The following is a 72,089-nucleotide window of genomic DNA, read 5'->3' as shown; positions in this document are numbered from 1 at the left end:
GTAGTTCTGCGTACTGTGTGTAGTTCTGCGTACTGTGTATAGTTCTGCGTACTGTGTGTAGTTCTGCGTACCGTGTGTAGTTCCGTGTACCATGTGTAGTTGTGCGTACTGTGTGTAGTTGTGCGTACTGTGTGTAGTTGTGCATACTGTGTGTAGTTCTGCGTACTGTGTGTAGTTCTGCGTACTGTGTGTAGTTCTGCGTACTGTGTGTAGTTCTGCGTACTGTGTGTAGTTGTGCATACTATGTGTAGTTGTGCATACTGTGTGTAGTTCTGTGTACTGTGCGTAGTTCTGCGTACTGTGCGTAGTTCTGCGTACTGTGCGTAGTTCTGCGTACTGTGCGTAGTTCTGCGTACTGTGCGTAGCTCTGCGTACTGTGCGTAGTTCTGCGTACTGTGCGTAGCTCTGCGTACTGTGCGTAGTTCTGCGTACTGTGCGTAGTTCTGCGTACTGTGCGTAGTTCTGCGTACTGTGCGTAGTTCTGCGTACCGTGTGTAGTTCTGCGTACTGTGCGTAGCTCTGCGTACTGTGCGTAGTTCTGCGTACTGTGCGTAGTTCTGCGTACTGTGCGTAGTTCTGTGTACTGTGCGTAGTTCTGCGTACTGTGTGTAGTTCTGCGTACTGTGCGTAGTTCTGCGTACTGTGCGTAGTTCTGCGTACTGTGTGTAGTTCTGCGTACTGTGCGTAGTTCTGCGTACTGTGTGTAGTTCTGCGTACTGTGCGTAGTTCTGCGTACTGTGCGTAGTTCTGCGTACTGTGCGTAGTTCTGCGTACTGTGTGTAGTTCTGCGTGACAAAAACGATGGAGGCATTGGAGAAGGTGCAGAAAGATGCACAAGGATGATATCAGAACTGAGAGGATAAAACTATCAGGGAAAACTAAGAGAAAAAGCAGGCAGAGGAGTAACCTGGTTGAGGTCTTCAAGAAAGAATTTAATCAGGTAGAAGAAGAGATTTTTCCTGTTATGGAGGAGAGAATCGCAGAGAATCATTATAAACTAAATGATGAATACAGGAAGTAACTTCACTGTGAGAATAATGGGTGGGCACAGTAAGTAGTCTCACAACACCAGGTTAAAGTCCAACAGGTTTATTTGGTAGCACGAGCTTTCGGAGCACTGCCCCTTCATCAGGTGAGTGAGGAAGGAGCAGCGCTCCGAAAGCTTGTGCTACCAAATAAACCTGTTGGACTTTAACCTTGTGTTGTGAAACTTCTTACTGTCCCCACCCCAGTCCAATGCCGGCAACTCCACATCAGAGTAGTAAGTGGGGGGAGGAGTAGTTGAGGTGAAAAGTATAGATTTTTTTAGCGAAAGTGCGATAACTCATGAAGGAGAAAGGAATAGAGGATATGCTAATCGGGTGAACTATAGATGGGTGAGTGGGGTGGGGGGGTACCTCTTGTAATACGTGAACTCCAGTATAAAGCAGCTTGGCTGAATGACCTGTGACCTCAAGGTGAAACCCAGTTTGTGCTGTTTTCCTTGGAGTATGTGAGGGTTAAATCTAATTACATTTCCTCTTTCTGTCTAATCACCACAGCACCAAAAACTAGCACTGGTATTGGAATAGATACAAGTTAGGAGGAACCAGCACTGCACTGTGAACCGACCTCAGTTGGAGGAAGCATGGTGGTACAATTGGTCTCAGTTCCTCAGGTTGGCGAGACAGGGGAAAAAAATAAATAAGCCTGGGTTCCTGCTCCCGATTGCTATTCAGTGCCTCTGCTGAAAGCACCAGTGTGCTGGGAGAGAGAGAACTGGATCACACTCAGCCTCTAGAATAGCCAACCAGGCACACAGATAAAGAGCAGCCTCTTTGGCAGAGTACCAAATGTGTACATTGTACCCATGGAACCGTATCCCAGTTACAACCAACATCTCGAGGAGAGAGGGAAAACTCACAGGGGGGAAAATAACTGCATACAGCAATCCTTTCCTGGTACGTACTGTATAAAACGTGGCTTGACTCCAGATTTGAGAGAGTAGGAAAAATGTATTCCATCAGCTGTCAGAGAGAGTGCATCACACTGTTCTGGAATTTAGTTCAGTAACTAAAAGGCATTTTTATTTTTGGCAGCGATTCAAAAGAATAACATCAGCAGCAGAACATTTTTGTTTTATTTATGAGTGTGACCTTTTCCAGCATGCTTGCCCCATAAGGTAGTTTATTACATAAATATCCTGGCAAAGCACAGGGAAATACTGGAGGAAATTCAGGAATGGCGTATTCTCAACTCAAAGAGAGAGGACAGACTTACATTTAAACAGTATTTTCTTATCCAGAAGATGCCATCAAAGCCCAATAATTATTTCTAACGGGAGATCTCTGTCGCTACTTTAGGCAAAAATGTCAAAAAGTCCTGCAGACAAAAACAAAATGTGGTAAATTGATAGTTTTATTGGCTCTTGGTGTTTTGTGCATAGCTGAGTGTTCAAATCAAAGTTGCTCATCGAATAGTGTCATGGCATCTTTTACATCACTTCAGCAGATGTTCAGCGGGGAGGCGGTGGTGTAGTGGTATTATCACTCAACTAGCAATTCAGAGAGCCAGGGTAATGCTCTGGGGACCCGGGTTCGAATCCTACCACAGCAGACGATGGAATTTGAATTCAATAAAAATATCTGGAATTAAGAATCGACTGGTGACCATGAAACCATTGTCGGAAAAACTCATCTGGTTCATTAATGCCCTTTTGGGAAGGAAATCTGCCGTTCTTACCTGGTCTGGTCTACATGTAGATCCAGACCCACAGCAATGTGGTTGACTCTCAACTGCCCTCTGAAGTGGAGAGCTGTCAGGGATGGGCAATAAATGCTGGCCCAGCCAGCGACACACACATCCCGTAAAAACAAATCAATCTTTAAAAAAAAATCACTAATCTCTTCTACCAGGCATCTCCCAGGTGTGTGGGGTGAGATGCTTTGAAATGGGGGGCGGGGGAGGAGGGCGTAACCTTTTATATTAAAGGCATCATATAAATTCCAGTTTGTATTGTCACGGCAGGAAGACAACAAAATTCCAAAATGCCCATCTTGCCGTGTCATATTCTGTCACCCACCTGCTTCCTGGGTAACCCCACATCGGAGATGTAGGAATGACTAATGCAGAACACACTCACTGTACAAATCATAGAACAGGACATTTTTATTTGGGGCATTTCTTTAAAAGTTCTTTTAGCCGTCGAGACTGTAATTGCAAAAGGAAAAGAGATTGTCGAATGGGGCAACTCCACTTGCATTCCTTTGTGTCGGAGGACACTGAACTACGAGCAGCCTGGCGAGGGTCTGAAGTGTTGGCGGGTTTGCCACATCTCCACCGGGCATCTAAACTTTCACCGGGCTCTGTTGAAGCTGCAACTTTGTTTTCGGAAATAACACAGCGAGGGAGGGAGGAAGGTCGGAAGACGAGGTCAAATTGCAGTTGCAGAATGCCCTTGAAAGCCACGATTCCAAAAACCCCAGCCCCAGAGAAGGAATTCGTTGGGCAAAATACCAACCGAGGTTAAAGTGCAGTTATGCATTTTATTAATAATTGATGGCTTTAATTGACACCTGAGCTAATGTATTCAGTGGTTACTGCAATGCTGACACTGGTTAGCTTTCAGTATAACCATAATGAATTAACAATGATTTAATTGTTACTGTACATTTTAAACACTAACTTATTGAAGGTATTTTGGAATGTCAACAGGCGATGTTTAATTCAAAATCATTAACCACTTCCCCTGCCATTTTGTTATGACGAGGAATGGTTTTGTTTAATTTTTTTCCAAAATACACGCAGAGTATCTGAACCTCAATTACATTTCAAAGACTGGGTGGAACATTGAAGAATGTCAGCCTGCCCGGATCTATTGAATCAATCAGATTCTTCAGGATTGCAGTTTCTTTCTGTCTGAATTGCGTGTTTCTGTGAAGCAGGAAAGAGGTGGGGATTTGAGGATTATTTCTATTCAGGATTTAACTCTATTCCTTCAAGGAAGGTGGGTGTCACTGGCGGAGACTGCATTTGTTGCCCATCCACGGTGGCAGAGTGGTTAGCACTGCTGCCTCACAGCGCCAGGGACCCGGGTTCGATTCCGGCTTGGGTCACTGTCTGTGTGGAGTCTGCACGTTCTCCCCGTGTCTGTGTGGGTTTCTCCCACACTCCGAAAGATGTGCTGGTTAGGGTGCATTGGCTGTGCTAAATTCTCCCTCAGTGTACCCAAACAGGTGCTGGAGTGTCGTGACTAGGGGATTTTCACAGTAACTTCATTGCAGCGTTAATGTAAGTCTACTTGTGATATTAATAAATAAACTTTAAAAAAATTGCCCTTGAAACTGAGTGTCTCGTTCGGCCATTTCAGAGGGCAGTTAAGAATCAACCACATTGCTGTGGCTCTGGAGTCACATGTAGGCCAGGCCAGGTAAGGATGGCAGATTTCCTTCCCTAAAGGATATTAGGGAACCAGATATGACCATCTAGGATAGCTTCACACTAACTATTTCCAGATTTATATTCCCGATTTTTGTTTTTATTAATTGAAAATGTGCACCAATAGCCAATGTGGGATGAGAACTCCTGCTGTATGAGCCTGGGCCTCCCGGGTGCAGTGATAGTGCCACTATCCCGCCCTCTCCCCATTCTGAATGGAATGAGATAGGATTCATTCCGTGCATTGAATTTGTGCTGCTGTTCATGTTAAAATGCTTGGCAGCAAATAGCATGAATATAATCCACTCTGTTACTTCTAATCTTCCTCTTCAATTGCAAATTAACTAACTGATCTTGCTTCTGTTATTAAAAACTCATCAGCACCTAAATAGAAATGGTGCAGAGTTTTTTCCCCCCCGAGCATGAAGCAAGCTGCACTCTGATTCGGAAGAATTGAAAAACTACAGATGTCATCTAACAGCGGGTGATGAATTCTCCTGGACTGCCTGAGGCTTGTACCCAGCGGCAGTGTTGGACTTTCTCCAACATGTTAAACGTTCATGATCACAGCAAGAAAGGGTTGTAATGTACTTACTGGCACGGTGGCACAGTGGTTAGCACTGCTGCCTCACAGCGCCAGAGACCCGGGTTTAATTCTCGGCTTGGGTCACTGTGTGTGTGGAATCTGCACGTTCTCCCTGTGTCTGCGTGGGTTTCCTCTGGGTGCTCCGGTTTCCTCCCACAATCCAAAGATGTGTGGGTTAAGTGGATTGGCCATGCCAAACTCTCCCTCAGTGTACCAAGATGTGTAGGTTAGATGGATTGGCCATGGTAAATGCGTGGAGTTATGGGGATAGGGTGGAGGGGAGGGCCTGGTCTGGATGGGGTGCCCTTTCAGAGAGTCAGTGCAGACGTGATGGGCTGAATGGCCTCTTTCTGTACTGTAGAGATTCTCTGGTTCTTCAATGGGATAGCAACCTACAGTAATCATAAATGACCCAAAATGTATTGCTGAAAATTCCTAATGTTGGGAATATACTTTTCATGACATTCCTTTTACTGGATAGTATCCACAGAAGCTGCACCATTATAGGCCCAAATCTCAGCCATTGCAGCATTAAGTATCACTGAGGTGAAAGGTCATCTAGATAATGCCAGTACAGTTTGATATGCCTCGACAGCGAGTCATGTCCCACTGCATCATGGTCTTTTATCTTGGCTTCCCAATTTAGGACCATGATAAATTATAGTAAACATCTCAACTCCAATTCCAACACGCACAGCAGTGGATTATCATGTTAGCAAACGTGTAATGAATGAGGACTGGTGTGTCTAAAGAATGCAATGGCTCTACTGTACCAAGTGGAAAGGAGGTAGAAACTACTTTAATCCTGTGGATACTATCCAGTAGAAGGAATGTCATGAAAAGTATATTCCCAACGTTAGAAATTGTCAGCAATTCCCTTGGGAATTCTCCCAAATGGAAGCCATAACTTTAGCAGAAATTGGGAAACATGGATTTCCCTGCGGTGCCATTTTGATAAAAAAACAGTGAGGAAATTCTGTAATTTTGCCCTGGGTTACAATGTTAAGTAAGAAGTCTCACAACACCAGGTTAAAGTCCAACAGGTTTATTTGGTAGCAAATACCATAAGCTTTCGGAGCACAGCTCCTTCGTCAGATGGAGTGGTCTCTGAGAACAGAGACCACTCCATCTGACGAAGGAGCATTGCTCCGAAAGCTTATGGTATTTGCTACCAAATAAACCTGTTGGACTTTAACCTGGTATTGTGAGACTTCTTACTGTGTTCACCCCAGTCCAACGCCGGCATCTCCACATCATGAATACAATGTTAACACATAGCTACGATTGGAGTTTTACACAGCTGTCTTCTTAGGTGCTCAGACCTTACCGTGTTCCAGTCTTATTCAACTTCAGCCCAATTCCCCCATAAACAGAACGGTCTGAGAAGTAGACACTGGAATAGACCATTGGGCCTTTTGAGCCGGCTCCCTCATTCAATAAAATCAAGCTGATTTTCTACCTAAAGTAAAGTTTAAAGTTTATTTATTAGTCACAAGTAAGGCTTACATTAACACTGCAATGAAGTTACTGTGAAATTCGCTTTGCTTGCCTTGCTTCACCTTGCCTGCTCTCCATAATCCCTTCATTCCATTGACTCTGTCTGCACTTCCCACTGACTCGGAAAAGCAGCTAGCATAATTAAGGACCCCATGCACCCTCGACATTCTCTCTTCCACCTTCTTCTGTCGGGAAAAAGATACAAAAGTCTGAGGTCACGTACAAACCGACTCAAGAACAGCTTCTTCCCTGCTGCTGTCAGACTTTTGAATGGACCTACCTCGCACTAAGTTGATCTTTCTCGACACCCTAGCTATGACTGTAACACTACATTCTGCACTCTCTCCTTTCCTTCTCTCTGAAGGGTATGTTTTGTCTGTATAGCGCGCAAGAAACAATACTTTTCACTGAGTACGAATATATGTGACAATAATAAATCAAATCAAATCAAATCTCCCTATCTCTGTCTCGAATATGTCCAGGGTATATATGCCCTGTGTTTCTATTCCCCCAGACATGGGAAACATTTTCTCAGTATCTATCCTGTCAAACACCTTAAGAATGTTTTGAATCGGCCAATTTCTTCTAAATGCTGGGAATATAGGCCTTGTGTGAAAATAATACCAGTAGAGTCCACCATTAGATAGTTAGGTTAAGGCTACAACACAGAACGCAGGCCATTCAGCCCAAATGGCCTGTGGTGTATGAGCCTCCGCCTACCCCTGTTCATTGAACTCCATCAGCATTTCCTTCAGAAAACTAGCATGCAGGTACAGCAGATAATAAAGAAAGTGAATGGAATGTTAGCATTTATAGCTAAAGGAATAGAATATAAAGGTAAGGAAGTATTGCTGCAACTATACAAGGCATTGGTGAGGCCGCACCTGGAGTATTGCACACAGTTTTGGTCCTCTTATTTGAGGAAAGATGTAGTGACATTGGAGGCAGTTCAGAGGAGGTTCACTAGATTGATTCCAGAGATGAGGGGTTTGTTGTATGAAGAGAGATTGAACAGTTTAGGCCGATACTCGCTGGAATTTAGAAGAATGAGGGGAGATCAAATTGAGGTATACAAGATGAGAAAAGGTATGGATAAAGTAGACGTGGAGCGGATGCTTCCTCTTGTGGGGAATTCTGGGATGAGAGGTCATAGTCTTAGGATAAGGGGCAGCAAATTTAAAACAGAGTTGAGGAGAAACTACTTCTCCCAAAGGGTTGTGAATCTGTGGAATTTGCTACCCCAAAGTGCAGTGGATGCTGGGACAGTGAGTAAATTTAAGGAGGAGTTAGACAGATTTTTAATTGGTAATGGGTTGAAGGGTTATGGGGAGAAGGCAGGAAAATGGGGATGAGGAGCATATCAGCCATGATTGAATGGCGGAGCAGACTCGATGGGCCGAATGGCCTGATTCTGTTCTTACATCTTGTGAACTAATGAACATCAAACCCAAAAATGTGTGGGAAATTCCTGTCTGTGATTTGTGTTTCAGTCCATCAATTGGACGGGGCAAATTATTTGTTTCTTTGCATTGGGGTTGGATGTCGATATGTTTGAAGGTGGCAGGAAAAGTCACAAAGACAGTTTAACAAGAAGCGCACGGGGTTCTTGGTTTTAGCAAGAGAAACATAGAGTAGAATTTAAGGATGGCATGTGACTGCTGCTCGCCATCCCGAGAGTTGGCACCTTACGCAAACCCCCCGACTCTCGAACTCCCACTGCCATTTAACTCTGACTCCAGCATTGATTCACAGGGGGTGGGATTCCTCCATTGGAATGAGGTCCCACCCGTGAGAGCTGTCAGACAGTCAGATTGGCCAACAGCTGTTGAACCAGGCCAAGCATGGTGCTGCAGTGGCCAGAAGCGGTACTGCAGTGCTCTACCTGGGACTGAGACCCGGGACATTTGTAAAGATAGGTCCTGGGGGATCCCAGGGGCAGGTTGGTAGGGAACAGCAATGGGGAGGGGGGGAGGCTTTAAAGTTAATCTTGGATCTCTGAGGAGGAGACCTTGGAGAGTCTTCAGACCCTGCCCCCTCTCATTCATGGCCCAAATCACACCCCACCCCCTCCTCCCCACTCCGCACCCCCCCCCCCCCCCCGCCCCCCCCCACACCGACCAGCACCCCCCCTCCCCCTCTGGAAAAAACACTAAGTTGGAAAGGATTGCAGTCATGTTCACACTGGATGACCCCGGTGCGGATCACAGCACACTCCCCGCTGCAGACGACAGTTAGTTATCTCTTTGGAGAATAGCGGCCAATGAGGTTAAGCTGCCATAGCACAGGCCATCAGCTGTGATAGACAACCTGACTGTAACATCAGAAATGTCAAATATCAGAAGGAAAGGTTTCCATCCCTCAAGAAAACCAGGAGGGTGGCCCAGCAACAGCCACACCTCGATTTAGGGGAGGTGGTGATATAGTGGCAATCTAACTGGACTAGTAATCCAGAGGCTCTGGAATCATAGGTTCAGATCCCGCCATGGCAGCTGATGGAATTTGAATTCAATGAATAGACCTGGAATTGAAAGCAGTCTCAGTAATGATGACCATGAAACCATTGTCGATTGTCTTAAAAACCCATCTGGTTCACGAATGTCCTTTAGGGAAGGAAATCTGCCGTCCTTACCTGGTCTGGCCTACATGTGAATCCAGAGGCACAGCAATGTGGTTGACTTTTAATTCCCCTCTGAAGTGGTTGAGCGACACACTCAGTTCAAGGGCAACTAGAGATGGGCAACAAACGCTGGCCCAGCCAGCGACGCCCATGACTCTTGGAAGAAAGAAAATTCAATTTTCAGAAACTGATTTTGTAATGAACTTGTAGTTCCTTCATTTATGATTTTTTGAATCAGTCTCCTTGGACCTATATGTATTCCTTTCAAATTCTAAAATAATGACCTGTCACTGAGGCTGATAGTCACGCTGCTCAGGGAATCGATACTAAAAGCATTAGAAAATCACTTAACAGCCACCGGTAATGTGTGGGTCATTTAGAATCCTTTTAACAACATGCTTAAGAGACAACAATGGAGCAGGCACTTACAGATAAGTAGAAAAAGGCCCCCAGTGACACTAATCTCCATGGATTCTGTTATGTATGCGGAAGGCAATAGGATTCCCCATGACAGAACTGTCAGAATGCAGCCTGATCAGTGAGTTTGTCTCTTAACAGCCCTGGAATGGGCCATCAGTCTGGCTGGTAGCTTCCCCACGTGAGCCTCCCTTTCCCTCAATCCATCATAGAGACAGATTCAATCGCGGCTTCAGAGGGATAATTATCAGAAGAAGAAAGAGTTGAGGGGGATAGAAAAGCTGGATATATTTTGAAAGATCTGAAACTTGTAAATGCTGATTTTCAAAGAGATGTGGGTATGCCTGTACGAAGAACAAAGAAAGTACCTCTATAACCTCCTCCTGTAGCCCCTACCACCCTCCAAGATCTCTGCCACTTGTACATCCTTGAGTTGGTTCACTATACCACTGGCAGCAGTGTATTCAGCTGTCCAGACTCCACATTCTAGAATTGCCTTCGCAAACCATGATCTGATTGAATGGTGGAACAGGCTCAAAGGGCAGAATTTGCCTATTCCTGCTCCTTATTCCTATGCTGCTATGTCATCCCCTCCCCATGCACCATCACCATCCTTGCAGGCAGCCAGTTCCTGGTGATTACCACTCACTGTGTTAAAATATAACACTTTCCCCTTGGCATTTTTGCCCAAAAAATTTAAACCCAGGTCACGTAGCCCTTGAGCCCTTGGCTAATGGGAACCTCTTTTCTTTGCCCACCTTCTCTAAACCTGGCGTCACCTTGTATCAAATCTCCTGTCAGTCTCCTTTGCTCCAAGGGGAACAATCCCAACTTCTCCAACCCTAACCTGGCAACAAAAACCATCTCAGCCAGTCTGACAGCATCTGTGGAGAGAGAACAGGGCCCACGCAGGGTCATCCAGACTCGAAACGTTGGCTCTATTCTCTCTCCACAGACTCTGTCAGACCTGGGGAGATTTTCCAGCATTTCCTGTTTGTTTTTTAGATTCTAGCATCTGCAGTAATTTGCTTTAATTTTGTGGCTACAATCCTTTATTGCTGGGAATGTTCTGGCAATGCCCCTCCGCACCCTTTCAAGGACTATGTTGATGCTGTCGGCCGGAATTCTCCAGCCATTCCCGTCCCGCCGCTGCGAGAATGGAGAATTTGGCACTCAGTCAAAGATCCATTCACTGCAGCGGGAGCAGAGAATCCCACAGGCAAGGTCAGAGACTTCCAGCCCTTCATGTAGTTGCAAGCTGATGTAACCAAGTGCTGCCAAAACGCCGTACTGAACTGATGTGTGCAGAATGCACAGTTGCAATGTTAAAGGCCTGACAACATTGCAGTTTCCAACTGTAAAGAACACTGACCCAGCTGCTGAACAGGAATGTCTGAGGTGTAATCAGCCGGAGTCGTTGGTTCATGTGTCACATCAGACACCCACACGTTATCCTACATTCTCTGACATATTGAGGTCACTGGCTTGTGGGGGGGCGGAGTGGAGCCCTGGCAAAACCAGGCTACGTTTCCAGTTTGTGGTTAATTAACTTCATGCACAGGCCCGAAGCCAAGGGTTTAATGAGAGCACTCAAGAAGAAAAGGAAAAAAAATTAATTGCTAGTGAGTGAATATCTGAGGCACAGGGACCTTCAGCTCCAAAGATACCCGGGAGAAGCACTGTCGCTTCCTTCATCACTTCATTCACTGCGTCCATCCCAAACCTGGATGACTTCTCACCAGGCAAACCCCCACCCTCCCCCCTCCCCTGTCAGTGCTCTCCAACCTGCCATGGCGGGAGAGGAGAGATTGAGTGGGTTAGGATTGTATTAGCTGGAGTTCAGACGAATGAGGGGAGATCTCACAGAAAGCTAAAACATTTTAACAGGACTAGACAGGGTAGATGCAGGAAAGATGTTCCCGATGGTGGGGGAGTCCAGAACCAGGGATCACAGTCTGAGGATATAGGATAAACTATTTAGATGAGGAGAAATTTCTTCACCCAGAGAGTGGTGAGCCTGTGGAATTCTCTACCACAGAAAGTTGTCGAGGCCAAAACATTGGATGTTTTCAAGGAGCAGTTAAATATAGCACTTGAGGTGAAGGGATTCAAAGGTTATGGGGAGGAAGCAGGATCAGGCTTTGAGTTGGATGATCAGCCAGGATCATAATGAATGGTGGAGCAGGCTCGAAGGGCCGAATGGCCTCCTCCTGCTCTTATTTTCTTAAGGTTTAAAGTTTATTTAATTGTGTCACAAGTAGGCTTACACTAACACTGCAATGAACTGCAGTGAACCCAGCCTCCCATCCATTGACTCTGTCTACACTTCCCGCAGCCTCGGGGAAAAGCAGCCAGCATAATCAAGGACCCCACGCACCCCGGACATTCTCTCTTCCACCTTCTTACTTCGCAAAAAAGATACAAAAGTCTGAGGTCACGCACCAACCGACTCAAGAACAGCTTCTTCCCTGCTGCTGTCAGACTTTTGAATGGACTTACCTTGCACTAAGTTGACCTTTCTCTACACCCTAGCTATGACTGTAACACTACATTCTGCACTTTCTCCTTTCCTACTCTATGAATGGTATGTTTTGTCTGTATAGCGTGCAAGAAACAATACTTTTCACTGTATGTTAATACATGTGACAATAATAAATCAAATCAAATCAAATTAAAGTTACTGTGAAAATCCCCTAGTCGCCACACTCCGGCGCCTGTTTGAGTACACTGAGGGAGAATTTAGCATGGCCAATGCACCTAACAGATTGTGGGAGGAAATTATAACCTAACAGATTATGGGAAGAAACCGGAGCACCCGGAGAAAACCCACGCAGACTCGGGGGGAACTTGTAGACTCTGCACAGACAGTGACCCGAGCCAGGAATTGAACCGGGTTCCTGGCGCTGTGAGGCAGCAGTGCTAACCATCATGCCGCCCAGGTTATGTTTCTATGGCCAGAATGTTAAGGCCATTCACACCGGCGGGATTTTCCCATTCCGCCACAGTGAACGGAGATTTGGCTGGCTGCCAAATTCTCCAACCTCACTGCAGCTGGAGCGTGGCGTGAATGGCTAGTGAGATCGTGGTGTGAATGGCGAGTGAGATCGCGGTGTGAATGGCTAGTAAGATCGTGGTGTGAATGGCTAGTGAGATCGCGGTGTGAATGGCTAGTGAGATCGTGGTGTGAATGGCTAGTGAGATCGTGGTGTGAATGGCTAGTGAGATCATGGTGTGAATGGCTAGTGAGATCGCGGTGTGAATGGCTAGTGAGATCGTGGTGTGAATGGCTAGTGAGATCGCGGTGTGAATGGCTAGTGAGATCGTGGTGTGAATGGCTAGTGAGATCGTGGTGTGAATGGCTAGTGAGATCGCGGTGTGAATGGCTAGTGAGATCGTGGTGTGAATGGCTAGTGAGATCGCGGTGTGAATGGCTAGTGAGATCGTGGTGTGAATGGCTAGTAAGATCGTGGTGTGAATGGCTAGTGAGATCGTGGTGTGAATGGCTAGTGAGATCGTGGTGTGAATGGCTAGTGAGATCGCGGTGTGAATGGCTAGTGAGATCGCGGTGTGAATGGCTAGTGAGATCGTGGTGTGAATGGCTAGTGAGATCGTTGTGTGAATGGCTAGTGAGATCGTGGTGTGAATGGCTAGTGAGATCGTGGTGTGAATGGCTAGTGAGATCGTGGTGTGAATGGCTAGTGAGATCGTGGTGTGAATGGCTAGTGAGATCGCGGTGTGAATGGCTAGTGAGATCATGGTGTGAATGGCTAGTGAGATCGTGGTGTGAATGGCTAGTGAGATCGTTGTGTGAATGGCTAGTGAGATCGTTGTGTGAATGGCTAGTGAGATCGTGGTGTGAATGGCTAGTGAGATCGCGGTGTGAATGGCTAGTGAGATCGTGGTGTGAATGGCTAGTGAGATCGTGGTGTGAATGGCTAGTGAGATCGTTGTGTGAATGGCTAGTGAGATCGTTGTGTGAATGGCTAGTGAGATCGTGGTGTGAATGGCTAGTGAGATCGCGGTGTGAATGGCTAGTGAGATCGTGGTGTGAATGGCTAGTGAGATCGTGGTGTGAATGGCTAGTGAGATCGTTGTGTGAATGGCTAGTGAGATCGCGGTGTGAATGGCTAGTGAGATCGCGGTGTGAATGGCTAGTGAGATCGTTGTGTGAATGGCTAGTGAAATCGTGGTGTGAATGGCTAGTGAGATCGCGGTGTGAATGGCTAGTGAGATCGTTGTGTGAATGGCTAGTGAGATCGCGGTGTGAATGGCTAGTGAGATCGCGGTGTGAATGGCTAGTGAGATCGTTGTGTGAATGGCTAGTGAGATCGCGGTGTGAATGGCTAGTGAGATCGCGGTGTGAATGGCTAGTGAGATCGCGGTGTGAATGGCTAGTGAGATCGCGGAGTGAATGGCTAGTGAGATCGTTGTGTGAATGGCTAGTGAGATCGTGGTGTGAATGGCTAGTGAGATCGTTGTGTGAATGGCTAGTGAGATCGTGGTGTGAATGGCTAGTGAGATCGCGGTGTGAATGGCTAGTGAGATCGTTGTGTGAATGGCTAGTGAGATCGCGGTGTGAATGGCTAGTGAGATCGCGGTGTGAATGGCTAGTGAGATCGTTGTGTGAATGGCTAGTGAGATCGTTGTGTGAATGGCTAGTGAGATCGCGGTGTGAATGGCTAGTGAGATTGTTGTGTGAATGGCTAGTGAGATCGCGGTGTGAATGGCTAGTGAGATCGTGGTGTGAATGGCTAGTGAGATCGTGGTGTGAATGGCTAGTGAGATCGTGGTGTGAATGGCTAGTGAGATCGTGGTGTGAATGGCTAGTGAGATCGCGGTGTGAATGGCTAGTGAGATCGTTGTGTGAATGGCTAGTGAGATCATGGTGTGAATGGCTAGTGAGATCGCGGTGTGAATGGCTAGTGAGATCGTTGTGTGAATGGCTAGTGAGATCGCGGTGTGAATGGCTAGTGAGATCGCGGTGTGAATGGCTAGTGAGATCGCGGTGTGAATGGCTAGTGAGATCGTTGTGTGAATGGCTAGTGAGATCGCGGTGTGAATGGCTAGTGAGATCGTTGTGTGAATGGCTAGTGAGATCGTGGTGTGAATGGCTAGTGAGATCGTTGTGTGAATGGCTAGTGAGATCGCGGTGTGAATGGCTAGTGAGATCGCGGTGTGAATGGCTAGTGAGATCGTTGTGTGAATGGCTAGTGAGATCGCGGTGTGAATGGCTAGTGAGATCGTTGTGTGAATGGCTAGTGAGATCGTTGTGTGAATGGCTAGTGAGATCGCGGTGTGAATGGCTAGTGAGATTGTTGTGTGAATGGCTAGTGAGATCGCGGTGTGAATGGCTAGTGAGATCGTTGTGTGAATGGCTAGTGAGATCGTTGTGTGAATGGCTAGTGAGATCGTGGTGTGAATGGCTAGTGAGATCGTTGTGTGAATGGCTAGTGAGATCGTGGTGTGAATGGCTAGTGAGATCGTGGTGTGAATGGCTAGTGAGATCGTGGTGTGAATGGCCAGTGAGATCGTGGTGTGAATGGCTAGTGAGATCGTGGTGTGAATGGCTAGTGAGATCGTGGTGTGAATGGCTAGTGAGATCGTGGTGTGAATGGCCAGTGAGATCGTGGTGTGAATGGCTAGTGAGATCGTGGTGTGAATGGCTAGTGAGATCGTGGTGTGAATGGCTAGTGAGATCGTGGTGTGAATGGCTAGTGGGATCGTGGTGTGAATGGCTAGTGAGATCGTGGTGTGAATGGCTAGTGAGATCGTGGTGTGAATGGCTAGTGAGATCGTGGTGTGAATGGCTAGTGAGATCGTGGTGTGAATGGCTAGTGAGATCGTGGTGTGAATGGCTAGTGAGATCGTGGTGTGAATGGCTAGTGAGATCGCTGTGTGAATGGCTAGTGAGATCGTGGTGTGAATGGCTAGTGAGATCGTGGTGTGAATGGCTAGTGAGATCGTGGTGTGAATGGCTAGTGAGATCGTGGTGTGAATGGCTAGTGAGATCGTGGTGTGAATGGCTAGTGAGATCGTGGTGTGAATGGCTAGTGAGATCGTGGTGTGAATGGCTAGTGAGATCGCGGTGTGAATGGCTAGTGAGATCGTACCCAATGTTTCTATAACCTCAGCCCAGCAGCTCCCTCCCTGTTTCTGTGTAGCAAGTTATTCACTGTAATTTAACCACTCGCTGAGCTTGGGCATGCGAGGGATTTAACGTTCTTTAAATGAGATGGACAGTACAGGAATACTTCATGTCAGCAACATAGAAAATATTATAGCACGGAATGAAACCACTTAATCTATCATCTTTGTGCTGGGTGAAAATGAGTTCTCTGCCTTACCCCACATTCCAGCTCCTGCTCCATAATCCTATAGGTTTTAGAACTTCAATTGCTTATCCGAGGGCGATCTCAATCTGATCATTCTCTCTACCTACCGTTCAGTCAGAGTTCCAAATCCCTACAGTCTCTGAGTGAAAAACAAACTCCTCAACTCTAATTCTTCTACCAATGATTTTAGAGCAATTCCTCTGGTTATGTACCCCCTGTGAAGGGAAACTGGTCCTTCCAATCCACTCTTATATAGGCCCAGCCTAATCTTATGCACCTCAATTCTACACACTCACCATCCTGGCTTGGAAAAATATCGCTCGCCATTCCTTCACTGTCACTGGGTCAAAATCCTGGAAGTTCCTCCCTAGCAGCACAGTGGGTGTACCTGTGAGAGAAAAGAATTTCCTTCCATCTCCATCTCAAATGGGACATTCTTATTTCTGAACTGTGACCCCTCGTTCTAGTCTCTCCTCTTGTAAACTGTAACCTCCCTAATGTGATCAAATCTTCCTGTGATTTGGTGACCAGAACTGCGTACAGTTATAACCATTCTCCAAATATACATGTGGTAACAACATCGGGCTGGAATTTGTATGTCACAGCGTGCCCTGCTAGACTTTTTCCAACACCTTTCATGCCAAAAAATATTTGATGATGTGGAGATGCCGGCGTTGGACCGGGGTAAACACAGTAAGAAGTCTCACAACACCAGGTTAAAGTCCAACAGGTTTATTTGGCGGCACAAGCCACAAGCTTTTGGAGCGCTGCTCCTTCATCAGGTGGGTGAGGACTTGTGTTCACAAACAGGGCATATACAGACACAAACTCAATTTACAAGATAATGCTTGGAATGCGAGTCTTTACAGGTAATCAAGTCTTAAAGGTACAGACAATGTGAGTGGAGAGAGGGTTAAGCACAGGTTAAAGAGATGTGTATTGTCTCCAGCCAGGACAGTTAGTGAGATTTTGCAAGCCCAGGCACGTTGTGGGGGTTACAGATAGTGTGACATGAACCCAAGATCCTGGTTGAGACTGTCCTCTTGTGTGCGGAACTTGGCTATCAGTTTCTGCTCAGCGATTCTGCGATGTCGTGTGTCGTGAAGGCCGCCTTAGAGAACGCTTACCCAAAGATCAGAGGCTGAATGTCCGTGACTGCTGAAGTGTTCCCCGATTGGAAGGGAACACTCCTGCCTGGTGATTGTCGAGCAGTGTTCATTCATTCGTTGTCATAGCGTCTGCATGGTCTCCCCAATGTACCATGCCTCGGGACATCCTTTCCTGCAGCGTAACAGGTAGACAACGTTGGGCGAATTGCAAGTGTATGTACCGTGTACCTGGTGGATGGTGTTCTCACGTGAGATGATGGCATCCGTGTCGATGATCCGGCAGGTCTTGCAGAGGTTGCTGTGGCAGGGTTGTGTGGTGTCGTGGTCTCTGTTCTCCTGAAGGCTGGGTAGTTTGCTGCGGACAATGGTCTGTTTGAGGTTGCGTGGTTGTTTGAAGGCAAGAAGTCGGGGTGTGGGGATGGCCTTGGCGAGATGTTCGTCTTCATTGATGATATGTTGAAGGCTCCGGAGAAGATGTTGTAGCTTCTCCGCTCTGGGGAAATACTGGACAACGAAATATTTGGCCATGTGACTTCCTGCAAGTGAGAAACAATGGGGGCGTCATGGTGGCACAGTGGTTAGCACTGCTGCCTCACAGCTCCAGGGACCTGGGTTCGATTCCAGCCTTGGATGACTGTACAGAGTTCGTATGTTCACAAAAGTCCATAGTGATAATTGTTGCCTTTCTGGACCAGGTGTGTGATTGGCTATCAGAAATAAACATGAGAATCCTTCAACCGGTTTAACTTTCAATGGAGAGTTTATCAAATCATAGAATCCCTACAGTGCAGAAGGAGGCCATTCGGCCCATTGAGTCTGCACTGTCCACAATCCCACCCAGCCCCTATCCCCATAACCTCATGCATTTACCCCAGCTAGTTCCCCTGACACTAAGGGGCAATTTAGCATGGCTAATCCACCTAACCTGCACATCTTTGGATTGTGGGAGGAAACCAGAGCACCCGGAGGAAACCCATGCAGACATGGGGAGAATGTACAAACTCCACGCAGACAGTGACCCAAGGCCGGAATTGAACCAGGGTCCCTGGCGCTGTGAGGCAGCAGTGCTAACCACTGTGCCACCGTGCCGCCCTAATGGACAATTTAAATGAACAAACACAACAACTTTATAAAAATTACTGGGAGGTTAAGACTGCGATATTGGCTCAACTTATAGCAGACATACAAATACACGAAATAGGAGCTGGAACAGGCCATTTGGCCCTTCAAGCCTGCTCCCCCACTCAGTAAGATCATAGCTGATCTTCCACCTCAATGCCACAAATCGGATTATCCTCATTCCCTTTCATTCCCTTATTAATCTATCAATCCCAGACTTGAACATCCACAGCTCTCTCTGGAAAGAAATTTCTCCTCATTTTTAAAAATTCATTTTATGGTTCACAGTTAAATGCATCTCAAGTGCTTTCTAAACATTGTGGTTAAAAAGAGAAAGTGAAACTCTTGTCCAGTGGGTAATTCAACCTGCCAATCAAAAGCAGAATATTTATAAACATTGCGGTTAGGAACAAAGATGCATGAACAAAGAACTTGAGATGTATTCGACTATGAAGGGAAAGAGAAACAAACACAGCTCACGGCTTGTGGGTAGTTGATCCAACCTGTCAATCAAAGGCTAGTTAAAGGTAATGGAGTATGAAAGCTTTCCAAGGTTTTTGAGCTCTCCAGGAAGGCTCAGAGGCTGGAAAGAAATGCAATGTTAAAAGAATGGGGCTGAATGAGCCAGTCTGGAGGAATGGGGAACTGGATTGTGTCGACAATGAACTGTCTGATCTGCTGTGCAGCTGACAATCATAATGGTCAGGCTGCACTCACTGCTCAGTCAAGCTACAAAAAGGAACCTCTCCAGTGAAACTGACATCTGCTGTCAGTCCGAGAACTTCAAAGGGATCTACTCACGCCTGGAGATTCTGAGAGAGAGAAAGGGTAATCTCTATTGCAGAATGGATTGCTGCTGTGATTCTGAAGGTTTCCAGGTATCCATGAGACATGAATATTAAAGTGACCAGGACATTTCAAGGGTTTCACAGTAAACAGACAGGAATGAAGCTTTTGAACAGAAATCTGCCCAAACGTGGTAATGACAGTTAAACATGCCTTTATGAATATCAGTCAGGTTTGTGCCACCCTGGGCGATCGAGGCCGGTGGGGTGGACCAGGAGAGTTGCGATGGGTCTGATGTCAGGCGCGATTCCCATTTTAGCCCTGACACCCAATTCACTGATCCGTCGTCATTCCCGGCAGGGGCTATGGCCCCGGAGAGTCACGGCCACTGAATCTGTCTATTACACATGGGGGAAATTCAGCTGACAGGCGTGCTTTTGGTCAGTGAAGCTACTAAGGGTTCCCGGTGAGTGAGCTGAAAAAGGAGTGTGGTGACTTCATTGGAGTGTTAATGTAAGCCTACTTGTGACACTAATAAATAAACTTTAAACTGGGACCAGCTTAATGGTAAAAACTGGGCGGCATGGACAAGTTGGGCCGAAGGGCCTGTAAACCTCTAAGACTCTATAACTCCCTGAAATTTGCCAATGTTTTCCTTGACAGTTTTCACAAATCATTGCAGTTCCATTTTTTTTTTTGCTTCTGTTGTTTTTGTTATCAGAATTGATTGTAAAAGAATCTTTTATTTGCAACATTAAATTCGGCACAGGAGTATGTCTTCCATCTCCCCGAATCGATTCCACCATCACAGCTTTTCTGTAGCTCTATCCATCTACCTTAAATATCGGGTCATTACTGATAAATCCAACTGGGAATTTACCAGAACCTTTCTTACCCAAAGAGTGGTGAGAATGTGGAACTCACTGTCACAGGAAGTGGTTTGTCAATATGGTATCAATTTGCTTTAATTATATAGATATAGGAGGCATTAGTTAACACCATAAAGAGAAACTTACTGAAACTATGGCCGGAATTTTACCGGCACGCCCACCCCGATTCTGGGAGCGGGCGAGGCTCGGAGAACGGCATTCTCCGTTGGTCTCGGGCTGGATTGTACGAACCTCGGGCGGACGTACCGGTTAAATTCCGTCTTATGTTGTAGTTAAATTAGGAGATATATGCTGGTATTGCTTCACTCTGTAAATAAATGTTGCAGTGAACAATGATTGGTTTCAATACTATTCTTCACTGGCTTTCTGGATTAAAATACGGTTGAGGCAAATATTATAGATGCATTCACAGTGAAGCTGGATAAGTATTTGAGAGAGAAATTTTATGGTGATGGAGTTAAATGGGAGGAGGCTTGTGTGGAGCATAAGCATCAACCTGTTTCTGCGCTGAATCTTCAATGGGCGGTACGGTGGCACAGTGGTTAGCACTGCTGCCTCACAGCTCCAGGGACTCGGGTTCAAATCCTGGCTCGGGTCACTGTCTGTGTGGAGTTTGTACGTTCTCCCCATGTCTGCGTGGGTTTCTGCCGGGTGCTCTGGTTTCCTCCCACACTCCAAAGATGTGCGGGGGGTTAGGTTGATTGGCCATGATAAATTGCCCTTTAGTGTCCCGGGATGTTAAGGTTAGAGGGATTAGCGGGGTAAATATGTGGGGTGACGTGGATAGGGCCTGGGTAGGATTGTTGTCAGTTCAGACTCGATGGGCCAAATGGCCTCCTTCTGCACTGTAGGGATTTTATGATATCATTTGAGACCCAACATTTCCCTTTCTCAATAGGTGGAAGCTACAAAGAAAGTTCTGGAAGACCTTAATTTTAATGTTGTTGAAATGACAGATGAAGCAGCAACTCTTGATGGTGGCGATATCCTCTTTACAGGTACATGTCTTCTCAACTCTGATCATTGTCACGCAGTCAGCAATTGGAATGAACCTTCTCTCTGTGTCTGTTATTAAATGTCATGTCACTTGCCAGTAACATTATGTAAGAAGATAAGAGATAGGAACATGAGTAGACCGTACGGTTCCTTGACACTGCATTGCCATTCAATCAGATTATAGCGATCTTCTTTATCAACTACCGCAGGGTGGCACGGTGGCACAATGGTTAGCACTGCTGCCTCACAGCTCCAGGGACCCCGGTTCAATTCCGGCCTTGGGTCACTGTCTGTGTGGAGTTTGCACATTCTCCCCGTGTCTGCGTGGGTTTCCTCTGGTTTTCTCCCACAGTCCAAAGATGTGCGGGTTAGGTTGATTGGCCGTGTTAAATTGACTCTTGATGTCAGGGGAATTAACAGGGTAAATATGTGGGGTTACGGGGATAGGGCCTGGGTAGGATTGTTGTCGGTGCAGGCTCGTTGGGCCGAATGGCCTCCTTCTGCACTGTGGGGATTCTTGACTCCACTTTCCTAGCTGCCCCCCAGAACCCCTGACTCTAGCCATGGGAAGACTGGGCTTTGTAAAGACAGAGGAATCTGGTGACTAATGTTGGGAGCAGCTGTTTGCTTACAGGAGGTCACGTGACCAAACCTTCAGGAATGCATCCAACCAGAGTTGGTGACCCTTACCATCCAATATATGGGCGGGAATTCTCTAGCTATTCACTCCCCATCACTGCTACCAGTGAGTACGGAGAACTTGGCGCTCAGCCAAAACTCCATTCACTGCAGCGGGACCAAAGAATTCCAACTGTGGGCAAAGTCAGAGAATCTGGCCTCTGATTTTTGGAGGAGGGAAGGGGGAAGGGGAGACTGCCAAAGGGCAGCAGTTAGAGGCAGTGAGCAAAGATCAGCAATTTATTATTGGCCATAGAATCATAGAGCAATACAGCATGAAAACAGGCCCTTCGGCCCAACTAGTCTAGAGATCTAGGGGTACAGGTCCATAGATCCTTGAAAGTGGAGTTACAGGTGGACAGGATGGTGAAGAAGGCATTCGGCATGCTTAGTTTCATTGGTCAGAATATTAAATACAGGAGTTGGGACATCTTGTTGAAGTTGTACAAGACATTGGTAAGGCCACACTTGGAATACTGTGTACAGTTCTGATCGCCCTATTATAGAAAGGATATTATTGAACTAGAAAGAGTGCAGAAAAGATTTACTAGGATGCTACCGGGACTTGATGGTTTGAGTTATAAGGAGAGGCTGGATAAACTGGGACTTTTTTCCCTGGAATGTAGGAGGCTCAGGGGTGACCTTATAGAGGTCTATAAAATAATGAGGGGCACAGATCAGCGAGATAGTCAATATCTTTTCCCAAAGGCAGGGGTGTCTAAAACTAGAGGGCATAGGTTTAAGGTGAGAGGGGAGAGATACAAAAGGATCCAGAGGGGCAATTTTTTCACTTAGAGGGTGGTGAGTGTCTGGAACAAGCTGCCAGTGGTAGTAGTAGAGGCGGGTACAATTTTATTTTTTAAAAAGCATTTGGATAGTTACATGGGTATGATGGGTTTGAGGGATATGGGCCAAGCATGGGCAATTAGAACTGGCTTAGTGATTATAAAAAAGGGCGGCATGGACAAATTGGGCTGAAGGGCCTGTTTCCATGCTGTAAATCTCTATGACTCCATGACTCTATGGTCCATGTTGACCATGGTGCCCTCCCAGCTACGTGCTGGTTTGGTGTATTGGCCATGCTAAATTCTCCCTCAATGTACCCGAACAGGCGCCGGAATGTGGCAACTAGAGGATTTTCAGAGTAGCTTCATTGCAGTGTTAATGTAAGCCGACTTGTGACGCAAATAAATAAACTTAAACTTTAAAAACTATTCCCATTGCCTGCCTTTGGCCCATATCCCTCTAGTCCTTTTCCATCCATGTATTTATCCAAATGCTTTTTAAATATTGTTATTGGTTTTCCAGTCGGCAAAGCAAGTGTGTCTGAAAGGCAGGGAGAAATCGCAGGGACAGGAATTCCTCAGCCAATAACTCAGTCGTCCACAGTATCCTTTCTTGCGGGCACTGCTCAGCCTTAACTGCCCCCGACCCACCTTAGCTGTACCCTTCCAAACCCCCCAGGAGATGAACATAGTCATGTCTGTCTCAAAGGCTGAACAAGGTCTTCCAATAGGCAACAGTAATTAGAAATAAACAGGGAAGGGTTTGCTCAGAAGTTACACATCTTCACCCCAGAATCAGCATGAAAGCATCTCGCCATGAACAGAATTGTAACAACTGATTACCATAATGAGATTCATAATGATAGCTGGATAGAACAAGCTGTAAACCCTCACAGTCTAACAAGGTAAAATTGGCAGGTTATTTAAATATGTGTGATAGTGATGTTCCAGGCTATATCACAGTAATTATCAAACACTCCCCCCAAGATTATTCACACAATAACAACATTACAATTTTATACAGTTGTTAAACCTGGCTACACATGGCAATATTCGGCTAATGAGCTGCATTCACTTTTCACACACAGGTCGCCAACACCTGTGTTTCCACATCCCATCATCTGTAGCTCCTGGCGATTGTCCCCTCAGCCACTGGAAACAGTTTGAAATAATGACCTCTACTCTTAAATAACCTCACTACAATGATGATCATTTACAGAACTGCTCCATTCACAGAATCATAGAATCCCGACAGTACAGAAGGAGGCCATTCTGCCCATCGAGTCTGCACCGACCACAATCCCACCCAGGCCCTATTCCTGTAACCCCATGCATTTACCCCAGCTAGTCCCCCCGACACTAAGGGGCAATTTAGCATGGCCAATCCACCGAACCCGCACGTCTTTGGACTGTGGGAGGAAACCGGAGCACCCGGAGGAAACCCACGCAGACACGGGGAGAATGTGCAAACTGCACACGGACAGTGACCCAATCCGAGAATCGAACCCGGGTCCCAGGCGGTGTGAGGCAGCAGTGCCAGCCACTGTGCCACCGTGCCGTCCAATTGAGTCCTTGGGTGGAATTTTACCTGCTTGCTCTGCCCATCGATGGGCGAGCCATTAAAATCGCAGGAGAGGCGAGAAATCAGGATAACGCCTGATTTCTTGGCGCTTGCGATTTTATGAGAGCCGGACTTCCAGAGTCTCGCCCATTTCTGGTGAAGTTATTGAAACATATTCTAATCTTCATTTACATCTGGTTACTGAGCCTGGCGATGCATCGTTCGAGTTCGCTTGCCTTCATGGCCTCGCCGGGCACAGTAAGAAGTTTCACAACCCCAGGTTAAAGTCCAACAGGTTTATTTGGTAGCACGAGCTTTCGGAGCGCTGCTCCTTCATCTGGTGAGAGAAGGGAAAGATTCTCTCTGGCGAAGAAAACAACTGCTTTCCATGAACAGGGAACAGTCATTTTGGCCTCACTGGTTGAACCAGAGGCCAGTGTGGGCCCCTAGGGAGTCCGAGGGCAAGGGAGGTTTCCTTGGGCAGTGTCAACCTGGCAGTGCCACCCTGGCACCTTGGCACTGCTAGCCTGGCACCTGGGCAATGCCCAGCAGGCACCTTGACACTGCCAGCTGGCCAATGGAGGTGGGGCCTATGAGGCCATGAAAAGGTGGGGCCTATGGGGGCAGGGCATGAAGGGGCAGGGCCTATGGGGTGGGGCATGAAGGCGTCGGCCCAATTGGGGGTAGGGAGGGGGACCCACTGCCACTGTCTAGTTGCGATCAGCTCGTGGCGGGGTGGGGGGAGAGGGAGGGGGTGGGGCCCTGATCGGCCTGAGTGGCGGGTGGGGGGGGGCAGACGTCGGGGGCTCGATGTCCATGCGTTGTGGGGCTCACGATCGGTCGTGGGCCCTCACGATTGCGAGGGGGGGGGGGAACTGGTTGAGGCTGCTTGCAGTAGCAGGGGCCTGACACATCTCTCTGTCTGTCTGTCAGACACCTACAGTTGCTATTGAGCATGTGCAGATTTAGCAGTCTGCACTTGCACAATAGCTCCCACTACAGGCTGGCTGGCGAATCACGCCCAGCCCACTGCCTGCAGCAGCTAGAAACAGTTTAGCCCATATTTTCAAATATCTCATATATTTCATATATTGGTATGTGTTTGTCTCAGGAGACAGTAGACAGGACACAGTATGTATGCCCCATCTGGATTGAACATTGTCTGTTGTGGCTGTACAGGCTGATGTGTGAGTGGCATTCCTTCCATAGTTGGCACAGTTCAACATGTTGACCTGAGGTTGATTGCTTTTTGTTCCTTTCAGCAGACTCTCTTTCCCGCCACACGGTCATTCCTTTTGTTCTCTGCTTTTTCCACATCCTTCCTGAGTGCTTATCTCCAGACACTCTGCTCAGCAGAAAAGACTTGCATCGGCTGCAATCCCAGACAAGGGCTGCACGATGGCACAGTGGTTAGCACTGAGGCAAGGTGGATCCTGTCAGAAACCAACCTGCCAAACCCCTCAGAATCTGACACATTTCGATAACACCTCTGCTCATTCTTCCAAACTGCAGTGCACACAGGCGCAAACTGCTGCACCTTTCTAAGACAACCTCTTCATCCCAGGAATCAGCTGAATGAACTTCCTCTGAACTGAGAGAGGTATACCTCTCCTTAACTAAGGTGAACAAAAGCGTGCACAGTGCTCCATGTGTGGTCTTGTCCTGTACAGATGTTGCTCATCGAAACGTATAAAATTCTAACAGAGTTAGACAGGGTAGATTCAGAAAGAATGTTCCCAATGGTGGGGGAGCCCAGAACTAGGGGCCATAGTTTGAGGATAAGGGGTAAACCTTTTTGAACTGAGGTGAGGAGAAATTTCTTCACCCAGAGGGTGGTGCATGTATGGAATTCATTCCCACAAAAAGTAGCTGAGGCCAAAATGTTGTCTAATTTCAAGAAGAAATTAGATATCGCTCTTGGGGCTAAAGGGATCAAGGGAAATAGGAGGAAGGGGGGGATCAGGATATTGAATTTGATGATCTGCCATGATCAAAATGAATGGTGGAGCAGACTCGAAGGGCCGAATGGCCTCTTCCTGCTTCTAGTTTCTGTGTTTCCCTACTCTTATACAAAGAACAAAGAACAGTACAGCACAGGAAACAGGCCCTTCGGCCCTCCAAGCCTGTGCCGCTCCTTGGTCCAACTAGACCAATTGTTTGTATCCCTCCATTCCCAGGCTGCTCATGTGACTATCCAGGTAAGTCTTAAACGATGTCAGCGTGCCTGCCTCCACCACCCTACTTGGCAGCGCATTCCAGGCCCCCACCACCCTCTGTGTAAAAAACGTCCCTCTGATGTCTGAGTTATACTTCGCCCCTCTCAGCTTGAGCCCGTGACCCCTCGTGATCGTCACCTCCGACCTGGGAAAAAGCTTCCCACTGTTCACCCTATCTATACCCTTCATAATCTTGTATACCTCTATTAGATCTCCCCTCATTCTCCGTCTTTCCAAGGAGAACAACCCCAGTCTACCCAATCTCTCCTCATAGCTAAGACCCTCCATACCAGGCAACATCCTGGTAAACCTTCTCTGCACTCTCTCCAATGCCTCCACGTCCTTCTGGTAGTGCGGCGACCAGAACTGGACGCAATACTCCAAGCCTTTTGTAGGAAAGGCTATTTGGAGGGTTGGTAGAAGGTGACACAGTGTGGAGTTTGTTAGTTGACAGAAGGAACAGTATCACCCCTGCTGTAACAATGTCATTATTCAACTAGTGAATAGCCCCCGTGATCAGTACAAATCCAACACTGTTCTTTTTGGCCTTACTTGTATTCAGGGAAAGAATTTTTCGTGGGTCTTTCCAAGAGAACCAACCAGCGAGGTGCCGAAATTCTGGCTGATGTATTTAAGGTGAGTGTGAGCATTTTTCTAATGTAAATTTATGAGGTTTATCGGAAAGAGAAGGGTGAAGGTGACCTGATAGAGACCTTCAGCTGAGGAAGGGGTTTAGTCGGGGTAGATGTAACCAAGATTTTTCCATTTGTGGAAAGCCCAAAATCATAGCCGCCACCAGAATAAGGCAGTGATTAATAAACCAGATAGAGAATTCAGGAGAAGCTTGATAAGAATGTGGAACTCGCTATTACAGGGAGTGGATGTGGTGAACGCTATCGATAGGTTTATGGGGGCAAAGTACTGCAGATGCTGGAAATTTGAAATAAAATCAGAAAGTGCTGGGTCTGGCAGCATCAGTGGAGAGAGAAACAGAGTTAAGTTTTGAGTTCATGTGACTTCTTCAGAGCTGGAGAGAGGTAGAAATGTGATGGGTTTTATAAGGGGAGGGCAGGTGGAGAAAAGTAGAAGGCCAGGGGTAGGTTGGAGATCAGTAGCGATTAAATGACTAAGATGTCAGACACACAAGACAAAGGAACGGTAATGATAGTGTTCAAAGTAGTTATTAATAGTGACATAAAGGTCAGCGTTGTCTGAAAGCAAGAGCAGAATGTATCAATAACAGAACAAGGGTCAACGCTTTCTGAAAGCAAAACATGAGAACAAGATACAGGCTGGCACTTGGGAAAGTGAGAGAGAGTGAGGTTGGAAAAAAATCAAACTGAAGCACAGAGTTCATGGTCTGAAGCTGTTGAACTCCATGTTCAGTCCAGAAGGCTGTAAAATGCCTAATCAGAAGATGAGGTGCTGTTCCTTCAGTTTGCGTTGGACTTCACTGTGTGGCTTTGTGTGTGTGTGTGTTAGTGTGTGTGTTTATGTGTGGATATGTGGGTATGTGTGTGGTTGTGTGGGTGTGCGTGTGTGTTGGTTTATTGTGTGGGTGTACGTTGGAGTTGGTGTTTTTCATTTGAGGGAATGTGGGCGTCGCTGGCTGGCCAGCATTTATTGCCCATCCCTAATCGCCCTTCAGAAGGTGGTGGTGAGCTGCCTTCTTGAATTGCTGCAGTCTACGTCGTGTAGGTACACCCACAGTGCTGTTAAGGAGGGAATTCAAGGATTTTGACCCAGCGACAGTGAAGGAACAGCAATATATTTCCATGTCAGGATGGTGAGTGGTTTGGAGGAACTTGTAGGTGGTAGTATTCCCAGGTGTCTGCTACCCTTGCCCTTCTAGATGGTAGAGGTCATGTGTTTGGAGCTTTCATGAGTTTCTGCTCCAAAGAACTTTGGTGAGTTGCTGCAGTGCAACTTGTAGATGGGGTGCGCATGGCTGTCACTGTGCGTCAGTGATGCAGGGAGTTAATATTTGTGAATTCAGTGCCAATCAAGCGGGCTGCTTTGTCTTGGATGGTGTCATGTTTCTTGAGTGTTGTTGGAACTGCACCCATCCAGGCGAGTGGGGAGTATTCCACCACACTCCTGACTTGTGCCTTTTAGAGGGTGACCAGGCTTTGGGGAGTCAGGAGGTGAGTTACTCATCACTGGATTCCAAGCCTCTGACCTGCTCCTGTAGTCACAGTATTTATATTCCTGGTCTAGCTCCGTTTCTGGTCCATTGTAAGCCCTGGGATGTTGATAATGTTTGTGTGTGGGTGTGTTTGTGTCTGGTTATATGAGTATGTGAGTGTGTGCATGAGCGTGTGCGAGTGTGTGTGAGAGTGTGTGTGCGTGTGAGAGTGCGTGTGAGAGTGTGTGTGCGTGTGAGAGTGTGTGTGCGTGTGAGAGTGTGTGTGCGTGTGAGAGTGTGTGTGCGTGTGAGAGTGTGTGTGAGAGTGTGTGTGAGAGTGTGTGTGAGAGTGTGTGTGAGAGTGTGTGTATGTGAGTGAGTGAATGTCTGAGAGTGTGTGAGTGTATGTGTGTTTGTGCTGATATTTCCCCACTTTCCCCTACAGTAAGCACCTTGCTGACGCACTCAGCGTGTGAGCCACATTGACAGGGTGGATATTGGAGCAGAACATTGAAGTCACCTGACCCACAGAGAAAGAAAAAGCAGGAGATTGAGGAGAACATTGGAGGAAAGAAAATCAATTTTAATGCAGTAGATGAATAATAATCCTGTTTATTCACAATTGGCTACAGCTTTGGAGGCATTGATTTGATTTAATGTTTTATCCAATAAACTTTCCATTCTCCTTTCCTTTGATACAGGACTATGCTGTTTCCAAAGTCACCGTCACGGGTACTTTGCATTTGAAGAGCTTTTGCACCATGGCTGGTCCAGGACTGATTGCTATCGGCTCCAGTGAGCATGCTCAGAAAGCACTGCAGGTACATGGGGAGGGACAGGAAGAGGCTATTCAGCCCCTTGTACAGCCAACCATTGAGATCATTGCTGCTCCTAACCCATTTTCCCACCTTGCCTTCATGTCCCTGAATTCCTGCATTGCCAAAATCTGTTGCTTGCAGGGTTTGCAGATACGAATTGTGGGAGAGAATTCCAAACCTTTTCCAGCTTTTGTGTGTTTCCTAACTTTTCCCCTGAATGGACTGGCTCAGAATTTCCACTGATGTAATAGTGACAATAATTCAAAGATGTTTCATTAGCTACAATCACCGTGGGAGATCCTGGGGTCAGGAAAGTAGCTATACAAATGGAAGATCGTTCGAATGAACTTCAGTGCCACTTGGATGATGTGACACAATACAGATGTTTAATTTGTTAATCATAGATAAATGTGAGGTGATGCATTTTGGTCAATCGAACCAGGGCAGGACTTACTCAGTTAATGGTAGGGCATGGGAGAGTTATAGAACAAAGAGATCTAGGGGTACATGTTCAAAGCTCCTTGAAAGTGGAGTCAAAGGTGGACAGAGTGGTGAAGAAGGCATTCGGCATGCTTGGTTTCATTGGTCATAACACTGAATACAGGAGTTGTACAAGACATTGGTAAAGCCACACTTGGAATACTGTGTACAGTTCTGGTCACCCTATTATAGAAAGGATATTATTATGCTAGAAAGAGTGCAGAAAAGATTTACTAGGATGCTACTGGGACTTGATGGTTTGAGTTATAAGGAGACTGGGACTTTTTCTCTGGAGCGTAGGAGGCTGAGGGGTGATCTTATAGAGGTCTATAAAATAATGAGGGGCATAGATCAGCTAGATAGTCAACATCTTTTCCCAAAGACAGGGGAATCTAAACTAGAGGGCATAGGTTTAAGGTGAGAGGGGAGAGATATAAAAGGGTGCAGAGGGACAATTTTTTCACACAGAGGGCGGTGAGTGTCTGGAACAAGTTGCAAGAGGTAGTAGTAGAGGCAGGTACAATTTTGTCTTTTAAAAAGCATTTAGACAGTTACATGGGTAAGATGAGTATAGAGGGATATGGGCCACATGCGGGCAATTGGGATTAGCTTAGTGGTAAAAACTGGGCAGCATGGACAAGTTGGGCCGAAGGGCCTGTTTCCATGCTGTAAACCTCTGACTCTCTGACTGCAGAAAGAGGCCAATCAGCCCATCGATTCTGCACTGAATCTCCGACAGAACATCCTACCGAGGCCTACCCACCTATCCCCGCAACTCCAGACATTTCCCATGTCTAATTCCCCCTTAACTACACAACTGGGAACACTAAGGGGCAATTTAACATGGTCAATCCACCAAACCTGCACATCTTTGGATTTGTTAAGAATAATTGGCAGATAATTGAGAGTCCTCAACAAATTGAAATCTGGCACAAAGGGGCTGGAATTTACTCAGGACCTCGGGGGAGTTGATAACAGGCCCAAAGGTGAGGGAGAACCCACCCTGGCCTTTTGTGGGACCCCCCAGCCGCATTTGTGGCCCAACTAATTCGTTACCATTGGAACTCCCGCCCCTTTAAAGAAAGGTCATCCGCCCTGAAATCAGAGGGCTGAGAGCTCGTCAGTCTCAGCAGTGCCACCGGGAACGCTGGCCACTTCCGGAACTTCAGTAAGTGGGATATAGCAGCCAAAACTTCAGCAGCCAATCAGACACACCCCTGGGAGGGGGGGGGGGGGGGGGGGGAGTGATGAGGGCAAGGGGTGGGGGGGTGCTGCTGCAGGGAAAACAAGTGCCCCCCTACCCCCACTGGGGACCCCTCCTGTGGGTCACAGCGTACCTGATTAGGAGTAGCCACCCCATGAGCCCTGCAACAGGGTTAATCAGTCACCCCCGGTAATAGAGACCCCAACCCCATAAAACGGCCACTGATGGCAAGAACAGCCTCTTGATTGCCCACGTAAGAGGCACAATTGACCTCTGGGTGGGAAACATCCTCTCCCTGCCCCACCATCCTCTCCCTGCCCCACCATCCTCTCCCTGCCCCACCATCCTCTCCCTGCCCCACCATTGGTAAAATGCCATGGCAGCGGGAAGGCAATGTACCCCCACCCATTCTCACTATCTTACAAACTCCCTCCACCTCAGCACTCAGCCTGTCCCTAGACCCAAAGAACAAAGAAAGAAAAAAGAACAATACAGCACAGGAACCGGCCCTTCGGCCCTCCAAGCCTGCACCGATCATGTGTTCCTAACTAGACCATCCGTTTGTATCCCTCTATTCCCAGTCTGTTCATGTGGCTATCTAGATAAGTCTTAAATGATCCCAGCGTGTCTGCCTCAACCACCTTGCTTGGGAGTGCATTCCAGGCCCCCACCACCCTCTGTGTAAAATACGTCCCCCGCATATCCGTATTGAACCTTTCCCTCCTTACCTTGAACTTGTGACCCCTTGTGTTTGTCATTTCTGACCTGGGAAAAAGCTCCCAACTGTTCACCCTATCGATGCCCTTCATAATTTTATAAACTTCTATTAGGTCGTCCCTCAACCTCCGTCTTTCCAGGGAGAACAACCCTAGTTTACTCAATCTCTCCTCATAGCTAATACCCTCCATACTAGGCAACATCCTGGTAAACCTTTTCTGCACTCTCCCCAAAGCCTCCACGTCCTTCTGGTAGTGTGGCGACCAGAACTGGACGCAGTATTCCAAATGTGGCCTAACCAACGTTCTATATAACTGCAACATCATATGCCAACTTTTATACTCTATGCCCCTGGTGAGATTCAGCTCAGGGCTGCGGTAATACATCTTGCGAAGGAACAAGGACAAGTACAACACAGATAGAAGAATAAATATGGCAATGTCACTGTAAAAAGAGACATGTTGCTGAAGTTTTTCATCTTGCACTCATCAGGACTAACACAAGAATACCAAATTTCAAACAATCACAACTATTTATACTACAGCAGAAAGGGTGCTGATTGGTTGTTTGACAGGTCAACTCTAATTGATTGAGGCATTGCCATTGAGTTTAAGTTAAAGTTTATTTATTAATGTCACAAGTAGGCTCACATTAACACTGCAATGAAGTGACTGTGAAAATTCCCTAGTCGGCACACTCTGGCACCTGTTCAGGTACACTGAGGGAGAATTTAGCATGGCCAATACACCCTAACCAGCATGTCTTTCGGACTGTGGGAGGAAACCATAGCACCCGGAGGAAACCCACACAGATACAGGGATGATGTGCAAACTCCACACAGACAGTGACCCGAGCCGGGAATTGAACCCAGGTCCCTAGCACTGTGAGGCAGCAGTGCTAACCACTGTGCCACCCATGCTGATATCAGTGGGGAAGTTTCGCCTCTCAAAACTCCCGGGTGATTCAAAAAAGGCAGAAGGATTGAACGTATTTCTTTTGTTGACAGAGAACGGTGTCTACGTATGTCACTTTGAGCAAGTGTTTTGCTTCAATTGGTTGTCAGTGTCACGGTTATCGCACACAGGATGTTCAGTGAGTGCTATCCAATTGCGGAATCACATCTAACAGTGGACATTTTGTTTTGGGCTTTGCAAGCAAGGGGTTGGTGGAACAGTCTGTAGTCCGCCTGTAACAAACAACAGAAGGGAATGCTATTTGCGATTTGAAATTGGGCATTCTAGCATTTGTCCTGATGAGTGCAAAATGAAAAATTTCAGCAGCATGTCTCTCTGTTCAGCAATATTCGAGTTCCGTGCTAGCAAGTGACTGCAAATGTGACACATCCAAAAAAAAACCCTTTTTAAATAAGGAAAACGTTTAGCAGCTGTGCGATAAAGCAGTCTCTTACTCAAGGCTTAGTGGCGTGAACCGTCAGCTAAAACCACAATTAGAAAATGGTACCAGCAGCTTGCTGCTGGGCTTAGCTCTGGATATAAATTAATAATGTCTCGGATTTAATGGAAGTGAGGGGGCGGGGGTGGGGGCAGGTGGGCACGACACTTGTCCTCTATATTTCTGCTAATGGTGTCATCCCAGTGAGATCCCATTGATTTTTTTTATTCGTTTTGGACCTGTGCATTTCCTTGTTTTGATGCTGAGTTTTTGTTTCTAGTTAGCGTCCCTGAGCACCAGCTTCAGAGAGGCTGTGAATATCGATGTGTGACACACCGAAGCTCTCGAGAGTGCTTCTCGGACACTGCCTCAGCTGCTGCGACTGTGTTGAATTGTTGCAGCCAGCAGGGTTCTCTGTTAAACTCTTGATTTTGAAAGACTGCGCAATGAGAATGGGAAACGTAATTAATGTGAGAACTCTCTCCCTCTCCTGCGGCCTGTACCCCTGGCTCAGCTGGTAAAGTTACCGCCTGACTCTGCTAGACGTTGACCCCAAGTGATTCTTAGTTGACTATTGACTGCCCACTTCAATAGCTGAGGAAATCACTGAGGAAGGTGACTCAGTCACACCATTCAGAGAAAGCAGCTGACTGATACAGGAACAACAACAAACTTTGCATTTCTATAGCGTTTTAATGCAACAAAGCATCCAACTGAGTTCACGGCATGTTCGACACTGAGGCTCAGAAGGGGATATTTGGAGAGGGGAGACCCACACAACTTCCTCGAAGAAACCAGAGCATCTTAAATAGGAGAGAGAGCTTCCGGAAGGAAGCGCAGACAGCTGAAGGTGTGGCCACCACTGGAGGAGAGATAAAACTCTGGGATGCTGGAAAGGTTCGCTGGGGAGAAGTGCTTCGTATTCAGAACATTGAATACAGGAGTTGGGACGTCTTGTTGAAGTTGTACAAGACATTGGTAAGGCCACACTTGGAATACTGTGTGCAATTCTGGTCACCGTATTATAGAAAGGATATTATTAAACTAGAAAGAGTGCAGAAAAGATTTACTAGGATGCTACCGGGACTTGATGGATTGAGTTATAAGGAGAGGCTGAATAGACTGGGACTTTTTTCTCTGGAGCGTAGGAGGCTGAGGGGTGACCTTATAGAGGTCTATAAAATAATGAGGGGCATAGACAAGGTAGATAGTCAATATCTTTTCCCAAGGGTAGGGGAATCTAAAACTGGAGAGCATAGGTTTAAGGTGAGAGGGGAGAGATACAAAAGTGTCCAGAGGGGCAAATGTTTCACACAGAGGGTGGTAAATGTCTGGAACAAGCTGCCAGAGGTAGTAGTAGAGGTGGGTACAATTTTATCTTTTAAAAAGCATTTAGACAGTTGCATGGGTAAGATGGGTATAGAGGGATATGGGCCAAATGCGGGCAATTGGGATTAGCTTAGGGGTTTTAAAAAAAAAAGGGCGGCATGGACAAGTTGGGCTGAAGGGCCTGTTTCCATGCTGTAAACCTCTATGACTCTCTGACTCCTGGAGTTTCACTCACAGCACCAGAGACCCAGGTTCAATTCCGTCTTTGGATCACTGGCTGTGTGGAGTTTCCACGTTCTCCCTGTGTCTGTGTGGGTTTCCTCCAGGTGCTCCGGTTTCCTCCCACAGTCCAAAGATATGCAGGTGAGGTGGATTGGCCATGCTAAATTGCCCCTTAGTGTCCTAAAATGTGTAGGTTAGGCCCATGGTAAATTGCCCCTTAGTGCGTAAGTTAAAGGGATGAGGAGGGTAAATACGTGGAGTTGTGAGGATACGATGGGGGTGTGGGCCTGGTTGTGTCGGAGAGTCAGTGCAGACTCGATGGGCTGAATGGCCTCCTTCTGCACTGTAAGGATTCTATGATTCTATGAGTTGAGACGGGAGGAAGTTGCATCGGGCAGAATTTAATACCCTCTCCAGTGGCAGGTGGAGGGGCATTTCATCCAGTGGGAATGTGGTGGACGGGGACCTCATCCCGTTCCTGGCCGCGTCCACTCGGTTAAGTACATGGTAGGGAGGCCCATGGAAAGCCTGCCCAACCCACCACCAATTTAGCCCTTTCAGTGACCAACTAATGGCCACTTAATGTCCTTGTCCCACCACCACTGGCACTGCCCCAGCAGCGGGTAACAAGGGGCCACCATTGAGGGAATTGAAAAAAAATCCTGGCATGTTGCTTGTGACCTTCCAGGTTGGGGTTCCTCATTCACGCCTGACTGAAGGATCTGACATCAGGGAGGGAAAGTCCACTGAGAGGCAGTCCCTGCTCTTGTTGCCAAGCCAGTAAGGGTCATCAGTTTGGTAAAGATGATCTTAGCCAACTATTGGCTTGTGAGAATGGAATGTCAGTGTTGGAATGTCACGAATGCTTTCTCAACTCTTGTCAGAATGTTCTAAGTTACACGACAATGTTTACAAACACTAACATTCTTGAGATGGTCCTATACACATAGAGATGTAGTCACATTTCCAAAAATCCAGCATTCTCTTCACAGAGTGTTACAAATTGTGGGCCTGAGTGGATTTTATGACATAGTAATTAACAAGTCTCCGCTCTCTCGGCCTGAGGAATTTCCACCCTAAACTCCTCCACCTTGCTGCCCTTCTTAAAGATGTTCCTCAACACCCATCTACAAGCCTTCAGGCACCTGTCCCACTATCTCCTGATGTGGAGATACACCTTGGAACAATCCCACCTAGGCCCTATCCTCACAACCCTACATATTTACCCCACTAATCCTTCTAACCTATGCATCCTGGGACTCTAAGAGGCAATTTAGCATGGCCACTATCTCCTCACATGGAACTTTGTTTGATAATGTTCCTGTGAAACACCTTGGAATGTTTTGAGAACACAAGAAGCAGGAAGGGTATTACTGGCCTATTCATAGAACATCATAGAAGCCCTACAGTACAGAATGAGGCCATTCTACCCATTGAGTCCACACCAACAACAATCCCACCTCGGCCCTATCCTCGCAAACCTACATATTTACCCCACTAATCCTTCTAACCTACGCATCCTGGGACTCTAAGAGGCAATTTAGCATGGCCAAAGCACCTAACGTACACATTTTTGGAGTGTGGGAGAAAACCAGAGCACCCGGAGGAAACCCACGCAGACTTGGAGAGAACGTGCAAACTCCACGCAATGACCCAAGCCAGGAATTGATCCCAGGTCCCTGGAACTGTGAGGCAGCAGTGCTAACCACTGTGCCACAGTGCCGTCTGTTAATTATATTGTTAAAATATGCTGGTGAGGGCATTGATTAATTAAGTACATAGAACATACATAAACAGAGACTGCCAGGACTCTGGGGTATCCAGTAGGAAACAGCTATATGTAAAGCTGCATTCTGTAAATAAACAAATTATCAGGAAAATATTAGCGTCCCATTGTATAGTGCAACTGGAACTAAATTAGCAAGTCAGAGCTTGCCGTCTGGCCCCTCAAGCCTTGATTATGTTAATACGTTATTATTGTTTATCCATCCCCAAACAGTGACAGTTGCCGTGTCACACAACATTACGATACTTATCTTTTTCCTTTCAATTTTTAATTGCTCATCCCACAATTGAACTGTGGGGAAAAGTAGGTCAGCGGCTTGCCGCAGAGAACTTGCCAATATATCACTGCCCATCGCAAAGTCCCTCAGCTCTTTGCTGACTTGTTTACTCTTGAGTTATTTTTAAACTTCATGTTGCCTGAAGGAGGTGACACTTGATGCATGTGATTAACAGATGCTGTTCATCTGAACTGCCGAGACGGGAAATGGAAAGGTAGCTGGCTGCTTCTAAAGTTAATTTGTGGGTTTTTGCTCTGCAATTCACTCAAGGTCCCATGACACTTGTGTGTATATATTTTTGTAGCCAGTTTCAGAACAATACTCTGTCTCTGGGTGTTAACGAATGAAAGGTCAAAACCTCTGAATAATGATGACCTTGACAAATTTCCTGACATTGAATACTGATGGTGTGAGGAATGGTTATCACCTCATGCTTTTGATTCATTTGAACCCAGACTAGTTCCCTTCACATTCTGTAACCTTTACAATCTCCACACTCAAGTCAATGAAAAATCTTTTAGCGATATTGTCATGTCTACTCCACCAGCAAAAAATAACAACACATTAAGAAAGATTAACACCAGTGGTTTCTTTGGAACTGTTAATGAAAACCTCCCAATCTAACTGATATGAGATTTAGAATTTGTATTGTCATGTAATTTATAGGGCAGCACGGTGGCACAGTGGTTAGCACTGCTGCCTCACAGTGCTGAGGACCCGGGTTCGATTCCCGGCTTGGGTCACTGACTGTGTTCTTCCCGTGTCTGCATGGGTTTCCTCCGGGTGGTCCGGTTTCCTCCCACTCTCCAAAGATGTCCAGGTTATGTGGATTGGCCATGCTAAATTGATCCTTAGTGTCAGGGAGATTAGCAGAGTAAATATGTGGGGTTACAAGGAAAGTGCCTCGGTGATAGTTGTTGGTGCAGGCTCGATGGGCCAACTGGCCTCCTTCTGCACTGTAAGGATTCTGTTCTATGAAATTTAATTAATTTAATCCATTGAATTAAATGCTATGATATTTCTGTTCTTCACTCCCCATCACCCCCACCCCTCGTATTGTGTCCAATTCTGGGCCTCACACTTCAGGAAGGATGTCAAGGGCTTGGAGAGGGTGCGGAGGAGATTTAGTAGAATGTCCCCAGGGATAAGGGACTTCGGTTAAAATGGAGAGACTGGAGAAGCTGGGATTGTTCTCCTGAGAGCATGTCTGATAGCGGACTTCAAGATGTGAAAAGGTGCTGATGGAGTAATTAAGGAGAAACTGTTTCCTGAGGCAAGAGGGTCAGTAACCAGAGGGACACAGATTGAGGGGAATTGGCTAAAGAAGCTGATGAGAATTGTATTTTACAGTGGATTTTAATCTGGAGTCCATAAAGCGTATGCTTAAAACTGAGACCACTTTCATAGAGTCAGTCCTGAGTCATACAGCACAGGAGGAGCCCATTCAGCCCTTCCATTCCCTCCCGCCGAACCTCACAAAAAACCTTCACAACCTTTTAAACAGAGATTTGGTGTTGTTTAATCACCACTTGTTAATTTATTCCATCTTCTCCTCAGCTCAGTTGTAGCGTTAGCCTGCAAAGTCAGCTTTGGAACCTCCACTTGGCCTAGCAATTGAAAGTAGATCAGTGTTCTTAGAGCATTGATCCTTTATTGCAATGGATTCCCATGTCCAACGTCTCTTTCTTCTTGGTTGAACTGAATCTGGGAGTTATCTCATTCTGTGTATAGATGAGAAAGTCACAGAGGGAAAGTTATGATAATTAAGACAGTTGATGAAATGTTGGTCTGTATCTAAGGCGGGCAGGAAAACAAAGAGGTGGAAGTGATGTTGTAGAACTTAGTTAGGCCGCACTTGGAATATAAACAAAGAACAAAGAACAATACAGCACAGGAACAGGCCCTTCGGCCCTCCAAGCCCGCGCCGCTCCCCGGTCCAGGATTGAATCCTGAATCCAGGATCCCCGCCCAATTTTCCAGCCTATCTACATCCTAATATCCTATCCACCGAGCTGTCCCTCACAGCTACGATGCTTTGTTCATCACAACCTATTAACTCACCCCCACCCCCCCATTCCAGACCATGTGATCTCCAGGGAGAGGCGAAAACCCAGAGTGAAAACCCCAGGGCCAATATGGGGAAAAGAAAATCTGGGAAATTCCTCTCCGACCCCCTGAGGCGATCGAAACGAGTCCAGGAGATCACACTGGCCCTGATCAGAAAATGCTTCCCAACCCTATTCATTTCCACTTCTGCTTTACGAACACCATCTGAATTCCCTGCCCCCGAGACAGGTTCCCAACTATCCGCAGTCTCGCTCTGTACTGGCACCAGCAAGATGATCATAGAATGAAGCCTCTGGGGTATCCAGAGTTCAATATAGTGTTCAATTCTGGTCGCCACACTACCAGAAGGATGTGGTGGCTTTGGGGAGGGTACAGAAAAAAATTACTCAGGATGTTGCCTGGAATGGAGGGCATTAGCTATGAGGAGAGCTTGGAGAAACTTGGTTTGTTCTCACTGAAGCGACGGAGGTTGAGGGGCGACCTGATAGAAGTCTACAAGATTATGAGGGACATGGACAGAGTGGATAGTCAGAAGCTCTTTCCCAGGGTGGAAGAGTCCATTACTCGGGGGCATAGGTTTCAGGTGCGAGGGGCAAGGTTTAAAGGAGATGTATAAGGCAAGTTTTTTACACAGAGGGTGGTGGGTGCCTGGAACTCGCTGCCGGGGGAGGTAGTGGAAGCAGATATGATAGTGAGTTTTAAGGGGCATCTGGACAAATACATGATTAGGATGGGAATAGAGGGATATGGTCCCCGGGAGGGTAGGGGGTTTTAGATCAGTCGGGCAGCATGGTCGGTGCAGGCTTGGAGGGCCGAAGGGCCCATTCCTGTGCTGTAATTTTCTTTGTTCTTTGTTCTTTGATATATCGGCCAGAATTTTACTGACCCACCCGGCACGGAATCAGGAGTGAGGGGTGGACAATGGAAATGTCCATTGACCCCGGGTGGAATTTTATGGTTTCGGACGAGCGAGGCCGTAAGATCCATCCTATAGAACGTTGGTCAGACCCAGTGGTCAGCACCTGCTGCCTCACACCGCCAGGGACACTGTCTGTGTGGAGTTTGCACGTTCTCCCCGTGTCTGCGTGGGTTTCCTCCGGGTGGCCCGGTTTCCTCCCACAGTCCAAAGATATACAGGTCAGGTTGATTGGCCGTGTGAAATTGCCCCTAGTGTCAGGGGGATTCGCAGGGTAAATGTGCGGGGTTATGGGAATAGGCCCTGGGTGGGATTGTGGTTGGTACAGACTTGATGGGCTGAATGGCCTCCTTCTGTACTGTAGGGATTCTGTGATTCTATGACTGAGTTCTGTTCTGGGCTCTGCCCCTCAGGGGGAGATATCAGCCTTGCGGGGGTGGGGATTCACCATGATTGGCCAACAGGGCTAGATTGTGAGGATCAATATGGATTAGGGTTGTATTTCCCTGAAAATGGAAGATTGAGGAGGTGATCTGATTGAGGTGTTTCAGACAATTGAAGGAGTTGCTCGGGTAGATGGAGAAACTATTTCTTCTGGTTGTGGGGGCCCTGCACAAGGGGGAAATAACATTAACATTAGAGCCAGGCCAACTGGGGACAAAAGGAACATAAGAAATAGGAGCAGGAGTAGGCCATCTAGCCCCTCGAGCCTGCCCCGCCATTCAATAAGATCATGGCTGATCTGATAGTGGTTTAGTTCCACTTACCCGCCCGCTCCCCATAACCCTTATTGATCAGAAATCTATCTAGCTGTGACTTAAACATATTTAACGAGGTAGCCTCCACTGCTTCAATGGGCAGAGAATTCCAGAGATTCATTACCCTCTGAGAGAAGAAGTTCCTCCTCAACTCTGTCCTAAACTGACTCCCCCTTATTTTGAGGCTGTGTCCTCTAGTTCTTGTTTCCTTTCTAAGTGGAAAGAGTCTCTCTGCCTCTACCCTGTCGAGCCCCTTCATTATCTTATATGTCTCTATAAGATCTCCCCTCAGCCTTCTAAACTCCAACAAGTACAGGCCCAATCTACTCAATCTCTCCTCATAAGCTAACCCCCTCATCTCTGGTATCAACGTGGGAGACTTCAATTTCCCTGGTACGTGGGAGACTTCAATTTCCCTGGTATCGTGGGAGACTTCAATTTCCCTGGTATCGTGGGAGACTTCAATTTCCCTGGTATCGTGGGAGACTTCAATTTCCCTGGTATAGACTGGAAATCGCTGAGGGCAGGGACTCTGGATGGTGAGGCATTTGTAAAATGTGTACAGGAGGGTTCGTTGGAACAATATGTGGACAGCCCAACTAGAGAGGGGGCTATACTGGACCTGGTGCTGGGGAATGAGCCCGGTCAGGTCTTCAAAGTTTTGGTTGGGGAACATGTGGCAAATAGTGACCACAATTCTGTTAGCTTTAGGATAGTGATGGAAAAGGATGAGTGGTGTCCCAAGGGTAAGGTGTTGGATTGGGGGAAGGCTAACTTTATTGGGATCAGGCAGAAATTGGCAGCTCTTGATTGGGAGAGGCTGTTTGAGGGTAAATCCACATCTGGTATGTGGCAGTCCTTTAAGGAACGGTTGTTAGGGCTACAGGACAAGCATGTGCCTGTAAAAAAGAAGGATAGGAAGGGTGGGATTAGAGAACCGTGGATAACCAGGGAAATTGAGGGACTGGTCAAAAGGAAAAGAGAGGCGTATGTTAGGTCCAAGCAGCTAAAAACGGAGGGAGCTCTGGAGGAGTATAATGAAAGTAGGAAAATACTCAAACGGGGAATTAGAAGAGCAAAAAGGGGTCACGAAATGTTCTTGGCAGACAGGATTAAGGAGAATCCCAAGGCATTTTATTCATACGTTAGGAACAAAAGGGTTGTTAGGGAAAAAATCGGACCTCTCAGGGACAAAAGTGGGGACTTATGCTTGGAGCCCAAAGAGGTAGGGGAGATCCTAAATGAATACTTTGCGTCGGTATTCACTAAGGAGAGGGATGTGTTGACTGGGAGTGTCTCGGAGGGGAGTGTTGAACCGTTGGAGAAAATCTCCATTACAAAGGAGGAAGTGTTAGGTTTGTTAGAGAATATAAAGACTGACAAATCCCCAGGGCCTGATGGAATCTATCCAAGGCTGCTCAGGGAGACGAGAGGTGAAATCGTTGGGCCTCTGACGCAAATCTTTGTCTCGTCACTGGACACAGGTGAGGTCCCAGAGGATTGGAGGATAGCCAATGTGGTCCCGTTATTTAAGAAGGGTAGGAAGGATAACCCGGGTAATTATAGGCCGGTGAGCTTGACGTCCGTGGTGGGGAAGTTGTTGGAGAAGATTCTTAAAGATAGGATGTATGCGCATTTAGAAAGGAATAAACTCATTAACGATAGTCAACATGGTTTTGTGAGAGGGAGGTCATGCCTCACGAACCTGGTGGTGTTTTTTGAAGAAGTGACCAAAATGGTTGACGAAGGAAGGGCCGTGGATGTTGTCTATATGGACTTTAGTAAAGCGTTTGACAAAGTCCCTCATGGTAGGCTAGTGAAAAAGGTTGGATCCCATGGGATAAAGGGGGAGGTGGCTAGATGGGTGGAGAACTGGCTTGGTCATAGAAGACAGAGGGTGGTAGTGGAAGGGTCTTTTTCCGGCTGGAGGCCTGTGACTAGTGGTGTACCGCAGGGCTCTGTATTGGGACCTCTGCTGTTTGTGATTTATATAAATGATCTGGAAGAAGGAGTAACTGGGGTGATCAGTAAGTTTGCGGACGACACAAAACTGGCAGGACTTGCAGATAGTGAGGAACATTGTCAGAGGCTACAGAAGGATATAGATAGGCTGGAAATTTGGGCAAGGAAATGGCAGATGGAGTTCAATCCTGATAAATGCGAAGTGATGCATTTTGGTGGGAATAATGTAGGGAGGAGCTACACGATAAATGGAAGAACCATAAAGGGTGTAGAGACGCAGAGGGACCTGGGTGTGCAAGTCCACAGATCATTGAAGGTGACGTCACAGGTGGAGAAGGTGGTGAAGAAGGCATATGGCATGCTTGCCTTTATAGGACGGGGCATAGAGTATAAAAGTTGGGGTCTGATGTTGCAGATGTATAGAACGTTGGTTCGGCCGCATTTGGAATACTGCGTCCAGTTCTGGTCGCCACACTACCAGAAGGACGTGGAGGCTTTGGAGAGAGTACAGAGGAGGTTTACCAGGATGTTGCCTGGTATGGAGGGGCTTGGTTATGAGGAGAGATTGGGGAAACTGGGGTTGTTCTCCTTGGAAAGACGGAGGATGAGGGGAGACTTAATAGAGGTGTATAAAATTATGAAAGGCATAGATAGGGTGAACGGTGGGAAGCTTTTCCCCGGGTCGGTGGTGACGTTCACGAGGGGTCATAGGTTCAAGGTGAAGGGGGGGAGGTTTAACACAGATATCAGAAGGACATATTTCACAAAGAGGGTCGTGGGGGCCTGGAATGTGTTGCCGGGCAAGGTGGTGGAGGCGGACACACTGGGAACGTTTAAGACTTATCTAGACAGCTATATGAACGGAGTGGGAATGGAGGGATACAAAAGAGTGGTCTAGTTTGGACCAGGGAGCGGCGCGGGCTAATTGTTCCTTGTTTCTCGTTTCAAGGTGGGAACCTGTCTCGGGGGCAGGGAATTCATATGGTGTTCGTGGAAGTGGAAATGACGGGTTGGGAAGCATTTTCCGATCAGGGCCATTGTGATCTCCTGGACTCGTTTCGATCGCCTCAGGGGGTCGGAGAGGAATTTCCCAGATTTTTTTTCCCCATATTGGCCCTGGGGTTTTTCACTCTGGGTTTTCGCCTCTCCCTGGAGATCACATGGTCTGGAATGGGGGGGTGGGGGTAAGTTAATAGGTTGTAATGAACAAAGCATCGTAGCTGTGAGGGACAGCTCGGTGGATAGGATATTGGTATGTAGATAGGCTGGAAAATTGGGCGGGGATCCTGGATTCAGGATTCAATCCTGGACCGGGGAGCGGCGCGGGCTTGGAGGGCCGAAGGGCCTGTTCCTGTGCTGTATTGTTCTTTGTTCTTTGTTCTTTGTTCAACCTGGTGAACCTTCTCTGTACTCCCTCCAAGGCCAATACATCCTTCCGCAAATAAGGGGACCAAAATTGTACACAGTACTCTAGTTGCGGCCTCACCAGTACCTTGTACAATTGCAGCAAGACCTCCCTGCTTTTATACTCCATCCCCCTCGCGATAAAGGCCAACATTCCATTTGCCTTCTTGATCACCTGCTGCACCTGCAAACTGAGTTTTTGCAATTCATGCACAAGAACCCTCAGGTCCTTCTGCACAGTAGCATGTTGTAATTTTTCACCATTTAAATAATAGTCCATTTTACTATTATTCCTTCCAAAGCGGATAACCTCACACTTGTCAACGTTATACTCCATCTGCCAGATCCTCGCCCACTCACTTAGCCTATCCAAATCTCTCTGCAGACTTTCCGCATCCTCCACGCAATTCGCTTTCCCACTCATCTTTGTATCATCCGCAAACTTTGTTACCCTACACTCGGTCCCCTCCTCCAGATCGTCTATGTATATGGTAAACAGTTGAGGCCCCAGCACCGATCCCTACGGCACGCCACTAGTCACCAACTGCCAACCAGAAAAGCACCCATTTATTCCAACTCTCTGCTTCCTGTTAGATAGCCAATCCCCAATCCACGCCAACACCTTACCCCTAACTGCGTGTACCCCAATCTTCTGCAGCAACCTTTTGTGAGGCACCTTATCGAACGCCTTCTGGAAATCCAAAAACACCACATCCACCGGTTCCCCTCTGTCAACCGCACTCATTACATCTTCATAAAAATCCAGTAAATTCGTCAAACATGACTTTCCCTTCATGAATCCATGCTGCGTCTGCTTGATCAAACCATTTTTTTCCAGGTGTCCTGCTATCTCTTCTTTAATGATGGATTCCAGCAATTTCCCAACTACGGACGTTAAGCTAACCGGCCGTAGTTACCCGCCTTTTGTCTACCTCCTTTTTTAAACAGTGGCGTCACATTAGCTGTCTTCCAATCAGCCGGCACTTCCCCAGAGTCCAGCGAATTTTGATAAATTACATCCAACGCATCCGCTATTACTTCTGCCATTTCTTTCAGTACCCTGGGATGCATTCCATTCTTCACAAAATGGGGAGTGGTAATCTGGAACTCCCCGCCAATTTACCACATAAACTGTTGAAGTTGGGGGGGCGGGGAGGTACTGTTAGATTGTGTAGGTTAAGGTTTAAGGGTTATGAAACCCAAGGCGGGTAGACCGAGCTAAGATGTGGATCAGCCATGATAAAACTGAATGACAGAATGGGCTTAAGGGGCTGAATGGCCTCCTCCTGCTCCTGTTACACAGACAAACTGTGAGCGGGAATTTAATGTTCTTGCTATTTGATCTGAGCTGTGAGCAGGGCTGGGGGTTTAAGGCAGAGATGCAGTCTTTATTGGTGGTAACCAGATAGCAGAAACATTAATTCAGCGGGGATCAGGCGAAAGATATGAACTCAGCTTTTTTCCTATTTCTTACCCCACCTTGACCCCCTTGTTTTAATTTCATTTTTAACTGTTCTCCACCTTTTATTTCTTCATTGTCTTTCTTTTATTTTTCTTCCTCCCCACTCTTTTCCCCTATTTTATCCCCCTTTCCTTACCTTTTCTCCCCCTTTGCTTCCCCTTTCCCTCTTTTTCTCAATTTTACCTCTCTCACACCCATCTCCCCCCTCCCCCCACATCTCCATCTCTCACAGTTTACCCTCTGATTTCAGCTTCTCTGCCGTTTGGCCATTCACAGCTTCTATTCCCAGCAGCACGGTGGCACAGTGGTTAGCACTGCTGCCTCACAGCACCAGGGACCCGGGTTCGATTCCCGGCTTGGGTCACTGTCTGTATGAAGTTTGCATGTTCTCCCCGCATCTGCATGGGTTTCCTCCGGGTGCTCCAGTTTCCTCCCACATTCTGAAAGATGTGCTGGTTAGGTACATTGGCCATGCTCAATTCTCCCTCAGTGTACCCGAACTGGCGCCAGAGTGTGGCGACTAGGGGATTTTCACAGTACCTTCATTGCAGTGTTAATGTAAGCCGACTTGTGACACTAATAAATAAACTTTAAAACTATGAGCCATTAGCAGCATTTTCCCTTGTTTTTGTGGCTCTGACTCATCTTTCATTCCCTCCTCTTGCAGTATAAATATCTCCCATTTTCTATACCTTTTAGCTTTGACAAAGGGTCATCTGGACTCGAAACGTCAGCTCTTTTCTCTCCTTCCAGATGCTGCCAGACCTGCTGAGACTTTCCAGCGTTTTCTCTTTTGGTTTATTTCCTTTTTATCTGGTTTTTATTTTCCTCCACCCAATTCCTACCTCTCTCTGCTCCGTAACTTATTAAAGTGCGGCTGATATATGTACCTCATCCCTCACTGTCACCTTCAATCTAGTGAATCACTGAAGTCAGCAGCATCACCTGTGGGAAGAATTACTCTACCGAGTTTATTTCTAAATAACAGCAACCGAACGTTGGGGAGAAAGAAGCAATTTATTTCCGAAAAAAGCTGGAAGCAGTTTATTCATTGCATGATGTACAATTCTCAGATGTGTGAAAACGGTCTGTAGAAAAGTACAAGCTGTCTTTCTTAATCATTACTGCTGGGTCAAACAGCCTCAGATAACAAGCAGCGGAGTTCACACCAATAATCTAAGAAACGGCAATCTTACATTAGCTAAACAGATTTGCCTTGGCTTAACTGCGCCACTTTCTTCATCACCAACACCTCCCCTCCAAAAGAGTAACCATAGAAACCCTACTGTGCAGAAGGAGGCCATCCGGCAATCAAGTGTCCACCAACTCTCCAAAAGAGCATCTTACCCAGACCCTCCCCTCTGCCCTATCCCCACAGCCCCATGCATTTACCAAAGCCAATCCATCTAACCCGCCCATCTTTGGACTGTGGGAGGAAACCGGAGCACCCGGAGGAAACGCGCACAAACACGGGGAGAACGTGCAGACAGTGACCCAAGGCCGGAATCGAACCCAGGTCCAAGGGCCTGGGTGAGATGCTTTTGCTACCAAATAAACCTGTTGGACTTTAACCTGGTGTTGTTAAACTTCTTACTGTGTTTACCCCAGTCCAACGCCGGCATCTCCACATCATGAGATGCTCAGTGCAGACTCAATGGGCCGAATGGCCTCTTCTGCCCAGTAGGGATTCTATGATTCTTGTCAAGGCTTATCAGGATTTTGGACACCTCTATTAAATCACCCCTGAACCTTCTCTGCTCTAGAGAACAGTCCCAGCATCCCCAGTCATTTGAAACTTCCAAAAGAGTTTTACAGATGCACCATAGAAAGCATCCTATCCAAATATATCATAGCTTGGTACGGCTCCTGCTCTACCCAAGACCGCAAGAAACTACAAAGGGTCGTGAACGAAGCCCAATCCATCACGCAAACCAGCCTCCCATCCATTGACCCTGTCTACACTTCCCGCTGCCTCAGCAAAGCAGCCAGCATAATTAAGGACCCCACGCACCCCGGACATTCTCTCTTCCACCTTCTTCAATCGAGAAAAAGATACAAAAGTCTGAAAGTACATACCAACCGACTCAAGAACAACTTCTTCCCTGCTGCATGCAGACTTTTGAATGGTCATATCATATATTACGCTAATCTTTCTCTTCACCCTACGCTTAACTGAAACACTATATTCTGCACCCTATCCTTTCCTTCTCCCCTATGTACTCTATGAACGGTATATTTTATCTGTATGGCATGCAAGAAATGATACACATGTGACAATAATAAATCAAATCCGAAGTTGTAGATCAGGTTTGTGAAGCTTCCACAGCACCACAATACTCAAGAAGCTTCCGGCTTCTTGCCATTTTAATTCGCCATCTTGCTCTCACACTCACATCTCTGTCCTCGGTCTGCTGCAGCGCTCCAGTGAAGACCAACAAGTGTAAGGAACAGCGCCTCACCTTCCAATTAGGCACTTTACAGCTTTCTGAACTCACTAGTTTCAGACGGTGAACTCTGTACTGTGTTTTGATTCTTTTTTTCTTGCCATGTGACAATTCAAATCCTGCTTTATTGTCTTTGATTTTGGACCGAGCTCTTCATTATTCTGATATTCACACTCACTCTGGGCCAATGCTTTGTTTCTTTTTCACCAATATTATAATCCCTAATAGAATCCCTACAGTGCAGAAGGAGGCCATTCAGCCCATCGAGTCTGCAATGGCCACAATCCCACCCAGGCCCCATTCCCGCAACCCCAGAAATTTACCCTGCTAATCCCCTGACACTAGGGTCAATTTAGCATGGCCAATCAACCTAACCCACACATCTTTCGGACTGTGGGAGGAAACCGGAGCACCCGGAGGAAACCCACGCAGACACGGGGAGAATGTGCAGACTCCGCACAGACAATCACCCGAGGCCAGAATCGAACCCGGGTCCCCGGCACTGTGAGGCAGCAGTGCTAACCACTGTGCCACCGTGCCACCCTGTATTACTGAGATTGTGGGTGTCGGGTTTGGAGCCACACGTTTGTGATGCATATCTCCGTAAATAAAAGCTTCTAAGTTGATAAATAATAGCAGTGTGAGATAGCAGAATAACGTAGAAACATAGAAAATAGGAGCAGGAGGAGGCCATTCGGACCTTTGAGCCTGCTGTACCATTCATTATGATCATGGCTGATCATCCAACTCAGTAACCTGTTCCCACTTTCCCCCATACTCTTAGATCCCTTTGGTCCCAAGTGCTATATCTAACTCCTTCTTGAAAACATATGTGTTGGCCTCAACTGTTTTCTGTGGTAGAGAATTCCACAGGCTGACCACTCTCTGGGTGAAGAAATTTCTCCTCATCTCAGAATAGCCACAGCAGTGTGTGCGGTAAGAAGGATAGAAATGATCTAATATGTAAGTGTGGATGCTATATATAGAAAAGCTGATGAAATATTAAGCCTTAATGAGTTATGACTCACAAGAGCTCTATTACATTCTAAACTGTAACACGAAACCAGAAAGAGGAACCACATTCCATAAACTCATTCTGGAATTCAGGAGAAATGTCTTTGCCAGGGAGTGGTAAGAATGTGGAATTTGCGACCACAAGGAATAGTTGAGGTGAATAGTACAGATATATTTAAGGGGAAGCTGGATAAACAGATGAGGGAGAGAGATAGAGAGTTACGTAGAGTTAGATGAAAAGAGGTGTGAGGAGAATTGTGTGGAGAATACATTGACCAGTTGGGCCGAATGGCCTGTATCTGTGCTGGGGATACTTCGTAATCTCTGACTTTCATTTCAGAGTGTCATGGCAAACACGTATATATCTTCATTGGTTTTGTTTTCTGTGTAGGGAAAGGGAGGAGTTGTTAAGGCACAGTGGGTAGTGTTTCTGTTTCCGAGCCAGAAGCTCCAAGTTCGAGTCCTACCCCAGGACCTGATGGCCAAGGAAAGTGCATTAATAATGTGACCAACCAGGTTTAGCGTCAACCAGTAAATCCTCCGCAACACACCAATGGCTGGCAGTAAGAGCGGGAGAGACTCCTGGTCAGCCACGCTTGGTGTGGAGTGGCGCCTCTCAAGCTATAGCAGGCCAGTGAACTATTCCAGAAAGAAACCTCACTGTGGGGACGGATGAAAGTCTGTCTTGTTCTCCAGCAGGTGCGAGAGGTGGTCGCTTAGTGATACTGTCACTAGAATCATAGAACCCTACGGTGCAGAAAGAGTCTGCACCAACCACAATCCCACCCAGACCCCATTCCCGTAACCCCACACATTTACCCTGCTAACCCCATGACATTAGGGTCAATTTAGCACGGCCAATCAACCTAACCCGCACATCTTTGGACTGTGGGAGGAAACCGGAGCACCCGGAGGAAACCCACGCAGTGCTCTGGGAACCCCGGATTTGAACCGGGGTCCCCAGAGCATTACCCTGGGTAAAACAAAATCTGGAAATAAAGATCCACTGCTGACCATGAAACATTGGTTGATTGTTGTAAAAGCTCATCTGGTTCATTAATGTCCTATAGGGAAGGAAATCTGTCGTCTTTACCTGGCCTGGCCTACATGTGACTCCAGAGCTACAGCAACGTGGTTGACTCTCAACTGTCCTCTGAAATGGCCGAGCACCCAGTTCATTTCAGTGGCAATAAATGTTGGTTCAGACAGTGACGCCCACATCTCCTGAACCAATGAATAAAACAAAGAACAAAGAGAACAAAGAACAATACAGCACAGGAACAGGCCCTTCGGCCCTCCAAGCCCGTGCCGCTCTCTGGTCCAAACTAGACCATTCTTTTGTATCCCTCCATTCCCTCTCCGTTCATATGGCTATCTAGATAAGTCTTAAACGTTCCCAGTGTGTCCGCCTCCACCACCTTGCCTGGCAGCGCATTCCAGGCCCCCACCACCCTCTGTGTGAAATATGTCCTTCTGATATCTGTGTTAAACCTCCCCCCCTTCACCTTGAACCTATGACCCCTCGTGAACGTCACCACCGACCTGGGGAAAAGCTTCCCACCGTTCACCCTATCTATGCCTTTCATAATTTTATACACCTCTATTAAGTATCCCCTCATCCTCCGTCTTTCCAGGGAGAACAACCCCAGTTTACCCAATCTCTCCTCATAACTAAGCCCCTCCATACCAGGCAACATCCTGGTAAACCTCCTCTGTACTCTCTCCAAAGCCTCCACGTCCTTCTGGTAGTGTGGCGATCAGAACTGGGCGCAGTATTCCAAATGCGGCCGAACCAACGTTCTATACAACTGCAACATCAGACCCCAACTTTTATACTCTATGCCCCATCTTATAAAGGCAAGCATGCCATATGCCTTCTTCACCACCTTCTCCACCTGTGACGTCACCTTCAAACAAGGAAGGGTGTGTCGTCGGACTGTCCCAGGTTCGATAATCTGAACAAATAGCCGAAGAGACTGGAAGGTCTTATCAAAGTCAAAGTCTATCTATTAGTGTCACAAGTAGGCTTACATTAATACACTACAATGAAGTTACTGTGAAAATCCCCTAGTCACCACACTCTGGCACCTGGTCTGGTACACTGAGGGAGAATCTAGCATGGCCAATGTACCTAACCAGCACGTCTTTCGGACTGTGGGAGGAAACTAGAGCACCCGGAAGAAACCCACGCAGACACGGGGAGAACATGCAAACTCCACACAGACAGTGACCCAAGCCGGAAATCGAACTTGGGTCCCTGGCACTGTGAGGCAGCAGTGGGAATTGAACCCGGGTCCTTGGCGCTGTGAGGCAACAGTGGGAATTGAACCTGGGTCCTTGGCGCTGCGAGGCAGCAGTGGGAATTGAACCTGGGTCCTTGGCGCTGCGAGGCAGCAGTGCTAACCACTGTGCCGCACCCTGATTCTATCAGATGATGTAAATGTAGGGAATGGTGTGATGGCTAATTGAGCCAACTCATTATGATCATATTGGGCTTGCTTTAACTTCTTTTACTCAACAGATCATGCAGGAGATGAGTGACCATCGCTACGACAAGCTGACACTGCCCGATGACCAAGCTGCAAATTGTGTTTACCTCAATATACCCAACAAGGGGCATGTTCTGCTGCATCGGACCGCTCAGGAGTTCCCCAATAGTGCAAAGGTAAATCAAGCAAGGGTCTGTGCGGAGTCTGCACATTCTCCCCGTGTCTGAAGTTCTGGTCAACTTCATTTCAAAACATTGTTTTTTCAATGACAGGAACTTTAACTTGCTGTGTTTTATTTTTCTTCTTATTAGAAACATAGAATCCCTACAGTGCAGAAGGAGGCCGTTCGGCCCATCGAGCCTGCACCGACAATAATCCCACCTCGGCCCTATCCCCGTAACCCCACATATTTATCCCGCTAATCCCTCTAACCTATGCATCCCGGGACACTAAGAGGCAATTGAGCATGGCCAATGCACCTAACCAACACACTGTTGGAGCATGGGAGGAAACCGGAGCAGACAGAGGGAGAACGTGCAAATTCCACACAAACAGTGACTCAAGAAGCTATGAGGAGAGGTTGAATAAACTAGGATTGTTTTCACTGGAAAGACGGAGACTGAGGGGAGACCGGATAGAGGTCTATAAAATGATGAGAGGCATAGACAGGGTGGATAGCCAGAGGCTTTTTCTCAGGGTGGAAGTGTCAATTACAAGGGGGCACAGGTTCAAGGTGGGAGGGGGAAATTTAAGGGAGATGGGCAGGGGAAGTTTTTCACGCAGAGAGTGGTGGGTGCCTGGAACGCGCTGCCAGAGGAGGTGGTGGAAGCAGGAACATTGGCAACATTCAAGAGACATCTGGATGGGTACATGAATAGGGAGGGAATAGAGGGATACGGACTGAGTAAGGGCAGAAGATTTTTTTAAAGTTTAGTTCGGGCATTTAGTTAGGGCACAGGCTTGGAGGGCCGAAGGGCCTGTAATGGTGCTGTACTTTTCTTTGTTCTTTGTTTTGTTTTAGAACTTCAAGTCTGGGGGCAAGACAAGGATACAGGCACTGCTTGTGGTATTTTGAAAACACAAGCTCGCAGACCACAGAGGTTCAAACAAGAGCTTCATTGGGAAGGTTACTCTACAGGCTGTTCAGATAGACTGCCCACTTGTCCGCATAAACGAACAATGACAGCATCAGTATGTCATATGACTGGACAGCAACATACATAAATACACAACATTACCAAATTGAAATGATAAAATCACACAGCACAGAGGAAGGCCATTCAGCCTATTGTACCTGTGCTGGCTTTTTGAAAGAGCTATCCAATTTAGATCCACATCCCCAGCCTAAGGGCGGCACGGTAGCACAGTGGTTAGCACTGCTGCTTCACAGCTCCAGGGTCCCGGGTTCGATTCCCGGCTTGGGTCACTGTCTGTGTGGAGTTTGCACATTCGCCTCGTGTCTGCGTGGGTTTCCTCCGGGTGCTCCGGTTTCCTCCCACAGTCCAAAGATGTGCAGGTTAGGTTGATTGGCCAGGTTAAAAAAAATTGCCCCTTAGAGTCCTGAGACGCGTAGGTTAGAGGGATTAGCGGGTAAATATGTGGGGGTAGGGCCTGGGTGGGATTGTGGTCGGTGCAGACTCGATGGGCCGAATGGCCTCCTTCTGCACTGTAGGGTTTCTATGATTCTTAGAGGACAGCTACTGGCCATAAATTCAGTAATAAGGAAAAAAGCTGCAAATGCTTCAAATAAATACAAAGAATTGTCACGAAGCTAAATACCCGGATGTGACCTTGAACAGCCTTCAAATATAGGGGGCGGGATTTTCCAGCCGCACTTGCCCCGAAACCGGAAAATCCCACCCGAGATCAATGGACCTTCCCATGGTCTGCCTGGTGGGCGGGAACATTCACCCCAAGGAATTTTACAGGAAGAGACCATTAGTGTTCCTCTGTTCAAATACGTGGAGTTTATTCTCTGCATCAAATGCTTTAGTTTCAACTGAAACAACGGCAGCTTTGCGTAACTCAAAAGTACTTTTGGTTAATGTCAGAATCTGAAGAATCGGGTTAATTTCTGTCTGTGAATGTTCCAGAAACCAAAGTACGCGTGCTAGCAGGAACAATAGTGAACATGTTGCTCTTCTGCTTTGCACGGCTAGTGCCACGCAACACAAATATTTGTGGAAGTAAAATTTGTCCAAGGTTTCGATGTAATTTTTGCAAATATAAACAAGCTTTGGGGAAGGAGAGCCACATTCAGCTCCTTGAAATTCAGCCCCTCCAGCAAGCAATTGCATTTTCAATCATCAAGTGCTTTTCTTTTGATTTATTTGCTCAGGAGGTTATTATTATAATTTATCAGCATGAATAAACACAATTTTCTTGAAATCTATCCTAAATGTACTTTTCAGTAATTCCCCTGGTGCTATTTTATAGCTGCCAGACAGACCTGTCTTGGTGCCATCCTTAGCCCTTGACAAACAACGTGTTGCTTAGAAAGGAAAATAAAAAATGCTGGAAAACCTCAGCAAGTTAGGCAGCATCTGTGGAGAGAGATCGAGTTAACAGGTGGAATGTTTCAGCTTCTCCCACTGGCGGGATCTTCCAGTCCCATCAAACTATCACAGAATCCTGCAGTGCAGAAGGACACCATTCGGCCCATCGAGTCTGTACCAACCACAATCCCACCCAGGCCCCATCCCCATAACCCCATGCATTTACCCTAGCTAGTCCCCCTGACGCTAAGGGGCAATTTAGCATGGCTAATCCACCTAACCCGCACATCTTTGGACTGCTGCACATCTTCGGACTGTGGGAGGAAACCGGAGCACCCGGAGGAAACCCACACAGACACGGGAAGAATGTGCAGACTCCACACAGACAGTGACCTAAACTGGGAATTGAACCCTGGCACTGTGAGGCAGCAATGCTAACCACTGTGCCACCGTGTCACCCCGTGAGAGAACATCTATAGCAGTGCCAGAAAGTTCTGTCCCAAGATTCAGCTTGAGCAGGGGTTGGACAATTCCCACTATTTCCCTCTTCAGAGACCATGCCCGCACAGCTGAGTGTTTCCAGCATTTTCTGTTTTTTTTCTCAGATTCCCAATATCTGCAGCAGTCTGCTTTTGTTGGGCATCGATTAGCGTCCCATCCTGAGACTTGAGTTTATAATCTGTGTTGACACGCCCAGCGTAGTACCGAGAGAGTGCCGCACTGTCAGAGGGTCAGTACCGAGAGAGTGCCGCACTGTCAGAGGGTCAATACTGAGGGAGTGCCGCACTGTCAGAGGGTCAGTACCGAGAGAGTGCCGCACTGTCAGAGGGTCAGTACCGAGAGAGTGCCGCACTGTCAGAGGGTCAGTACCGAGAGAGTGCCGCACTGTCAGAGGGTCAATACTGAGGGAGTGCCGCTCTGTCAGAGGGTCAGTACTGAGGGAGTGCCGCACTGTCAGAGGGTCAGTACCGAGAGAGTGCCGCACTGTCAGAGGGTCAATACTGAGGGAGTGCCGCACTGTCAGAGGGTCAGTACTGAGGGAGTGCCGCGCTGTCAGAGGGTCAGTACCGAGAGAGTGCCGCACTGTCAGAGGGTCAGTACTGAGGGAGTGCTGCACTGTCAGAGGGTCAGTACCGAGAGAGTGCTGCACTGTCAGAGGGTCAGTACTGAGGGAGCGCCACACTGTCAGAGGGTCAGTACTGAGGGAGTGCCGCACTGTTGGGGGGCGGGGTGGGGGGGGGGGGCGGGGGCGGGTTAACACTGAGGGAGTGCTGCACTGTCAGAGGGTCAGTACTGAGGGCGCGCCGCACTGCCAGAGGGTCAGTATTGAGGGAGTGCCGCACTGTCGGGAGGTCGTACTGAGGGAATGCTGCACTGTCAGAAGTGCCGTCTTTCGGATGAGATCTCGGCCAGAATTCTCCCATGCTGTTCACCCTGCCACCGATGCCAGCAGGGAAAATCAGCCAAAATCCCACTCACTGGAGAATCCCAGCCGGGGACGAGTTTGGAGAATTCCGGCTGTTAAATCCAGACCCCCATCTGTTCTGGGAGGTGGATGTAAAAGATCAAATGGGCACCATGTTGAAGAGGGGCAAGGGATTTACCCCCCAGCGTCCTCGCCGATTCCTCAATCAATGTCGGCTAATGCAGATTAAAGTGCATTCTGTGTGTGCGCGGTCGCTGTGCACAAACTGGCTGCTATGGTACCTATATTACAGCAGTGACTACACTTCAGAAATATTTCAGTTAGCTGTAGAATGCTTTGAAGTGTCCTCTAGCTGTGAAAGGCTGTGTATAAACGAACATTCTTTCCTAGCTAAGGTCATTTGGCAGAACCCACAGGAAGCAAATCTGCAGGTGATGTGGTGGATGGCTAATCAGAGAAAATACAATCGATAGATGAGTCATTGGAATTCGTAGACAATTCTGAGTCAGCGTGACTCCATTCTATTCACTGAAGCAGACTTGATAATGTCTAGAAATGATTTAGAGCCAAAAAATGTTACTGTTTCAACCTCGAACATTCTCAACCCAGTAAATGCTGGATGGTGATTTATCTTTTCAAATATCTTTCAAGAGGAGAACTAGCAGCACAGAACTTAAATATTAGTGAAAAGAGAGACGCGTTGCTGAAGTTTTTCACCATGCACTCATCAGGACAAACACAAGAATGCCAAATTTTACCCACAGCAATTGATACCACAGGAGAAAAGGACGCTGATTGGTTGGCAAGTTGATCAATCAGCGCAAGACAAAATGTTTTGACGACATGGGCTGGATTTTACGGCTGTAATCAGTTTTTGGAGGCAGGAGTCCCCTCACCAAAATCCCTTTATTTACAAACTCTAACAGCAGTACACAGGGTGCTAGTAGTCAGCAGTCTATCTCTGGATGTGTCAGAACTGACACACCCGGTTAAGTACAAGGCAAAGACTCCCTGATGGGCCCATCAATTGGGTCCTTAATCAGGGAGTTCATACTCCAATAGGCCGACCTCAAAGGCCTGACTGAAGTCATTACAATGGGCAATCCCGTCAATGGGAACTTCTGGCTCCGTTGTCGGGGACCTCCCCGCCATGGTGCGAACAACAGGAAAACCCATTGACAGCGGCAGGACCGGAAGGTTCTGTCGGCAGAAAATGGCAGGCCACCTACACTACTGCAATACATGCTGTGGCGGGAGCGGGTGGGGGTGGGGGTGGGGGGGGGGGGGGGGAGGGGGGGCACCTGGAGGGTGCGGGTGTGGTGTGGGGTTGCAGGGTGGGGGTGGGGGAGGGTGACAGGGGAGGGGATGTGGTGGAAAATCTCACCCCTGTGTCTCTCTCTTCAGCAATGTTACTGGCCGTGCTTGATTTTCGAGCCAAATTTTAACAGGCAACTGGAATAACCTCTCTCTCCCTGGCAGGTCTTTGAAAAACTGAAGGACTACATGCTGATTCCAGTCGCCAACACTGAACTGGCCAAAGTTGACGGTGGTCTGACCTGCTGTTCTGTTCTGCTTAACAAGAGGGCTTGAAACACGAGGCTCACTATTTTTAAAACAAAATGATATTTCTTTTGATTTGCAATAATGTGATTATTACGTAACTGAGCCGACAAATGCTATCCGATTTCCATGTTGGTCTTAGATCCTTAACTTTCACTGTGCTATGAGTGCTATGTTTTTTAAGATAAGAGATCAGATAGTCTTATATTGCCACCTTGTGATTCGAACCATGTATAACTTCCCTTTCTGTGGTGAACTGCTGTAGGGTTGTGACAAGCAGGATATATACATGTATATCTGTTTGTGTATGTGTATATATATTCAGGTGTTAAAAGGGTGAATTTAATCATAGTTGGATTTTTATTTAGGTACTGCAGTTGTTCTGTAAGTGGGGGTTAGTTTTCCTCTGCTGTTAAATCCATTGACAGTTTCCTTTGCCTCTCTTTCCACTGAGAAACACAATTGTTGGTTAATGCTTAGCAGCATCAATATTGTAATACAGTGCTTTGGTACTTGTTTGCCTAACAATGCCCCCTCCTGCATTCCACAGCAGCACATGCTTTGAAGGGGTGGCTTATCGGATAATCCGAAATGAGCCAGTTCCATTTGCTTTAGACTTTTCTTGGGATGACGGTTTTGTTTTAAATTAGTCTAACTTGTTTGCTCCGGTGTCTGTGCCAAAGGCATCGGGGCAATTTCAGTTTGGTCTCAAAAGGACATTATCACTCCCGCCAAACCTGATCGCTCGATGTGTTTTCCATCTGCTTCATATAAATGAAATAAAAGTCATTATCAATGCTACATCCAACGTATCCAGTCCATTTTACTTGCACTGGCCACAATTAAAACTTAGTGCCATATTCATAATTTCAAAACAAGTTCTACTTTCACTGCAACATTGCAAACATGCTACTGCTTCACAAGAAATTTTGTTGCATTTCCTTATGGCTTTGCCACCATATCCATGCATTTTGACACTGTTGTTGCCACTTTTACATTCCACAGACAGCTTCAGGTTGTTTGAACACCCTTTTAACAGTGAAATATTGCTGCTTTTTCGTATAATTTAAAAGGTGTTTAAATATTTCAAACATTGCCAAGGAAAATGATCAAAGAATTACAGCTTTTGTATGGATTTTTCTGTAATAGTCTTTTACTGAATTTCATTTTTATTTTGTGTGACAAATCAACCAATCTGAAATAAAAAGGTCACATACTTTTATTTCAAATGTCAGTTTTTGATGAAGCAAAAGGATACATTTGGTATATTTTATGGGAGAAAAAATGCAAGTTTAAAATTTTAAAAGTGAGAGGTAATTGTTCAAAATAATGAGGGACATAGGGTAGATGGGAAGACACTTCTTCCCTTAAAAGTTTAAAATGTATTTATTAGTGTCACAAGTAGGCTTACATTTACACTGCAAGGAAGTTACTGTGAAAATCCCCTCATTGTCACACTCCAGGGCCTGTTTGGGTACACTGAGTGAGAATTTAGCATGGCTAATGGACCTAACCATCACATCTTTCAGACTGTGGGGGGAAACCAGAGCACCTGGAGGAAACCCATGCAGACATGGGGAGAATGTGCAAACTTCACACAGACAGTGACCTAAGCCGGGAATCGAACCCAGGTCCCTGGTGCTGTGAGGCAGCAGTGCTAACCACTGTGCCACCCTGCCAATAACCAGGGGCCCAAGATTTAAGGTCAGGGGCAGGAGGTTTCGAGGGGATTTGAAGAAAAGCTTTTTCACCCAGAGGGTGGTGGGAATCTGGAACTCACTGCCTGAAAGGGTGGTAGAGGCGGGAACCTTCACAACATTGAAGAAGCATTTGGATGAGACGCCACGGCACAAGGATACGGACCAAGCGCTGGAAAATGGGATTAGAATAGAAAGGTGTTTGATGGCCGGCGCAGACACAATGGACCGAAGGGCCTCTTTCTGTGCTGTAAAACTCTATGTGCGGGATTTTCCAGCTGCGCTCGTCCCGAAACCGGAAAATCCCACCCGAGGTCAATGAACCTTTCCATGGTCTGCCCCTCTCCTGTTATGATTCCTGTGGTGGGCAGAATGGGAAAATTCACCCCGAGGACTCTATGGGTGGGACCGGAAACTCTCACCCGAGGTCAACGGAGATTTCCGTTGTCGGACCCTCACCGATTCCATGACAGGCGAGGTGGTAGAGTCCTGGTCTATGACTATTGCTGTGCTGCAAATGAATTGATTCTATGGAAGAGAGCAGAAAGTGTTGTTGCTGATGTATCGCTGGGTGACTGAACCAATTCCTCCCTCAGATATTCTAACAGAGGAGCTTCATTAAACATGCTACTGAAAATCTCTTTGCAAAGAGGAGGGGTGTGATTTCTTCAAATGTTCAGATGTAGAACTGGCTGTATGTGATTGTTTCTTGGAATGTCATATGATGAGTCCCTGTTGTAATCTCCCCATAATGTCTGAATGATATTGAAGAAACTTTGTCTTGCATTTGCTGGGCAGGTATGTCTTACCTACTGGGCTGTGTTACTGATTGTTTGTGTGTGGTGGAAATGAACAGCTGAACTTATATATAGCTCATATATCTGGTGACTTCCCTTATGTAAGAGTTTAATATTTTCGGGTATTTTGAGAGCATGGAATTAATGGCAGGATATCGGGATTTCTGACAGGTCTCTTATGGATAGTCTCAGCAAACTGTTCTTTTTTAACTATTCTCTCCTGCATCAGTTCAGAGTGCAGGGCTGTCCTTGATAATGTTTGCGTCTTGTCGAATGTAACTACACATGGGGGGAAATGTTGAATGAATGGAACTCACAGTTTTTACTCTGCATTTTGAATGCACGATAAGAAAAGCAATTGTCTCCTGGGTTTGAAAAGCTTGGTCAGAATTCTCCGGCCGTTCACCCCAGCGGGATTCTCCGGCCATTCACACCAGCGGGACTCTCCCGCTGTTCATGCCAGCGGGATTCTCTAGCCATTCCCGCCAGGAGGATTCTCTGGTCCTGCTGCAGTGAACAGAGATTTAGCATCAAATTCTCCATCCTCGCTGGCAGTGGGACGTGAATGGCCGGAGAGTTCCAGCCCCGTGTTTTCAAATCATTGACCCTTGCGTCTGAAACCCCTCTCTCCACATTGTCTCATTTTGAACCTCCCATGGGTTTCCCTGAATTTCGCACTTGCCACAGAGAGTCTCAGTTTTTGAGAGCTTCCAGAAGGCATAAGCTGAAAACAACAACTTTTATTTATATAGCGCCTTTACTGTGATTTAAAAAATCCCAAAGTGCTTCATGGCAGCATTACAAAACAGGATTTGACACCAAGCCACATCTTTTAAAGGGTCTAAACTTCCTTGGGGAGACAGTAAGCATCGATTGCTGTTCCCCCCCCCCCACACCCTCCCCCCAGTTTCTTCCCTGAGATCCTGTCTTATCTTTCCAGATGACACAGAGTTGGGAGGGAGGGTGAGCTGTGAGGAGGATACAGAAATGTTTCAGCGTGATTTTGACAGGCTGAGTATGGGCTGAATTACATCCTGAAGGTTCATGCGGAGCAGAACCTCCCTCTCCAACGTGGCTGTGCATTCACAAAGAGAATCCTAATCAGGTTGTGTGGACCTCTGTGCTATAACCCTCAGTCAGCCTATCGTCAGCTTGCCTCCATTAACATAGAATCCCTACAGTGCAGAAAGAGGCCATACGGCCCATCGAGTCTGCACTGACTCTCCAAAGGAGCATCCCACCCAATCCCACCCCTCCACCCTATCCCTGCAACTTTATGCATTTACCCCACTAATCCAACTAACCTGCATATCTTTGGACACCAAGGGACAATCTAACATGGCCAATCCTCCTAATCTGCACATCTTTGGACCAAACACTAGCCTTGTACCAATGCATGATGTTGTGCCCTGTAAGCCATGACCATTAACATGGAAATATTGAGGCCTGTAGTGGACATGTAGCTTCTGTCCAGCAAATGTGATTGTTTGACTTGCCTTCCCTTTTTAACCTGCCTCTGTCAGGGACCGATGGCCAATCAGACCAACTCAAATCCAGTTCCAAAACGTAATGAATGTGCTCCACCAGTAAAAGAACAATTGTCCTTCGATGGGCATCTGACCCTGAAACCAGTACTCAGCTGAGCCTTGTTCGCCGTGTCGTTAGCAGAGTATTATGAAGGTGCCACTTCAATTGACCCTAAATTGTAGTCGTTGACTCGTCTCACCCACCCTCAGGCCCCTCCCCTCAGGCATTCTTTTACAACTGCGGCTTAGAAGCTCATAGAAGCTCATAGAAACCCTACAGTACAGAAAGAGGCCATTCGGCCCATTGAGTCTGCACCAACCACAATCCCACCCAGGCCCTATCCCCATATCCCTACATATTTACCCACTAACCCCTCTAACCTACGCATCTCAGGGCACTAGGCAATTTTAGCATGGCCAATCATCCTAACCCGCACATCTTTGGACTGTGGGAGGAAACCGGAGCACCCGGAGGAAACCCACGCAGACACGAGGAGAATGTGCAAACTCCACACAGACAGTGACCCGAGCCGGGAATCGAACCCTGGTCCCTGGAGCTGTGAAGCAGCAGTGCTAACCACTGTGCTACCGTGTCGTCCCACGTATGGGGGCATTGGAAGTTAATCTTGAAAATGATGATGAAGAGTTTTTACTGGGAGACCAGCTTGTAACCAAGTTCCTCCAGCCTCCTCCAGCCTCACTGCCACCTAATCTTTCCTCCTCCTTTCAACATCCAGCCTCCACCTGTTGCCCTTGAGCCCATCACCATACATGTAGATATTTCAGTCCTCCATCCTGAACCCATTAATGGTAATGTCCCCAGGTCGTTTGTCAGCCAGACCCCCCTCCGTCTCAATGCCACAAGTACCCTAACTTCCTGTGACCACTTCCACTGCCCATCATGAGACCATACAACATTCCCAATATAATACCCCTATGCAAGACCCCCATACAATACCCCCAATACAATACCCCCAATACAATACCCCTATACAAGACCCCCATACAACACCCCCATACAATACCCCCAATATAACACCCCTATACAACACCCCAAATATAATACCCCTATACAACACCCCCATACAATACTCCCAATACAATACCCCCAATACGATACTCCCATACAATACCTCTATACAACACCCCATACTTTACCCACCAATACAATGCTCCTATACAACACCCCCATACAACACCCCCATACAATACCCCCAATACAATACCCCCATACAATACCCCCATACAATACCCACCAATATAATACCCCTCTACAATACCCCCAAATAGTGCCCCATAAAATACCCCAATGCAATACCCCATACAATAACTCTCTACAACACCCCCCTTTAATAGCCCCCCCATACAATACCCCCCATGAAATACACCCATACAATACCCACAATACAATAGAAGCCCTCCCATGACTTTCAAACCCCCAACTTAGGGGCTGCAGATGCCTCCGCTGACTATCATGATGTGGAGTTAACGGTGTTGGACTGGAGTGGGCACAGTAAGAAGTCTCACAACTCCAGGTTAAAGTCCAACAGGTTTATTTGGTAGCACAAGCTTTCGGAGCGTTGCCCCTTCATCAAGTGAGGGAAGAGTCCAGTTCACAAACAGGGTATACATAGACACAAACTCAATTACAAGACAATGATTGGAACGTGAGTCTTAACAGGTAATCAAGTCTCTACAGATGCAGACAATGTGAGTGGAGAGAGGGTTAAGCACAGGTTAAAGAGATGTGTATTGTCTCAAGCCAGGACAGTTAGTGAGATTTTGCAAGCCCAGGCAAGTCGTGGGGGTTACAGATCGTGTGACATGAACCCAAGATCCCGGTTGAGGCCGTCCTCAGGAGTTCCCGTCAGGAACACTTCAGCAGTCAAGGGCATTCAGCCTCTGACCTTCAGGTAAGTGTTCTCCAAGACGGCCTTCACGACACACGACAACGCAGAATCACTGAGCAGAGACTGATACCAAGTTCCGCACACATGAGGACGGTCTCAACAAGGATCTTGGGTTCATGTCACACTATCTGTAACCCCCACGACTTGCCTGGGCTTGCAAAGTCTCACTAACTGTCCTGGCTGGAGACAATACACATCTCTTTAACCTGTGCTTAACCCTCTCTCCACTCACAATGTCTGTACCTTTCAGACTTGATTACCTGTAAAGACTCGCATTCCAACCACTGTCTTGTAATTGAGTTTGTGTCTTTATATGCCCTGTTTGTGAATCCAACTCCCACTCACCTGATGAAGGGGCAACGCTCCGAAAGCTCGTGCTACCAAATAAACCTGTTGGACTTTAACCTGGTGTTGTGAGACTACCCTGACTAAAACTGCCTCGCAGTAAAGTTTATTTATTAGTGTCACAAGTAGGCTTACATTAATACTGCAATGAAGTTACTGTCAAAATCTTCTAGTCGCCACAATCTGGTGCCTACTCGGATGCACTGAGGGAGAATGTAGCACGGCCAATGCACTCTCACCAGCACATCTTTGGACTGTGGGAAGAAACCGGAGCACCCGGAGGAAACCCACACAGACATGGGGAGAATGTGCAGACTCCACACAGACAGTGACCCAAGCCAGGAATCGAACCTGGGTCCCTGGCGCTGTGAGGCAGCAGTGCTAACCACTGTGCCACCATGCCACCCATTTGCATCTCCAACTTGCTGTAATAACATTCTCCCTGGAGATTAAATGCTCTTCCAGCTGATAGTTAGAACATAGAACATAGAACATTACAGCGCAGAACAGGCCCTTCGGCCCACGATGTTGCACCGACCAGTTAAAAAAAAACTGTGACCCTCCAACCTAAACCAATTTCTTTTCGTCCATGAACCTATCTACGGATCTCTTAAACGCCCCCAAACTAGGCGCATTTACTACTGATGCTGGCAGGGCATTCCAATCCCTCACCACCCTCTGGGTAAAGAACCTACCCCTGACATCGGTTCTATAACTACCCCCCCTCAATTTAAAGCCATGCCCCCTCGTGCTGGATTTCTCCATCAGAGGAAAAAGGCTATCACTATCCACCCTATCTAAACCTCTAATCATCTTATATGTTTCAATAAGATCCCCTCTTAGCCGCCGCCTTTCCAGCGAAAACAATCCCAAATCCCTCAGCCTCTCCTCATAGGATCTCCCCTCCATACCAGGCAACATCCTGGTAAACCTCCTCTGCACCCTCTCCAAAGCCTCCACATCCTTCCTGTAATGTGGGGACCAGAACTGCACACAGTACTCCAAGTGCGGCCGCACCAGAGTTGTGTACAGTTGCAACATAACGCTACGACTCCTAAATTCAATCCCCCTACCAATAAACGCCAAGACACCATATGCCTTCTTAACAACCTTATCTACTTGATTCCCAACTTTCAGGGATCTATGCACACATACACCTAGATCCCTCTGCTCCTCCACACTATTCAAAGTCCTCCCGTTAGCCCTATACTCAACACATCTGTTATTCCTACCAAAGTGAATTACCTCACACTTCTCCGCATTAAACTCCATCCGCCACCTCTCGGCCCAACTTTGCAACCTGTCTAAGTCTTCCTGCAAACTACGACACCCTTCCTCACTGTCTACCACACCACCGACTTTGGTATCATCAGCAAATTTGCTAATCCACCCAACTATACCCTCATCCAGATCATTAATAAATATTACAAACAGCAGTGGCCCCAAAACAGATCCCTGAGGTACACCACTTGTAACCGCACTCCATGATGAATATTTACTATCAACCACCACCCTCTGTTTCCTATCCGCTAGCCAATTCCTGATCCAATTTCCTAGATCACCCCCAATCCCATACATCTGCATTTTCTGCAGAAGCCTACCATGGTGAACCTTATCAAACGCCTTACTAAAATCCATATATACCACGTCCACTGCCTTGCCCCCATCCACCTCCTTGGTCACTTTCTCAAAAAACTCAATAAGGTTAGTAAGGCACGACCTACCTGCCACAAAACCATGCTGACTATCACCTATCAATTCATTACTCTCCAAATAACTATAAATCCTATCCCTTATAATTTTTTCCAACATCTTGCCGACAACAGAAGTGAGACTCACCGGTCTATAATTCCCGGGGAAGTCTCTGTTCCCCTTCTTAAACAATGGGACAACATTCGCTAACCTCCAATCTTCTGGTACTATACCAGAGGCCAACGACGACCTGAAGATCAGAGCCAGAGGCTCTGCAATCACTTCTCTTGCCTCCCAGAGAATCCTTGGATAAATCCCATCCGGACCAGGGGATTTATCTATTTTCAGACCCTCCAGAATATCCTGCACATCCTCCTTATCAACTGTAATACTGTCTATTCTACTCCCCTGCAACCCAGTGTCCTCCTCAGCTATATTCATGTCCCCTTGCGTGAACACCGAAGAGAAATATTGGTTCAATGCTTCACCAATCTCCTCCGGTTCCACACATAACTTCCCTCTGCCATCTATAACTGGCCCTAAACTTGCCCTAACCAACCTTCTGTTCTTGACATACCTATAGAACGCCTTAGGATTCTCTTTAACCCTATCCGCCAAAGTCTTCTCATGTCCCCTTTTAGCCCTTCTAAGCTCGCTCTTCAACTCCCTCTTAGCCAATCTAAAGCTTTCTAGTGCACTACAGTCTGTTTCACCACTGCACTTAGTGCAGCTGGGAGTTTCACTTCATCAATGACCTGCTTTCACAGCGGCTCTGGCACAACGCAAAACTTCTTCAAATCTGCACCAAGGCTGGTGCCCATGACACAAAGCAGAGGGAAGAGCAGCAGAAGGAAAGATTGGGGAGAGGAGGGGAAGGGGGGTGGGGTGGGGGCTTGTTGAACGTGGAGGGAAGAGGGAAAGACAGAGGTCTGACTGGGGAAGGGGGATGGGGGAGGGGGACAGTGTCAAGCCTTCAACACCAAAATCTTTAGGAGACTGACAACGTCCTACACACCACGTAGTGCATGACCGTCACTGCCCATAGAGGCCTCCCCTGTCCAGGACCTACCCATGATGTGGAGATGCCGGCGTTGGACTGGGGTAAACACAGTAAGAAGTCTCACAACACCAGGTTAAAGTCCAACAGGTTTATTTGGTAGCAAAAGCCACACAAGCTTTCGGAGCTCTAAGCCCCTTCTTCAGGTGAGTGGGAATTCTGTTCACAAACAGAGTTTATAAAGACACAGGCTCAATTTACATGAATAATGGTTGGAATGCGAATACTTACAACTAATCAAGTCTTTAAGAAACAAAACAATGTGAGTGGAGAGAGCATCAAGACAGGCTAAAAAGATGTGTATTGTCTCCAGACAAGACAGCCAGTGAAACTCTGCAGGTCCACGCAACTGTGGGGGTTACAAATAGTGTGACATGAACCCAATATCCCGGTTGAGGCCGTCCTCGTGTGTGCGGAACTTGGCTATCAGTTTCTGCTCAGCGACTCTGCGCCGTCGTGTGTCGCGAAGGCCGCCTTGGAGAACGCTTACCCGAATATCAGAGGCCGAATGCCCGTGACTGCTGAAGTGCTCCCCAACAGGAAGAGAACAGTCTTGCCTGGTGATTGTCGAGCGGTGTTCATTCATCCGTTGTCGCAGCGTCTGCATAGTTTCCCCAATGTACCATGCCTCGGGACATCCTTTCTTGCAGCGTATCAGGTAGACAACGTTGGCCGAATTGCAAGAGTATGTACCGTGTACCTGGTGGATGGTGTTCTCACGTGAGATGGCATCTGTGTCGATGATCCGGCACGTCTTGCAGAGGTTGCTGTGGCAGGGTTGTGTGGTGTCATGGTCACTGTTCTCCTGAAGGCTGGGTAGTTTGCTGCGGACAATGGTCTGTTTGAGGTTGTGCGGTTGTTTGAAGGCAAGAAGTGGGGGTGTGGGGATGGCCTTGGCGAGATGTTCGTCTTCATCAATGACATGTTGAAGGCTCCGGAGGAGATGCCGTAGCTTCTCCGCTCCGGGGAAGTACTGGACAACGAAGGGTACTCTGTCCACTGTGTCCCGTGTTTGTCTTCTGAGGAGGTCGGTGCGGTTTTTCGCTGTGGCGCGTTGGAACTGTTGATCAATGAGTCGAATGCCATATCCTGTTCTTATGAGGGCATCTTTCAGCGTCTGGAGGTGTCTGTTGCGATCCTCCTCATCCGAGCAGATCCTGTGTATTCGGAGGGCTTGTCCGTAGGGGATGGCTTCTTTAACGTGTTTAGGGTGGAAGCTGGAGAAGTGGAGCATCGTGAGGTTATCCGTGGGCTTGCGGTACAGTGAGGTGCTGAGCTGACCGTCCTTAATGGAGATGCGTGTGTCCAAGAATGCAACCGATTCCGGAGAGTAGTCTATGGTGAGTCTGATGGTGGGATGGAACTTGTTGATGTCATCATAGAGTTGTTTCAGTGATTGTTCACTGAAACAAACCATAGACTACTCTCCGGAATCGGTTGCATTCTTGGACACACGCATCTCCATTAAGGACGGTCACCTCAGCACCTCACTGTACCGCAAGCCCACGGATAACCTCACGATGCTCCACTTCTCCAGCTTCCACCCAAAACACGTTAAAGAAGCCATCCCCTACGGACAAGCCCTCCATATACACAGGATCTGCTCGGATGAGGAGGATCGCAACAGACACCTCCAGACGCTGAAAGATGCCCTCATAAGAACAGGATATGGCGCTCGACTCATTGATCAACAGTTCCAACGCGCCACAGCGAAAAACCGCACCGACCTCCTCAGAAGACAAACACGGGACACAGTGGACAGAGTACCCTTCGTTGTCCAGTACTTCCCCGGAGCGGAGAAGCTACGGCATCTCCTCTGGAGCCTTCAACATGTCATTGATGAAGACGAACATCTCGCCAAGGCCATCCCCACACCCCCACTTCTTGCCTTCAAACAACCGCACAACCTCAAACAGACCATTGTCCGCAGCAAACTATCCAGCCTTCAGGAGAACAGTGACCATGACACCACACAACCCTGCCACAGCAACCTCTGCAAGACGTGCCGGATCATCGACACAGATGCCATCATCTCACGTGAGAACACCATCCACCAGGTACACAGTACATACTCTTGCAATTCGGCCAACGTTGTCTACCTGATACGCCGCAAGAAAGGATGTCCCGAGGCATGGTACATTGGGGAAACTATGCAGACGCTGCGACAACGGATGAATGAACACCGCTCGACAATCACCAGGCAAGACTGTTCTCTTCCTGTTGGGGAGCACTTCAGCGGTCATGGGCATTCGGCCTCTGATATTCGGGTAAGCGTTCTCCAAGACGGCCTTCGCGACACACGACAGCGCAGAGTCGCTGAGCAGAAACTGATAGCCAAGTTCCGCACACACGAGGACGGCCTCAACCGGGATATTGGGTTCATGTCACACTATTTGTAACCCCCACAGTTGCGTGGACCTGCAGAGTTTCACTGGCTGTCTTGTCTGGAGACAATACACATCTTTTTAGCCTGTCTTGATGCTCTCTCCACTCACATTGTTTTGTTTCTTAAAGACTTGATTAGTTGTAAGTATTCGCATTCCAACCATTATTCATGTAAATTGAGCCTGTGTCTTTATAAACTCTGTTTGTGAACAGAATTCCCACTCACCTGAAGAAGGGGCTTAGAGCTCCGAAAGCTTGTGTGGCTTTTGCTACCAAATAAACCTGTTGGACTTTAACCTGGTGTTGTTAAACTTCTTACAGGACCTACCCAGGCATGCTTGTCAGGCAGAGCAATGGCCCATACAACTTCAGGACAGCCTGGTCAATATCACCTGACAGTGAGACCGCACCCCCGGATAGTCTCTTCAATCTGCCCCTGAAAGAATAGCCCCAGGATAGCGTATCACTACCCAACTCTGTTCCTTTGCCACACCATCCCCTTCCCCCATCCCCAGTCAGATCTCTGTCTTTCCCCCTTCCCTCCACATTCAACAAGCCCCCACCCCTCTCCAACTCCCTCCCTTCACCTCCTCAATTCTTCCTTCTGCTGCTCTTCCCTCTGCTTTGTGTCATGGGCACCAGCCTTGGTGCAGATTTGAAGAAGCTTTGCGTTGTGCCAGAGCCGCTGTGAAAGCAGGTCATTGATGAAGTGAAACCCCCAGCTGCACTAAGTGCTGTGGTGAAACAGACTGTTCTAACTATCAGCTGGAAGAACATTTAATCTCCAGGGAGAATGTCATTACAGCAAGTTGGAGTATTCGTGAGATGCAAGTGAAGGTAAATGTGGACATAGATCAGCCGGAAATCCCACCCGCCTGTAAACCACTATTAAAGTCGGGAGAATAACTCTCCAAACTAAACTGACTTTCCAAAATATAGTCACCTTACCCACCACAGTTCCTGCTAATGGCGGGAGCGGGGAATTCCCCTGTGGTCTGCCGGTGCTCGGACACCAGTACCGAGCACATTTGAGAAATCAGTCTTGGGTATATTGTGTCTGAGCGATTGAATAAGAGTGGAGGTGAGGGAGGGACAGACCGGAATGCTGTAAGAGATGGAAACGAGCATTCTCAGCGATGGATCGGGTGCAAAGCTTGAGGCTTACTCAGGGGTGAAAAAGGCCAGTCATTGAGTCTGAACAACATTGGGCTGCAGCTTAGAGTGGTGACTGAATTAGGGAGCAGGATGTGAAATTTCCAACGGCAGTCAAACTGGGTGGTTTTGGTTTTGTCAGTTTTAAACTGAGGCAAGTTCTGACTCATCTAAAACAATTCCTCAAACAAACACCTCAGTGGGAGGAACACTGACCCAGTTGTTTTCTATTGTAGTCAATCTCTGGTTAACCTTCGGAACTCAGTTGAAAGCCAGAAAACTGCCATTCCAGTCAGCAGCCCCAATGTACATAATCCATCCAATTAAAACAAAATAGGATCATTGATTGGTTCAGGCAGTCCATTGGACCCATAGCTAGCTCTTGACAAGAGGAACGTAGTTAGCCACATTCCCTCACTCTTTCCTCGTAGCTCTACAATGTCTTTTCTCTTCAAATAATTATCCAATTGTTTTTTTAAAAGCCATGATTGAATCTGCCTCGAGCAGTGCATTCTAGATCCAAACCATTGGCTGCATCACCTTGGATTCTTCTGTTAATGTTTTGTCTTCTGGTTCCTGACAGCCGTGTGCCAACGAATGTGGAACCCCGGATGTACATTCTCAAAACATATAATATTACTTTGTTATATTATTCTTTATGAGGTCAATCACCTCACTTCATTGGCCTCTGGTTCTCAGCCCTTCCACCAATGGGAACAGTTTCTCTCTATCTACTCTACCTAGCCCTTCCTGATTTTGAACACCTCGATCAAATCTCCCCTGCTTCTCTGAGAGAAACAGCCCGAGTTTCTCCAATCCATCCACATAACTGAAGTCCCTCATCCTATGGCTGCGATCTGGTTAGAATGAAACATTTGCAGTATTGGTAAATACCGGTCCACGTAACACTTTGGAAAGCAACAGATTTATGTAAAAAGTTCAGTCCTTTCACAGAATTAGAAGGATGAGGGGGGATCTTATTGAAACTTACAGGATACTGCAAGGCCTGGATAGAGTGGACGTGGAGAGGATATTTCCATTAGTAGGAAAAACTAGAACCAGAGGGCACAACCTCAGGCTAAAGGAATGATCCTTTAAAACAGAGAAGAGGAGGAATTTCTTCAGCCAGAGAGTGGTGAATCTGTGGAACTCTGCCGCAGAAGGTTGTGGAGGCCGGGTCATTAAGACAGAGATGGATAGGTTCTTGATAAAAAAGGGGATCAGGCGTTATGGGGAAAAGGCAGAAGAATGAGGATGAGGAAAATATCAGCCATGATTGAATGGCGGAGCAGACTCGATGGGCCGAATGGCCTAAATCTGCTCCTATGTCTTATGGTCTTATAATCTTATAATTTCACAAGTTACAAACTCCACTGGGCACAGGTTTCAAATTAATATACTTGTCAAACATGTAAATGAGACACAATTCAGTCCTTCCAATTGTGTATTTCTAAATAACATCCCACATTCTACTGCTAATTTTCTTGTAGCATATTGACTACTACCAGTCACAGATGTCTGGCACCAAAAGAGAAAATGCTGGAAAATCTCAGCAGGTCTGGTAGGAGAGAAAAGAGCTGACGTTTCGAGTCCAGATGACCCTTTGTCAAAGCTCGCCTTTGCTCGTGGCATCTGTTCAATAAGTATATTAATTGAAGCAAGAATCTATTTTACAATGGGCAGTTTCCTAGTCAGTAATGGAGACAATGAGAATGGATGTAGTCACTGGCATGCAGATACTGTTTGTGAATTTAAAACAACCAATTTTCTGACGATGTGTTATGGTTCATTTGATTTGATTTGATTTATTATTGTCCCATGTATTACCCTAAGCGAAAAGTATTGTTTCTTGCGCACTATACAGACAAAGCATACCATTCATAGAGAAGGAGATGAGAGAGTGCAGAATGTAGTGTTACAGTCATAGCTAGGGTGCAGAGAAAGATCAACTTAATGCAAGGTAAGTCCATTCAAAAGTCTGACAGCAGCAGGGAAGAAGCTGTTCTTGAGTCGGTTGGTACGTGACCTCAGACTTTTGTATCTTTTTCCCAACAGAAGAAGGTGGAAGAGAGAATGTCCGGGGTGCGTGGGGTCCTTAGTTCTGCTGGCTGCTTTGCCAAGGCAGCGGGAAGTGTAGACAGAGTCAGTGGATGGGAGGCTGGGAGTCTCAAGGAGTCTAAGTTACAGAGCTTTACAATGCACGTTGTAATCTGGAGCTATACACAGTGATGGTGGAGGCGCCAATCTTCTTTCCATCCCATGGCGCTCCTACCACCCATCATGGGTGTGTATTGAAAGGATTTCCAGGACAATTAGAACAAATTACTCAGACTAGTCTATAGGCCACCAGCTAGTGGAAAGGATGTTGAGGGCAGCTCCAACAACACTCAAGGAGCCTAATACCATCCAGGACTTGGTCGCTGGATTGGCACACTTTCCACAAAAATTCAATCCCTCCATCACTGACACACAGCAATGTGTACCATGTACAAGATGCACTGCAGCAACTCGCCAAGCCAGGCATTACCGTCCACAACAGTGCTGGGCAACCCGGGCTAGTGAGTGAGCTGCATGAGTGGCCCTCCTCCATCTCAGTGGGCCGTAAGATTGAAACCGGGCTTGTTCACTAACTGTGATCTCGTAAATAAGATTAAATACATTAAATACAAGCTGAATATCTCATAACGCGTTATAGAAAATGCTTCATCATTTATGTATTAATCAAACGATCATCAACTTCAAATGGTAAAAGCAGAAGAAATGTTTACACTGTGGACACACAGTCAGTGTTGAGAGCACTCAGCACCCACTCGCTTCATTTGCTCTTGCTTTACGTGCCAAACCCTTCAGTCATCCTGATAGGAAAAAAACTACGCGGACACAAATCAGTGGAACGTGGCAACCCCGTGTCTAGGCAACAGTCCACAAAATGTCTTGTGAGCCACACGCAGGTGGGCCACAGGTGGCCTTTCACTAATCTAGAAGGACAACCTTCTAGATACCTGGGAACCCCAACACCTGGAGGTTCCCCTCCAAGTCGCTCACCATCCTGACTCGGAAATATATCGCCGTTCCTTCACTGTCTCTGGGTCAAATCCTGGAACTCCCTCTCTATCAGCACCGTGGGTGTACCTACACCACAGGGACTGCAGTGGGATCAAGAAGGCAGCTCACCA

General features: G+C 47.1%; 1 protein-coding gene across 1 annotated transcript; it reads left to right on the top strand.

The window, feature by feature from the left end:
- Nucleotides 1–20,660: 20,660 nt before the first annotated feature.
- Nucleotides 20,661–57,574, top strand: ddah1 (dimethylarginine dimethylaminohydrolase 1). Its single transcript, XM_078219023.1, has 5 exons — nucleotides 20,661–20,767; nucleotides 26,568–26,641; nucleotides 28,832–28,951; nucleotides 50,904–51,047; nucleotides 56,272–57,574. The coding sequence occupies exons 1-5, from the start codon at nucleotides 20,719–20,721 to the stop codon at nucleotides 56,380–56,382; spliced, it is 498 nt and encodes a 165-aa protein (XP_078075149.1). The 5' UTR covers nucleotides 20,661–20,718; the 3' UTR covers nucleotides 56,383–57,574.
- The last annotated feature ends 14,515 nt before the right edge of the window (nucleotides 57,575–72,089 follow it).

Source organism: Mustelus asterias, chromosome 8 (genome assembly GCF_964213995.1).
Source record: "Mustelus asterias chromosome 8, sMusAst1.hap1.1, whole genome shotgun sequence".
In the NCBI taxonomy this organism is placed as follows: Eukaryota; Metazoa; Chordata; class Chondrichthyes; order Carcharhiniformes; family Triakidae; genus Mustelus; species Mustelus asterias.
This window is presented reverse-complemented; position numbering and strand designations above follow the sequence as displayed.

Bases quoted from the DNA above. Each gene is read 5' to 3' on its own strand.
- ddah1 (XM_078219023.1), top strand. From the start codon at position 20,719: ATGACAGATGAAGCAGCAACTCTTGATGGTGGCGATATCCTCTTTACA. The intron at 26,642-28,831 runs GTGAGTGTGAGC...CCTTTGATACAG, and splicing joins TTCTGGCTGATGTATTTAAG to GACTATGCTGTTTCCAAAGT. The intron at 51,048-56,271 runs GTAAATCAAGCA...TCTCCCTGGCAG, and splicing joins AGTTCCCCAATAGTGCAAAG to GTCTTTGAAAAACTGAAGGA.